The sequence below is a fragment of the Cyprinus carpio genome, chromosome B19, assembly GCF_018340385.1.
Source record: "Cyprinus carpio isolate SPL01 chromosome B19, ASM1834038v1, whole genome shotgun sequence".
Taxonomy (NCBI): Eukaryota; Metazoa; Chordata; class Actinopteri; order Cypriniformes; family Cyprinidae; genus Cyprinus; species Cyprinus carpio.
Window position 1 is genome coordinate 26,976,625 of NC_056615.1, and position 56,630 is coordinate 27,033,254.

A 56,630-nucleotide genomic window follows, 5' to 3' on the forward strand; every position below is an offset into this window, starting at 1 on the left:
TTTCATTTCAGTTAACGGAAATAATTTTTATATGGTTTTAGTTTCAGTTTTAGTTAACTATAATAATCCTCTCTGCTATAATAACTATAACTTTTTCAATACAAGTTTAAAAATTGAACTGGATTTTAAAAGGCATCTCAACATAATTCTGAATGGCACACAGTCCTGCCAACTTTCACATTTCACTTTTAACACCGTTATTTTTTTTTTCGTATTACCTCTCTGTGTAAAGCAAGCTAGTAAGATTCTGATCACTCATCAAACATTCAGTGATATAACTATATTCTGTTTCTGTGTACAAAAAGACACTCATATAGAGTTGATTTCAAAGTTGTTAACTGAAATGTGTAATCTACAGTGCTGGAGAAATGTACTTTTAAAATATAAATAAATATTATGTTACTCCATAAAAAAGCATCTGATTGCGTTACTTAGTTACTTTTCATGCATTACGTTACTTTAGTCACCTGGACTTGCTTATTTATTTTTAATTTAAAAAAGTTAGAATTTTAGGTTATATATAACCCAAAGCTATATTTTTGGCAACTGTTTTGGCACCAAAAACTTTAAAGCATAATCTGATTACGTAACTCATGATACACCAACACTGGTAGTCTGCTCTGAATGTCACATCTCCAGAAGATCAATTTCCTTTCTTCTCCTATGCACTCATCCCATCTGATCTGGTTTGTTTGTGTGTGTGTGTGTGTGTGTGTGTGTGTGTGTGTGTGTGTGTGTGTGTGTGTGTGTGTGTGTGTGTGTGTGTGTGTGTGTGTGTGTGTGTGTGTGTGTTTGTATGTTGTTGGAGCTGAATTGATGGTTTAAAGCAGTTCAGAGTAATCAAACCTCAGAAACGCTCGTTTTTATCTGTCTGTCGACATCTGATTTTATCACAGCACACTGACTGTATGCATCAATGCATGTGTGTGTGTGTTTGTCCCATTTAATACCATTTATCTCTGCCATACTTGAGTTCACTGCTGGAGTCTGAGGTTGTTCTGCATCATTAGTGAGACACGCTCATCCCTCGAGAAGCAGATCGACTCTGGACTGATGACATTACCTATACAGGTCAAGAGGTCACAACATAAAATCTGTTACTTGAGCATCTGTGTGTGTGTGTGTGTGTGTGTGTGTGTGTGTGTGTGTGTGTGTGTGTGTGTGTGTGTGTGTGTGTGTGTGTGTGTGTGTGTGTGGATGGCAATGCAATTTATTTTGGCCAAAGCTGCACATTAGATGCAGAATGCAATGGAAAGGAAAGCTGAACTTGCCTCGTCTTCCCTGTTTGTGCTCAGTAGTTCGGTTTCTAATGGGATAAAGACAAGAGGTCCAGTTAAAAGCCGCCTGAACGACTGAATCAAATCAAAGACGAGAGACATTGCTTGTGAATTGGCTCCTGGTCCCGATCTGTCTGTCTCTCTCTGGGAGGCGTGCCGGCAGGTGGCTGTCATGTCTCTAATTGGCCTCTGTGGTGTGAAATTGTGTTCATTATGTGCAGGAGGAAAGCACAAGAACCCCTGCGAGCTCCGAGAGAAAGACAGAGAGAGAGCATTCATGAGAAAGTGTGTTTGACGAACTGGTTCCAAGGACGTGATAAACTGCATATGGGAAACTTTTTAGCTCACCATTGCAATGCAGATATTTTTATTGTTTTAATCATAAACTCTATTGATACATCTTAATTTTGATTCTCAAGTAAATGTATCTTGATTTAAGCGTTTAGACATTTTTACTGGAAAACAAAACAAAAATAATAATGCTTATAATCCTTATTTCCTTTTTCTTTCTTTTTAAAAACAAATCTGAAAATGTATTTGAAAAATAATTGCTTTGAATTTAGTTTATTTTTTACACAATTAAAAGATAGTTTTCTTGTTTTAAGCAATAAATTAATTAATTAAAATACACTTAATTTTTATTAAAAAAAATCAGAAAACATAATGTAATATTAATGTAATATTAATACTAAATAAAAATATATCTTAATTTGAGAGTTTTTAGATATTTGAACTGGAAAATGAGACAAAGATACTATTTTTTTTTTCTTTTAAATGCAAAATAATAATAATCTGCCACTCTGGGTCACAAAAATGTTCTTGGTTTCCCTTTAAATTACGTTATTTCTTGCTGCACTACCAGAGAATTTTTCTTCTTCTTCTTCGTTTTAAGCTTAAACTTTAAGTTTAAATTTTGATTCATTTTTCAGATAACAAAACTTGTATATTTATTTAAGAATGTTTAAATATTTTTAATAAAAAACACAACAAAAATACTACATTTTTTGCAGTGAGAATTTTTTTACATTATTTTCTATATAAAGAAATTATTATGAAATAACTGAATTTTTAGCTCATGACTTTTTTTTTAATTACTTTCCTTACGTTTTCTTTTTTTTTTCTTCCATAAGTCAATAAGTTCCTCATTATTAAATTTTGTATAAATTAATACATGTACAGTAAACATGATTTGAGAGATTTTTGATTATCAATTATATTGTTTATCATTTCAGACCATATGAATTAATTGGACATAACATTCGTAGGAAGTGCATTAATGAACTGCACAACGAGAGTAAGAAATAGAATTAAGACAATAAATAGGGTCAGTTTCAGTTTCATGTTGACTTGAACGCAGCTGTAAGCAATGTTAACCGTCCTGCAAACATCTGACAGACTAATGCTGTACTCTCTTCAAAGTCAGATGTGGGATATATTCATTCCTGACATCCCAGAATTCAACCATCAGTGTGATGCATTGTTCGCAGCTCAGGAGATGATGTGTATGTTAAGTTTGCAGGTGTTTGATTGAAGCGGTCTAGCAATGAAACTGCAGAGGACAGATGATGCTATGCTACTCTAGCATTGTTCTGCAGGTGTGCCGTGGACAGGTGTGATCTCACCTGTTACACTGATGGCTGTCACATAGTTTTTATGTGGCTCCAGAAAAATCGCTGACAGCAGCTTTCATTTATGTACTATTTTTGTTTTATGTGATTGCATGTAGCTGAGCTGCAATTAAACCTGCATCCTAATTAGAATCTGGCCAAAACATCTGTAAAATAGGTTTTTCATGTATATTTTAGATAGATAGATAGATAGATAGATAGATAGATATACAAATACAAATATAGACATATGTAACTACTACAAATGTGGACCTGTGATAGATAGATAGATAGATAGATAGATATGTGAAATGTTCAGTAAATATATCAATTATATATATATATATATATATATATATATATATATATATATATATATATATATATATATAAATACACACACACAAACCTATGATAGTTTATGACAGACTAACTCAAAACACACATAAACTAAAATCATATAAATTAATAAATACACATACGCACAAAAATAAGTATGAGAATATACGTATATATATATATATATATATATTAAATATTTACTTAACATATTTCACATATACATATATAAAAATTAATTATATATTAGTGTACGTCTATTAATATAAGTGTGTGTGTGTGTATATATATATACACATATATGTAAACATATATATTATATGTGTGTGTACTTTTTTATGTTTTTCTTCAAGTATGTTATCTCTGTAAAATTAAAAAAAAAGATAATAATAATATCAAAATAAAGATATTGTTTCTTATTTTTTATCTAATGCAGTGAATGAAATATATTATGCAGTGCAATTCATATATTTTTATCGTGGCCTCTGAATGTTTCTCAGTGCTTTATGGTGTTGGAGGCTCTTGGAGAGAGGAGCAGCGAGCGCATGAGGAGGGAGGCGTGACGGGGAAATGTTCCACCTCACTGCAGTTTCCATGGCTGGAGGGTCAGGCCGCTGGGGCACTCGCGCCCAAAAACCTAAGAAAACCGGCGCATTGAGTCAATCTGGAGGGGTTTTCCCCTCGAAATACTATCGTCCTCTTTCAAAGGCTCTCCAGAAGTCACCTCCTCTCCTCTAATTCACTTTATTTGTCTTTCTCATCATATCAGAAGCTCTCTGTGATGCGTGCCAGTGCGGGACAGGAAGTGATGCGATGGATTAAGCCGAAAGAGAGAGTAGGAAATGGACACAAAGACAGCTGGGAGGAACTGTGAAGGATTAGGACGTTGTTTTGATGCTTCACCGTTTATGAAGAGACCGGATGGACGGAGGAGAGAAGGAGAGCTAACGGCCGGCGCTGGGCTCATAGGGGGAAGCCTGAATGAACCGCAGCGCTCGTAATGGCAAAAAATCTCCTCTCTGCTTTACTAAAAAACGCAGTATATAACAGCATTAAGGATTCTTTTCATCAGCAGCAATAATTAAAAAAAACCCCTCGGGTCAACAAAAAAAACCAAGGAGGTGGGTGGTTGTAAAAGAAGCCAGGGAAGAGAATTTATCAATCACTCTTCTCTCTTCTTCTCCCGCATGCGATGAATGAAAATCTGTTGCTCAAAGTCCTTAGAAAGTCCTTCGATTCGAGTGCATCCATTCATCCCCTGCGACGGGGGTGAGGGGCCAAAACCAAACCGAATCCGATTATCACTAAAACTCGGCACTCAGTGTTTGTTCATTAAAGATACTTGCGCTACAGTGATTAGAAAAGGAGTTATAATGCTTTTCACATTCCCAAGTTTCCCAGAATCTGAAGTCATCACTGGGTGAACTTTTACAGCAAATATGATTTTGCTTTCTCATTTGCTCCAATCACAAAAGTTGGGTTTCTGCAGGCTTTAAAAGTCTTAATTCGCCCTTCCACAAATTAAGATCTTTAAAGATGTTAAATAAGTGGAGAAAGTCTTAAATTCATTAAGTCGTTGGGTTACACTTTATTTTAAGGTGTCCTTGTTCCAGTGTAATTATACATTTAAGTACTGAGTAATATTAAAGTAGGATTAGAGTTTGGTTTAGGATTACCTGCACATAATTATGCATAATTTATTGTTATTATAATAGCAAGTACATGTAACATTTGTAACAATGACGTCTTAAAATAAAGTGTTACCAGTCGTTGCATTAAATGTTGAATGCATTGCTAAAAATAAGCGTCTTCCTCAGTATTTTTATCTTGTTTTGCAGTAAAAATATCAGAATCAGGAAAAGTTTTATTGCCAGAGGAATCTGTCAGGAGCTTCCAGTACAGAAAGTATAGTGCAGACAAACATATAATTTTAGGTAATAAAAACACTAATAATAAAGAGAATAGACACTGACAATATAGTAATAAAATATCTCAGCACCCTTAAATCGAGATACATTTACTTGAGATGCAAAATGAAGATATAAAGTCTTGAATAACTATGGTGTTTTGAGCTAATTAAGCTAATTAAGTTGTTTATCAGGCTCCATTGGCAGATATCTGTTCTTGTTTTAATTATAAACTCACTTCATTTAGGCTTTTTTTAGTCATTTTGTTTCCGAAGTAAATGTATCTTGATTTACTGATATTTAGACATTTGCACTGGAAAAGAAGATTGAAAATGCTGATAAATAACAATACTTTTTAACAGTAGGATCAGAAGGATAAAGGTATTACATATTTTAGAGGTTGGGATAAGAGGTATTTTTTGTAAAGTGACTTAAAAAGTAATGGTGATCTATTGGGCATTGTGTTTTCAAATTGTAAAGCCTCACTAATACAAGTCATTTGCGTTAGAGACCATATCTGTATTATTACCTATACATATTCTTTGATTGGTCTTAAAAGGTCTTCAGTTTATCTTCATTAAACCTTCAGAAACCCTGCAAAAGAAGAAAACCCACAAAAGTTTCTGTGACTTTCCAAAAGAGGAAAAATATCAACAGATTGATTACCTTGGAGAAAGAGAAAAAAAAGGAAAATTTCCATCAATTCCGACAATTTTGAATGGGATGGCACCAAACAGAAAGTGAGACTGTATCCTGGCAACAGTTTACTGTATTAAAATGAAACATTCCACAGGACCTTGGGATATCCTCATAAGCGTTTTGTAACCGCACCACCTACTGGTCAAAAATTGCAAATCAATATTAAGTCACAAATGTAATTATCTGGCATGAAAATCATTTCAAGGGATAGTTCACCTTAAAAAAAAAAAGTAAAAAAAATTGTCATTATTCACTCACCCTCATGTTGTTCCAAACCTGTATGAGTTTCTTACTTATGTTGAACATAAAAGAAGATATTTTGAAGAATGCTGGTAATCGAACAGTTGACGGTCCCCATTGACTTAATTCTTTACTGTTTGGTTTTCTAAAATTCCTCAAAATATCTTCTTTTGTGTTCAGCATAATTAAGAAACTCATACAGGTTTGGAACAACATGAGGGTGAGGAAATGACAAAATTTTAATTTTTAAGGTGAACTGTTCCTTTAATGTCATAGAGAGAGAGAGAGATTTTTAAAATGTTTTTGAAAAGTTTCTTATGCTCACTAAGGCTGCAATTATTTGATCCAAAAAATACAGTAAAAACAGCAATATTGTGAAATATAGTTGTGATTTAAAATAGCTGGTTTCTGTGTGAATATATTTTAAATGTAAGTTATTTCTGTTATGCACAGCTGAATTTTCATCATCATTACTCCAGTCTTCAGTGTCACATGATCTTCAGAAATCATTCTAATATGCTGATTTGCTGCTCAAGAAACATTTCTGATTATTATCAGTGTTAAAAACACTTGTGCTGCTAAATATTTTTGTGGAAAACGTGTTACATTTTCAGGATTTACAAGGATTTTTTCAAAAGAAAAGCATTTATTTCAAATAGAATCTTTTGTAACATTTTAAAGGTCTTTACGGAATTTTGATACACTTAAACTTTTGAAAGGCAATATATCAAAGGTCATTGAAGCTTCTCACGCTGCAGTCAATCCCATATTTATTTACTATGATTTTCATATATGAACATTGGTGTTTTGGCAGAAGCTGTAGTTACCATGGTAGATGTTAGTAAGGGTCAGCGCTCAGCCCAGCCCCCCGTGTCTGTGTCTGTGTGTGTGAATGGAGTGTTTAATGTGAGAGTGAGAGTCTTTCTGCTCGAGGGACAGCTGTTTAGAGCCGCGCTGACTCTTCATATGGATATGTATGTTAATGAAGAGCAGAGAGAGAATGAATCTGCTTCACTGCTGATCCACAAAGGGCCGTGTCTGCGGTCAGGCCAGGTCTGTCGGCCGTCCTGAATATAGAGGGTTTCTGGTAAACGTATTAGCTGCTTATTAGTTGATGTGTTCACATCTACTAGTTCATGATGCTCAAGCTTTGTCTCTAGAGGTTTGGATGCTATTGTGTCTATATAATTCAATTAGCAGATGGTGTAAACTGAGCGGGTCTCTATTTGTCTTGAGGATTTACAGTGTTTTCTGAGAGGTTCTGGTCATTTTTCTCTTAAACACCATTGATTAACGAAATCAGGTCAAAATAATAATCAGAAATGTTTCTTGAGCAGCAAATCAGTATATTAGAATGATTTCTGAAAGATCATGTGACACTGAAGACTGGAGTAATGATGTTGAAAATACAGTTTGATCACAGAAATAAATTACATTTTAACATATATTCACAAAGACAACTGGTCTTCTGAGTTGGTATAACATTTCACTATTTTACGCTATTTTAATGTATTTTTTTTATCGAATAAATGCAGCTTTGGTGAGCAATGGTGACTTCTTTAAAATATTAAAAAACTTTTGAGTAGTTTATATTAATATAATCTATTGATTTACAGTATTTACAATGTCTCCTGAGATTTTCAAGTGATATTTTGTTCACTTGCTCAGCATTTGTCTCTTAAACACTTAAGATTAATCAAATAAAAGCAAAGTGTTCTTAAAAACATCAAAGATGCTGATTCTTTTTATTTTCAGAGCTTGTTGCAAACCATGCATGCATGAATTTTCATCCGATGCACCCCATTTTCAAATAGATTTGGGCTAATAGATACCTCTGTAAATTTGTTAAATGGACCAGAAAAATGCTACAGCGATTTTATGCTAATTAGAATTTGGCTAATTGTTAATAGATTGCAGAAAGCATCAAGGATGACTTTTTTTCTTTCTTTCTTTTTTTCAGCGGTTTTCAGTTTTAGATTGATTTTCTTCTTAAACGGCTCCCTATAGACTTTAAAAATACATGTGCACTAAACTGTGTGTTTGTCTGTTGTTGTGCATTCAGCAACAGGTTATGAGATGCTGCTGCGTACGAGTTCGGCGGAAGTGAAGGAGAGGAAAGATGTGTGTGGTTCCTGGAGAAATTAGCGTCTTGGATTCAGATGCCAGCATGGGGCGCAGGACACCATTGCCTTTGCTCTGTGACCAGCACTCGAGCACAATGGTGTAGATTTGTGTGGCTGTGCGCCGTCCTCACACTGAGACAGCAGCCCCCCGTCAGGCCAGCTGTGAGGGGTTAATGACAGCCGATCCGCCCCACGGGGGCCGCGAGCTTTGTGTGTCTGAATCTACAGTTCACTCCCAGGAAGGAAGCCAAGCAGGAGAAATGAAAGATGAAGAAGGTTTAGATTTTGCTTCTCAGAGTGCTGCATTGTGTTCATGCATAATTCCTTTAATGCACAAAGAATCAGTATTATTAAACACATATTTGAAGGGGCACTACTGTTCAAAAGTTTGTGGTCAGATGACAGTAAAGACATTTATAAAATAATTTTTATTTGAAATAAATGCTGTTTTTTTTCTTTCTGTTAAAGTATCCTGAAAAATAAAATGTTTCACAGAGTTTCCACAAAAATATTGTGCAGCACAACTGTTTTCAACATTGATAATTATCAAAAATGTTTGTTGAGCAGCAAATCATCATATTAGAATGATTTCTGAAGATCATGTGACACTGAAGACTGGAGTAATGATGCTGAAAATACAGCTGCACATCACAGGAATAAATTACATTTTACCATATATTTACATAGAAAACAGTTATTTTAATTTGTAATAATGTTTCACAATTTTACTGTTTTTACTGTATTTTTGTCCTGTAAATGCAGATTTTTTTTTATATTCCACATATGTATTCTGCATAAAAGAAACATTTAAAAAAACGTTTCTACCCCAAAGTTTTTTTAACGATAGTGTATATTGCCTATTGATTGTATAAAGCATTTTATTCAGGGGTGCACAATATGAGTCCATGATATTTTATATTGTTTCCTCCTACAAAATAACTTGGTTTATGACATGGACATGGTTTTAAAGGTGCACTACGTCTTTTTCCACTTAAAGGAATAGTTCAGCCAAAAAAATGGAACTGGAAATGTGCTCACCCTCAGGCCATCCAAGAAGTTTGTTTCTTCAGGAAGTGTTATTATGGGTTATGGACTCTTATTTTAGACAGAAGCAACAGTTTGGAAAGTTGAAAGTGTTTTAATGAAGGATTTGTTTCTTACAAATACACAAAACATTAACTGATGGACTGGAGTGGTGTGGATTACTTGTGGATTATTGTGATGTTTTTATCAGCTGTTTGGACTCTCATTCTGACGGCACCCATTCACTGCAGAGCATCCATTGATGAGACACTGATGCAAGGCTACATTTCTACAAATCTGATGAAGAAACAAACTCATCTACATCCTGGACAACCTGAGAGTGAGAACATTTCCAGCAAAATATTGGTGTAAAAGGTGGAAGTCTGATCTAACCTTAAATGATTCCCCGTTGCTCTCTCTCTGCAGTATTTCTCCTCTGCTCAGTGAAGTTGGTTTATGCTGTGGCTCCGTGTCGTGGAGGTTATTGATGGCAGAATGAATGGGAGAGTCACTGGCGACCTGCATGTAAAGATGTGGATTTATCGCTCCAGATCCCTCCAACAATTTCATCAAAAGCCCATTGGCCTGCAGTGTTTCTCTCGTGATAAATCAGCCGGGGTGCGGAGCGGATGAGAGACAGATGAGAGCCTGGAGCAGAGGTCACGGTCCATCCCTCACCACAGCACCACACAGATTCATGAACACACTCACGTTTATCTGAATCAAACACCTTCATATGTTCAGCAAATCACACTTACTAAAAATTATCCCCCCAGAAATTAATACTTTTATTAAACAAGGCTGCATTAAATTGATCAAAAGTGACAGTAAAGACATTTAAAATGTTACAAAAGATTTCTTTTTCAAATAAATGCTGTTCTTTTGAACTTTCTTTTCATCTGTGAGTCCTGAAAAATAAAGTGTATCACAGTTTTTACAAAACCTTTGGGCTGTTTTCAACATTGATAATAATCAGAAATGTGTCTTGAGCAGCAAAAATTCAGCTTTGATCACAGGAGTATATTACATTTTAACAGATTAAAATAGAAAACAGCTATTTTAAATTGTAAAAATATATTGTTTTTACTGTACACTCTCAGAAAAAAAAGTACAAAAGCTGTCACTGGGGTGGAACCTTTAGAAAAGTTACACTTTTGTATCGTTTAGGTGCTAATATGTACACTTAAGGTACTTATATGTATCTTTTTCTGAGAGTGTATGTTTTAATCAAATAAATACAGCCTTGGTGAGCAGAAGAGACTTCTTTCAAAAACATTAAAAATCTTACTTACCCTAAACATTAGTTTTCATTTTTCTCTTCTTTTTGAAAGTGAATTTTGTACTATTCAGAATTGAACTTAAATTTCTTAATTTAATTTAAATTTTTACTGAGGTAGTAAACACAATTATAATTGGAATTTAAAAGTAAGGAAGTTAGTTAATTAAATTAATTAAAATAAAACAGCAAAGATTTTCAAGACAAACCTTGAACGATGGGACAAATTCACAGTTTATATATATATGTGTGTGTGTGTGTGTGTGTGTGTGTGTGTGTGTGTGTGTGTGTGTGTGTGTGTGTGTGTGTGTGTGTGTGTGTGTGTGTGAGTATTTTATTGTATTTATCACATTTTATCATATTTATCATCTTTTGTGGAGCAGGTTTGAAGAACACTTCATTTCACAGAATGCATTGTGGGTAGAATATGGGTGTGGCCGATTCCATTAAATTCAGTTCAATTAAAACTCACACTCATGAAATGAAAGGAGGCCAATTCTTCAGTTCTGGATGATGCACGTTATATTGCACAGCTTTTGTCTTACAGGTGACAGGGATGTCATTCAGGATGACAAAAGTTTTATTTCCCAGGCTTTTGGACACTTTAATGACACGTAGAACAGTCTGGTTTCCAGTAATTTATTATTTAATGTCAGTAATGCTCTGCTGACACACAGTAGCTGAGAAACACTGGGAATGAATGAGACGAGCCGAACTGAAGCGGCCGCTGATTTACTGTGTGTGTGTGTGTGTGTGTGTGTGTGTGTGTGTGTGTGTGTGTGTGTGTGTGTGTGTGTGTGTGTGTGTGTGTGTGTGTGTGTGTGTGTGTGTGTGTGTGTGTGTGTGTGTGTGTTTAAAGTGGAGGCTGTAATCACCCGTGGGCTTCTCTCTGTGATCAGAGCCAACTCAAGAGATGATAAACACATGCCTGGAGGAATCACACATCAAATATTGACACAGCTACTCACACACACACACACACACATACCCACACACACTTCAGATCAAAACACCAGTCATTCACAGGCAACTTCAGTCTCCTGGTTCTCAGATGTTTCTCCTAAAAAACACCCCATTAGTCTCACATATGACTTTCACATCTCAGCAATGTCTCAAACTGAGCTCAGTTTGCTTATTTTTATTCTCCCACTTTTTAAGCTAGCTTTTAATAATCATAGCAATACGTTTTTTTTGTGCAAATTTTTAAAAACCATTAAAACAACAACACCAAAAAAAATAAATTTGTTTTTGTGAAAATGTATATTGGTTATTATTTTATTTTGTCTTACTGCAATCACAACATTTTCTTTTGTTTTAGTATAAAAATAAGTTGAAAACCAGTCTTAATATCTTATGCAGTGATGTTATTAGTAAATTGATCTCGATTTAAATATTGTTAGAATTTTTTATTGGAAAAAAAGTCATAAAACCAGTAAAACTTAAAAGGTTTTTTTTTATTTTATTTATTTATTTATTTTTCAGTGTGGAGGAAGCTTTTTGTTTCTGTAACTACAGACAGGTGCTACTCGCCCAGCACTCATTGCTGAATAGTGAGGTAAAAGAGTTTAGGATTTTTAATCTTTTCTCATTAATTTATACTTATTGTTATATTTTTAATGGTGGTTCTTAAATTAGCTTAGCGTAACTCATGCTATTTTTTTAACTTTGCATTGTCAAACCAGCTAACAGAAATATGCTCTAATAACAATTTGCAAATGTTCCCATTAAGTTATAAAAATGTTATTTCTGAATGTTCAAAAAAAAAATTTAAAAGCTTTTTCTTTTTTCTTTTTTTTCTTGGTTGTGGTAATGTTAGAGAAAACATTAAAGGAATGTTTAATTTTATTTATTTTATTAATATTATGGGTAAGTTGCTTTTGAATGTTATCTGAGCTGTGCAGTAACTAGTAATTGTTTAAAAAATGTTAGATGAATGTCAAGTGAACGTTCAGAACATCCATTTCTTTTTAAATATTTAAAAAATAACGTTACTTTCAAATGTTCTCAGAACTGTCTGAAACTAGTAACATTTAAAATAGGTTAGAGGAACGTCCAATCGACATTTAGAACATCCAGTTTTTTAAATGTTTCAACTATTTATTTAAATATATACATTACATATTTTTCTTAAATATATACATGCATGCGTGTCTATTTAGGCCTATATATACAGAATAAATATACACCGTACACAACCATATATTACGTAAACAAAAACTTTTATTTTGGATGCGATTAATGGCGAGTAATCTTTTGACAGAACCTATTTAAAGCAGCCTCACAGTTATAAACAAGAAAACGACATTGTTAGAAAGTTCATTCATTATAATTCAATTCAATTCTGTTTAATCTATAAATGGGGTCAAGTTAAAAACGTAAAAAATGCCACTTGTTATGTGACTAGTTCATTTTGCACATCGCTAGTTGTGTCTGCAGTATTTTTCATGCAGAAGTTTGCAATAAAATCCCACTCGAGAGACTAACGTTTGCATTTGTTCTCATGTAAACGCTGCAGAACAAAGTTCAGACATGCTCAGATGGAAACAGACCTCAAAGTTGCAGAGGAAACTCTTAGATAGACTCTACATAGAGCTCGAGCTCGGAGCTGGACTCTCGGTGACTCCGGCTGATGCTGCAGAAGAATGCAGGTGTTTGAAGTGTGTTTTATGTGCGAGAGATGAAACGCGTCCAGGGGGCTTAGGGCCTGTGGCCACTGTGCTGCTCACACAGACAGACTCTGGCGTCAGGACGGTCGCGCTCGGGCAAGGGCAAGACAAGTCCTGTACAGCACTTAACATCTCTCTCTCGCTCTCTCACGCTGCCTTTATCTTTATTATACACACTGCACCTACCACTTACTGCTCCTGTAAAACCTCTTTCCTGTGCACACACACACACACACACACACACACACACTCCTTTGGTGAATTAGACTAGAAACATTAAACTACACTCTTGCAGGAATAGTTCAGGCTGAAATGAATATTAGCTGGAGATGTCCTCACTCTCAGGCCATACAAGATTAGGATGAGTTTGTTTCTTCATCAGTTTTTAGAGAAATGTAGCATCACATCACTTGCTCAGCAATGGATGCTCTGCAGTGAATGGGTGCTGTCAGAATGAGAGTCCAAACAGCTGATAAAAACATAACAATAATCCACAAGTAATCCACATGACTCCAGTCCATCAGTTAACATCTGGAGAAGTGAAAAGAAACAAATCCATCAAGACATTTCTAACTTCAAACCATTGCTTCCGGCTAAATATGAGTCCGTAATATTGATTAATATTGAGCAGGCTGTCAAATCAACATTTCTATTTTCATTTAGTTAACCTTAATGTACTAAAATAACTAAATATAATAAAAAAATAAATAAAAAAAATAAATATATATTAGCAAAAAAATTATCACTTAAAAAAATTAAAAAAAAACACAACAAAAACACACAAACAAACACAAAAAAAAAAAAAAAAAAAAAAAAAAAAAAAAAAAAAAAAAAAAAAAACACACAACCACATATATATATATATATATATATATATATATATATATATATATACATTTATTTATTTTTTTATTTCAAAATGCATGTATTCAAAATGCTTAATCAGCATAAATCTGTTTATTGTTTATCTTTTATTTCCCCTGTTAATAACAATTACATTTATTCAGGTAAAAGGTATGAACATGGTTCCAAGATGACTAGTTGTGGAACAAGCAATATTAGATTAGTTGAAATGTATGAGCTTTAATTAAATTGGATTTATTGATGATAAATGTACAAACCTGTTTATTGTGAATTTAAAACACATTCAGTTTCTTAGTAATACTACAGAAATCTGACCTGTTAATGTTGTTTTCTTTTTTCTTGTTCTTTTTAATATTTGTTTTACTTAAATTACCATTAAACAAATTTTTAATTAAACAAATACTACTTAATATAAATACTTTAAACAAGTTTTACAATTTGGGGAGAAATGTGCTTGAAAATAATGTCACTTTCAATTAAATCTTGCTGTTTGATTTATGTATGACTACAAATTGATGTATGCATGACATTAAGTTTATTACTTACTTTATGTGTTGTCCAAATTCCAAATGGATGATTATTTTACATGCGATTCAAATACATAAATCTTAAATGTAAGCCTAAATATTGTTTGAGTGAAGTTAATCACTCCTTGAGATCAAAGATGCATTACATTCAGGCTCATTTTCTGGGAAAAGACATATTTCTCACTTTTGTCATCAGGAGGATTTTTCAAAAGGCTGGTGACCCCGGTTTGACCTTTCATCTGTGCTCTAACCTGTGTGTTTCATCTCAGGACAGATCGCGCTCAGGCCTTCAGGGCAGAGAATCACCTGAGCTCTCGGGCTTCTGTGTTCTCCATTAAACCATTGTCTGCTGTCTTCTGCAGATGGCAGCTGGTTTCATAAAGAAAAATAATTTCTCTGTAATACTTATTAAATATTATTATTCAATAATATTATTAATAATTAAATTTGTGTTTAATAATTATCAATTTAAATCATAATCATTATTTTAGAATAATTTAATTGCTAAAATGAACAACTACTAATATACATAACCAATACATAACAAGTATATGTAAATAATTTAAACAAAACTTTTTTTTTGAAGACCTTTAAAAAGTTTTTTTTTTTTTTTAATAGGGACATTTTATGACAAAACATTATTAGATCAATGGTGATTCTCATTATATTTTAATTAATTAATTTGTTTGTTTATTTATTTTTTGTTACTTAAATTATTTTGCTAAAATTAAAAGACAGATGCTTCCACTTCATAGAAATAATTTTAACTAGTTTTACAGTAAAGGGAATTTGAAGAGAAATGTGCTTAATTGTCATGACAATAATGTCACTTTCAATGTAATTTGAATAGTTGTAAAAATAGACTTTCTTCATATATTTATTAAATTCATTTATAATAATTATTATAATTATAATAATTAATTGCTAAAATGGTATACTACCAATAAATGAAATACTACAAATATACATCAGTTGCTTTTTCGCATTACAGTAATAAAAAATAGGGAGGGAATGTGCTTAAATATCATGAAAATTATATATGTGTGTGTGTGTGTGTGTGTGTGTGTGTGTGTGTGTGTGTGTGTGTGTGTGTGTGTGTGTGTGTGTGTGTGTGTGTGTGTGTGTGTAATTGTATATATAACCTGTAACACACACGTCTGCTAACTCTCAGAGTAGACCGTTAGGTTAGGTTTAGGGTTAGTAGAATAAGTTGACATATATTTGCAAAGTTTCTGATAGTCAGTATGCTGTATGTTGTGGACCCATCAAAATAAAGTGTTAGAAGATATTAAGCAGACAGTCTACTAATACTCTAATGACTGCTAGTTGACATGGAGTTGCAAAGTTACATGCTGTTAGTAGACTGTCTAAAGTGTTACCCATGTTCTTGACAGATTGAGTGAGGTTCACCTTTAACTGGCATGACCTATTTTTTTCCACCTGATTCCTCGCGGACAGACCGGATGAGTCCAGCAGCAGTCTAACACTGAACAGGATGAAGGTTAAATGCCTGCATGGTCAGAAAACGAGCGTTAGATTGATAGTAAACATGCTGACTGCAGGAATCCTGAGAGATTACTGGAGTACTTCATCCATTCGTCTGCGGATGACACGGGAAACAGGCAGAGAAAAATGAAGGCGCTTTAATGCAGCACTGAGAGAGTTATTCAGCACGTTTTCCAGCGTGTTTATGCTCGTCTTACAAGATGAGAGAGACGTCTGGAGGCGACCCGAGCTTGCACTCTCTTCCTCTGTGTGTCTTTTGAAGTGGGTTGGGCTCAGATCACTGCAGTAAAATAACAAGAGCCCGTCAGAAGGTGTCTGCTGAAGAGCATGTAATTAGGCAATGCTTTGGCACAATGGGAACTTAACTTCTGAGAAGATCTCATTGTTTTGGGACTGCACACATGGCCAGATCTCTCCCAAACCAGATCGGCTCTCAATGTAATGGGACACCTAATAGTGGAAGTGTATTAGGAGCGAGTGCTCTTCAGTCCCATCGTAGATCTGTTAGGTTGCATGAATCACCTGAAGTCTTGCTGATCATGGAGAGATCATTTAGGATTTTAATTTTGCAGATGGTGAATTGGGTGAAAAACCACTTGGCATCCATCCAGTACATCCCAGCAAACACCCAGCAACTAATTCTGACTTACAACTATAAATATTCAGATGTACACTGCTGATCAAAAGTTTGGGATCAGTAAGACTTTTTAATGTTTTTTAAAGTTCTCCTGCTCATCGAGGCTGCATTTACTTGATCAAAAAAAATATTTTTTTTTAAATATAATTGCAATTTAAACTAACAGTTTTCTATTTGAATATACTTTAAAATATAATTTATTCCTGTGAAGCAAAGCTGTATTTTCAGTATCATTACTCCAGTCTTCAGTGTCACATGATCCTTTAAAAAAAACCTGAGCATTGCAATTATTTTCTATTTACTAGAATTCAATCGAATGTTGATGCCTTCCATGTTGAGGCATAGGCACTTTTTATATTTTCATGTTTGGTTTAAAGGGCTTTTACATTTGCCAGAAATATAAGTTTTGTAATCTTTGCTATTTAAAAATAAATAAGCAAGCCCAGCTCAGGTGACAAGAAGTAAAATACTGCATTACTTCACATAACTATAGTTGCTTTTTATGGAGTAATGCAAAACTTTCCCTAACACTGTATAGATGTAGAAAGCCATACGCTTACATAAAACTTTTAAGCATGTGTTTCCTTTAGGAAGTGCAAATATGATGGAGATGCTGCTCTCACAGTGGGTTAGTTGATTTCCACCTGCTCTCACTCAGGTCCTCCTGCTGAGGTCACAGACGGTTCAGAGCAGTTCAGGTGCGCTAGGTTCCCAGAGCAATTGACCAATCATGTCTTCACCTGGGGCTGAAAGGCGCTCTAATGGGTGGGGAAAGCTTTTACCTCTGTGTTGGACAGCTTTACAGAGGTTTGATCTTAAAAACCTGTGCTGATGAGGTCACCGCAGCGTAATTTGTGTGCATAGATTGTCCTGGCGGGAGTAATGGAAGAAGATTGAGGTGCTCTTTCCCTCTCCAGACGACTGGGGTGTGATTTTGAGCTCATTTTGCTGATCTGATTGAATCCAGCTGGTTTGGTGCACATATGACAGCCGATCGAGATTTACACTACCTTTCAAAAGTATGGGATCCGAAAGAATCAAAAAATAATAATAATAATAATATTTTTAATCAGCAAGGATGCATTAAATTGATCAAAAGTGACATTAAAGACATTTATAATGTTCGAAAAGATTTCTAATAAAGGCTGTTCTTTTGAACTTTCTGTTTATCTGTGAATCCTGAAAAATAAAAAGTATCACATTTTCCACAAAAATATAATACATTTTTTAACATTATTAATTGTCAGAAATGTTTCTTGAGCAGCAAATCAGCATATTACAATGATTTCTGAATAATCATGTGACACTGAAGACTGGACTTTAAGAAACTTGCAGTTTAAAAATAACAGTTACAAATATTAACAATAAAATATAAATTATATTTATATTCGAACAAAAGTTCAGACATTAAAACAAATTAAAAATAAAAAAAAAAAATAAAAAAAAAAATAAAAAGGGCTGTCAAATGATTAATCACGATTAATCACATCCAAAATAAAAGTTTTGTTTACATAATAAATATACACAGTATACGAACATAGATTATGTATATATAAATACACACACATGCATGTATATATTTAGAAGAATATGTTATGTTTATATATTAAATATATTTAATATATAATATAAAATATAAGAATATAAATATATAAATGTATATACATGTAAATATTTTCTAAATATATAATTTATGTGTGTGTATTTATATATACATAATAAATATACCCTGTACACATACATATATTATGTAAACAAAACTTTTATTTTGGATGTGATTAATCGTGATTAATCATTTGACAGCCCTAATTATTATTAAATAAAATCATTTAATTTTAGTAAAAGTTACATTTAAGCAGTTTAAAAATGAAACAAATATATAAAAATAAAATTATAAAACTTCTGAACAGAGAGTTCAGGTTTGAATGGAAAGTACAAAGACAAATTCTGAAAAAAATTCTATTAAATAAAATTATTTAATTTTAGTAAAAGTGAAATGTAAACAGTTTAAAATCTAAAACAATTAAATATATGAAAAAAAAATTTAATTGCGATAAATTTAAAACTTATTTGAACAGAAATTTCAGGCAGAAAGTATGACAAAAATTATTCTGAAAACAAATAATTGTATCTGTCAAAAATGTTATAATATAATTAAATATTAAATACATTATTAAATAAATGAAAAATAAAAATAATTAAATTTTAATCGAAGCAAAATACAAGCAGTTTAAAATATTAAAAAAATTATAAAATTATAATAAAATTTCACAGGTGCCTAAGTGAGTCTGTGCAGCCAGTTTTCCTCTGCACTAAAAAGTGTCCACTGACAGGCAAAAAACCTTAAAAAAGACACATAGCATCAGTAACTTGACAAGCGCACTCAACTGCAAAACAGTAAATTGACAAGTGCACTAGAAACATAAAAACATTCCAGGCAATCATTGTGAACCACACCTGCTGGCCCCAATTCACAACTACAGAAGAAAACACTGAACAGTTGTTCGGCTGTTTTTACCTCATTCAACAAGTAAACATTACACAGCTCATATAGATCAGAGACAAGACTGAAACACACACACACATGCTCTTCATGACTGTATACACTGCTGATCCTAATAAATCAAGATGCTGATTCCTGTGCTTCATGTCTTTTAACACCTGCATTCTCTCCATCTGTCTTTTCAGCTCTTCATGTCAGATATGAGCTTTCTGGAGCCCTGCGGGACATTACAGGCGTCTTACATCAACATTTACCGCTCTGCTGTGTTGAAAACAGGACAGACGCCATTTAAAACACCTCCATAAAACAAGTACTCAAGTCAAGTCAAGTCTGCTTTATTGTCAATTCTGCCACATGTACAGTACATACATACAGAGAATTGAAATTGCGTTACTCTCAGACCCTCGGTGCATACAGATAACACTAACAGTAGAACATTAAATACAGATAATAAAATATTAAGTACAACTATACAAATAGGAAAAAGAAAGATAAGTAAAGCAGCACAAGGCACATGGCAGATAGAGTGCAAACCAGTGAAGTAAACAGTGCAGATATAATGATTGTAGTGCAAAAGAGCTTATTCAGTCTGATTAAAGTGTCAAAAATCTCAGAGAGCAGTTCTTTTTTTAAACTGACAAAAGAGGTTGTTGAATGAGGTCAGTTAAATGCTGAATGAGGTAGAGAGCTGACCTTTTAAGTAAGACTCATGCAGAATCCATTCATGGAGCTGTTGACGAGATCAGCTGCTCTTTCCAGCACATTAAGGGTTAAAAACACACTTGTTTGGCCCATCATCACCACTTTAGGAACAAGAGCGCAGTGTGCCAAAAATCTCATTCACTGGAGAGGCAGTAAATCTGTCTTACCTTCAGCCGCGGGACACAGAGACAGCGAGACGCCTGTCACACACACACACACACACACCTTACTGTCAACACAACTGAGAGCTGATGTGGAAATAGCTGAAACTGAAGTCTTGATTGAATTGAATCTAACTAAAGTGTTTCTCAGAGAGAGAAATGAAATCAAATGCAGAGCAAATCCGCCTTCTGGCTCCAGTTTAATCACACTTTAAAGACATCTCAGTATATATAATTTCTCATCAAATTCCTACTATATATATATATATATATATATATATATATATATATATATATATATAAAAACTGAGTTCTGAGATGCGCTTGAAATGAAGTAGAATTCATAAACCTATGAAATTCATTAAATGTCATAATATTATAATATTAAAATATATAATATAGATTCATATAATATTATATACAATGGAACCATTATGGAACAAAATATGTGATAAATATATGATAGTATTATATTATTTGTAATATTCTATAGTATAATATTGTAATTAATATTCACATTATACTTTATATATGATATTAAATCTAATATTACAACACATTAAATACAATTATATATAATGGAACTATTATGGAACAAATATTTGATAAATATATTATGATATTGGTATTAGCTTAGTATAAGTATTCGATAAAATATTGTAATATTATATTATATATATATATATATATATATATATATATATATATATATATAATATTTTCACAATGCAACACATCTCACAAGATATACATACATACATATACATACATATGATAATAGATTATATTGAATGTTAAATAATATAATATCAGTAAAATGTATAATTTTATAATATGTGATATATAATTATCTCTCACTCTATGTGTGTGTGTGTGTGTGTGTGTGTGTGTGTGTGTGTATAATATTATTGAACATATGGAAACAGATTAATTGTATTTTTCACAATGCATTGCATCTCATAAGTGCCATTTCTCAAGTTACTCTTGTTCTGGGGAGTTTCTTGAATTGCACAGCTGTATTATAATATTAAACTAAGTTTCACCGGCGGATTGTTGTTGAAATGAGATACCTGTGCATGCAGTCTCAGATCAACATTCTGTGTGCTCACCTGCCTCAACATTTCATTCATGAATATCTGCAACACTTACAGACACTCACTCAAGAACTCAAAGCTGCTTCAAAGAGTTTGCTGACCTTCACTGTTTCCAGTTCATCTACTGCCCCCTGCTGGACATTACTGGAAAGCTGGAATTTTATTCATATTAGGTCATATGTAAGAATACAAATATAAGGTTATTATCCTGATTTCATTTAGATTTCATTTACATTTACATTTCTGTACCACATATCATAATCTAACTTTAATGTGGACAGTTTTTATTTCACATTGAAGTCATTTGCACACATAAAGTGCATTAGCTTCACTTGAGACTGACATTAAGTCTTAAGAAAACAAGTGCTTCCTTTACAAATGCAAACAATTACAAAAATACTCCTAATGCAAGTAATAGCAAATATAGTATTAAACAAGTAAACAAACCAACAAATAATATATAGTAGGTAGTAGCAGTATATTTTTATTTGTCAGCATCTTAGACTATTTTCATTCCAAAAAAAAAATAAAAACAATAACAAATGACAATAAAAACCAGCAAACAAAGTTATATTACGCAAGATTTTTTACATTAACATATGATAACAATTTTAAAACTTTATCTGGCAATTATATGAAATACATTTTTTACTTGAATTTTCTACATACATTAAAAGCGGGACAGTCCTATATAGTAGGCAATTTTCAGGTTGTGTGCACAGTTAGTTAGTTTTAATAACTAATATAATTAAGTAACAAGGCAAGTCTGGCAAGAAATTTTGTTCTAGCATTAACCTTAACCAGAACTTTCATAGCCATACTTACACCACTTAAATCAATGTCCAGGACACATCCAAGATAATTAACAGTAGTTATATTTGATATTAAACAATCCCCTACTTTAACAGACATCAGAAACCTTATTCATATTCTTTTTAGACTTAAATAATATGGATTCCGTTTTACTTAAATGCAACATCAGTTTGTTTTCAAAGCCAGTCTCTTACCTTACAAAGCTCCTTTCATAAATTCACTTGTATCCCAACATCCTTATTTGCAATGAATAAAGCAGAATCATCAGTATATAAAAACAAATAACAATCACAAACTGCTTGCATGTCATTTATGTATACAAGAAACAAAAGAGGGCCTAAAACACTTCCCTGAGGCACTCCACTTTTAACAAAGGTTTCCTCAGAAATCAGTGTTCAGATCATCTTTTCTCCTGACAAAATCAATGTCATGGCAATATTTCCATCCGCTGAATGTAAACTTTTTCATATTCCATATGTCTGCTGCACTGGTGACTTCATGTGCCTGTGCAAGTTGTGAAAATTATGAAAATAAATCTAGGAATTATTGAATTGTTGGACTTTAAATCAGTAGGGGTTGAGGCATCGAAGTAACTGTTACTAAGTTTTATATTATTACTGAAATATTATCAGTAATTAGTTACAAAATACTAGTTACTGCAAAAAGTAATATTATTAGTTACTAACTTACTGCCCAACACTGATGTGCAAACATCACACAAAATGAAGAGAAATTAGTATTTCTGTTTTGAACATTAGGTCAGTTAAATACTGACACTAAAACTCAGTTGTATAGGTTTATTCAACAAGTAGAGTTATTAATGCTGGGCCAAATGAATTCAAATAAAACGGATGTCTTGTAGCTGTTTTATTATGGTTAAGATGTGTTGTTATGCAAAGTGCATAAATATGATAGAAGACGCAGAGGTTCAAAAAGCATTAAAACATATTAACAGAATAAACAGAAGATATAATGATCTAAAACATGTGTTAACTGTGTTTGGTAATCTCCGAAACAAATATTTCATTAAAACTGATTTTGCACAAACATGCAAAAAACGGCATTACTGAGTTGTGTTGTGTAAAAATGTGTTGTGAAATCAGCTGGTGTCAGTAAAATAACAAAAAAACAATAATAATAAAAAAATTAGGTAAAATATTTTCTGTTTCAAAAACATTTATTTTGTAAATTTAAATAGCATAGTATAAATAATAAAAAAACTATATAATTAATAGAATAAAAAGGTATTTCACATACATTACTGTATATAAAATATATAAATAAATATATAAATATAAATTTAGCAAAGTATCATCAAAAAAAAGTGTCAGTCAGGTTCAAACACTGCACAACTGAGTTTTCATTAACTTTCATTTATTCTGTTAGCAGATGCTTTCCTCCGAAGCTACAAACGAGGAACATGCATTTCACAGAGTTAAAAAAATCTCATTCAGAATGGCACATTTATTAGAAAGCTAGATTAGGAAACAAAGATCAATGTCTTTGAATTGGCTGATTTTTAGCAAATGTTTGAAGTCAGTTTTCCACAAGTTCACCCTATAATAAAAAAATAAGTTATTTATTACATACATAGTATCTGTTAATATATTTACTGACATATCACTTGACTCACTGATATCAAGATTATGATTAAGCTTTATTTGGAGTACTACTTGTGCACAATGCTCATTTCTTAATATAAAGCCTAAAATATGTTTTAATGCAACTATTGATGAGGATTGTATGTGATCTTTGAATAATATCAGAAATGTAAGACATTTAAAGAGCATCTGAAGTATACTTGCAATAGTTCCACTTTAGCACAATCAAATATAGCCTGCTTCATTTTATCTTAAGTTGGACTTCAGCACTACTTCCGAGTGCATTAATGATAGCAGATGATATGATGATAGACAGGAGAAACCCCTCTGCACTCATCATCATGAACAGCACTGCGGCTGCAGTGGATTCATTCAAGTTCCTAGGAACCACAATCTCTCAGGACCTGAAGTGGGACACTCACATCGACTCCATCGTGAAAAAGGCCCAGCAGAGGTTGTACTTCCTTCATCAGCTGAGGAAGTGTAACCTGCCACAGACAGAGATGACACAGTTTTACTCAGCTGTTATTGAATCGGTTCTGTGCTCTTCTATAACTGTCTGGTTTGGGTCAGCCAGCAAATCAGATTTAAGAAGACTGCAACAGACTGGATCATTGGTGTGCACCTTGTATAACTCCAGAGTGAAGAAACAGGGAGGAAACATCATCAAAGACCCCTCTCACCCCGGACACAACCTGTGTGCACTCCTCCCCTCAGGCAGATGCTACAGATCTCTGTGCACTTGAACATCTACACATAAAAACAGTTTTATCCCCTTCATGTCATCTCCAGCCTAAACAGCTAACATATCAATTATTACCTGTGTTCTGTTATTCATTCTACATCTCTAATTATTGCCTCTTTCTCAAGTATCATGTAAAAACATATGCATATCTCTTTATTTATACAGTTCTATACAGAGTAAATAAAGCACAAGTGTGTACATAAATCTACTGTTCCAGATTTATACACATTATTATTATTATTTATTGTTAAGTCTTACTATTAAATGTTTTTCTGTTCTCATGTTAGATAGTGTTATGTATGTATGTATGTACCAGGAGCACCTTAAAAAAACCACATCAAATTCCTCATCTTTGCGCACACCTGGAGAATAAAGCTGATTCTGATTCAGATTGTGATTAAGCACAAATTAGTTGTTCCAACTTAGAAGTATATAAGTTTAGTATAGCCTACTAAAAGTACACTTGCAGGGTGTTTTTATTAAGTACATAACTACGTAAATGTATTTGCAGTATACTTAGCATGAAATAAATGTATTTCTAATACCGTTGTTTCAGAAATGCAAACAGGTAAGGAGGAAGACGAGAACATTGCGTGGATTGGTGGCATGGACACGGAATTTCTTTTAAAGATATTTGCTTTGCATGCTCATTTGGGTTTTTTTATATCTTTTTTTTTTCTTTTTCATTACCTTATATGTCCAAAACTGTAACCCCACCCCAACCATAAAAATAAAATTAACATCTTGTTGAAACATTTTACAGAATCAAGATTGAATATATTTGGTCAAAATCCCATGTTATAAAAGATGAAGTGCTATGCAGGATATTTAGGACAATATTGGCTAATTAGACAGCAGTGCTGACCTAAAATGCCCTCGTCACCGTTCCCACATCTCAGACCTCAAATACATACCTTTTAGACATAGTTTTTGAAGTAAAAATACTATACGAAGTGTATTGAAACAACCAGTTCTTCTCAGATCACACCCTTGTAAGACCATCCACATTAAAACACTCTCATTCAATCTAAGCTAGTCTCACAGGAACCTATTCTGATCTCAAAGAGGCTAGTTGTCACTGAAAGGTGAGTTTGGATCTGTTATATTTATTTTTCATTATATATAGGGCACACACAGGTGTGTAGAGAATCACATTGTTTTGAAAGGAAACTAATTAATGAATTTAAATAGCAAACCAACTTGTTTTTCTTAAACATTTTGATTAAAAGGTATATTAAAGTATTTATTCAAGTATATATTTAAAGTATTTATTCAAAATAAATGCCACGTGGTTTGACGCTGTTACGTAATCATTCACATTTTAAAGTTTGACTGAAGTGTCCAAACACTTCTCGCGGTCGCCATTGCGCGAGACGCGACGCCTCGGCGGCTATTGCACAGTTATTCTCCCGAAGCGTTTATTTATTTCGTTTAACATTCGTGATAGACTTAAGGGCGTGCGTTTCGCCGAACTGGGCCGGTGGCGCGTGTTTCTCCACCCGTTTCCATTCGCCCAACCCCCACAAACCACAAAAGCCCGCCCTTCTTCAGTCCGAGCAACCGAACGTGATAACACCCCCTTACGCAACGTCACTCCCGCCGTCATGGGACTTGTAGTCCGCAGCGCTTAGAATCGAACGCGCGCCGCTCGCTTCGAAACTACAAGCCCCAACCGTCACCACGCCCACCATCCAATCTGAATATGTGGGAGGGGAGCATCCGCCCACAAAAGCCACAGCAATTTTAGAGTGCCTCAAATGCAATTGTGCATCAAAAAAGTGAACAATTGGAAATTCGGGAAATGTCGTGAGTGAATCCCGCACACGGAGACATCCGAGAGAGAGAGAAACGGAGCGGCCCGCGCGTGACGGTTTGGCATTCAAAGATATTTAAATGAAAGTGGGTGGGCCTTCGCGAGGACGGCGCTCTCTGACAGACCTGCGCTTATATCCGCGGAGGAATATTATTTAATTCCGGATCTAACAGCGCAGTTAGGCCCGCGTTGAACGCTTAAGAGACCGTAGCCGCTCGAAGCGAGACTCTCGGACTCGCTTGGCATTTTGTGTTCCGTTATTGAAGGGTGTTTTTGCATTGGCACCGCCCTTCCTGGCGGGGTGGGTCCGTGCGTCAGAGCTGCGCCACAGTCTGCGGCCGCTGGAGAAAATAGGCCGTCCTTCTGCTGGGCTGCTGCCTGCCTTCTGCCTGCCTTCCACGGCGTCCGGCCTTTTTTCTCTTAAACAACTCCTCTCCGGGTTTCATTAATGCGGAATGAGTGGTACGTACCCTCCCCTCCTTATGCGTCTCCACCCCTTCATGCTCCATGCGTGCATCTGTCCCATCTATCCATCGCTGGCCCCCCACTTTCATATGGGATCTGCTGTTTATTTTTGCCCATTGATCAGTTTTAGGTCTTGTGCAATGCCTGTAAGGGACAGGAAGGCTTGTTTTGGGGGATATTGATGTGTTTAGAGGTCTGGCAGATTTTTGCATTAGGAAACTCGAGCTTTTTGTCTTGCTTTACTAGTGCACTGCATTGCATTTCTTTCATTTTCAACTCCAAATTCACCTTTTAGCTTTTGGGGTTTTTTTTTTTTTCAGATCAAAAGAAGGAAGCCATGGCCACCGATGGGGGGAAAGCCGGTGGAGGTGAAGTTGGTGCAAAAGGGTTCTAAAACTCATGTATCCCAGATATCCAAGATTTAAACAAATACTCAAATAACTCCCAAGTCACCACTTTTTTCACCACCAGAAGCACTTCCTGATTATTGCAGTGCGCTTCGGTGAACAGTTACACGCATTCACCCTGTTCCTGTCTTAACCTGTTACGCTTCGCAATACTGTGATAAAACATTTGTGAACTGTGTTAGGTAACACTTTTAATCTTAAGCATTTCAGGATCTGAATAAGCGTTTCATTATGATGATTTGGCAGTGCTGTCCAAAAGTCTAAAATGGCATTTTTGCATTTGAGATCTAGTTTTAAGCTGGAGATAAACTGAAAATGTAAGACCAAGAAACATAATGGCATCAAATATAAGACAGACATTGAAGAATCTGATCTGTTTCTTGGTCACCAAATAAATGTAACTAAACTTGTGACAGTAATACATGAAAATCCTGTTTTGTTCATGTCAGCTTCATTAAAGTAAAAATAAATAAATAGCAATAAAATAAGAAAAAGACATTCTCAAATTCTTTCGTACACATTTCACTGAAATGTATTCATTTATAAATATATTTAATATTTTATATATGTATGTATGTATATATATATTATATATATATATATATATATATATCTATATATATATATATATATATATATAGTATGGAAACAACATACAGTACAGACCAAAAGTATGGAAACATTACTATTTTTAATGTTTTTTGAAAGAAGTTTCTTCTGCTCATCAAGCCTGCATTTATTTGATCAAAAATACAGAAAAAAATTTAATATTGTAATATATTATTACAATTTAAAATAATTGTTTTTAAATTTATTAAACTTTAAATTATCATTTATTTCTGTGATGCAAAGCTGAATTTTTAGGATCATTATCACATGATCCTTTAGAAATCATTCTAATATGATGATTCATTATCAAACTTGGAAACAGTTCTGCTGCTTAATATTTTTCAGAACATGTGATACTTTTTTAGGATACTTGATGAATAAAAAAGTAAAAATAAAAAAAAAAAAAAAAAAGAAGCTATGTTTTTTAAAATAAAATATTTTGTAATAACAATATCACTACTGGTCAGTAATTTGGGTGTCAGTAATTTTTTTCTTTCTTTTTTTTTAAATAAAATCAATACTTTTATTCAGCAAGGATGTGTTAAATTGATAAAAAGTGATAGTAAAGAAAATATATTATTAGAATATATATTATTTGAGATTTTTTTTTTTTTTAATTTTGAATAAATGCAGTTCTTTTTAAACCTTTTATTCATCAAATATATTAGACAGCAGAACTGTTTTCCAACACTCATAATAAATCAGAATATTAGAATGTATTAGTATTTTTCTGTATTTTTGATCAAATAAATGCAGGCTTGATGAGCAGAAGAAACTTCTTTCAAAAACATTAAAAATAGTAATGTTTCCAAACTTTTGGTTTGTACTGTATATATATATATATATATATATATATATATAATATATATATATATATAAAAATTTTTGTGACAACAAAGATAACCTTATATTGTTTTATCAGCATCAGTGCTTTAGTCAATAAAGCAAAAAATAGTAATAGATTAAATATTTAAATAAAATAAGAAAAATACTTTTTCAAATTCTTTCACATATTTTACTTAAATATTTTTAGTACATTTTCACTGAAATATATTTAAAATTTAAATAAAATATATTACACAAATATTTTTTTGTGACAACAAAGAGAACAATAATCATGTTTTGGTCAACACTACTACTGTGTACTGTCATATAATATAAAATAATAATAATAATATGAGCAAAATAGTATATCTTAAATTCATGTAAACTTTAACTTAAATATATTACATTTGTGAATGCAAATTATATATATATATATATATATATATATATATATATATAGAATGTCAGCTCCAGTGTTGCTGTCATTAAAGCAAAATAAATACATAAATAAATCATTTAAATAATATTTTCCCATTTTTGTACTTTTGTTACACAAATATATTTAATTTTTTAAATATAAGCATAAATATTATAAATAATGAAATATAAATAATGAAGATTATGTAATGTAAATTAATTATATAAATATTATTAGAAATATTATTTGCAATAGAAAACATTTCAGAAGCCTTATCACTAGTGCTTTCAGATTTCTGCAACCCACTGTACTTTAAATGTTTGTGTGTGTGTTATATTTAATAGTTAGTTTAACAGAATGAGTTTTTTTTTCTTGAAGAGTTTGTCTCTGGAGGCCTCGATCATGAAATGGAGAGACTGTGGTTCACACGCCCACTTACTCTTCCTGTGAGCCCGCCCACATCTGCTGACTCTGACATCTCACTGTATGTGTGTGTGTGTTTGTGTGTGTGTAGGATGCACAGCCGTCTCCTCTCGCATTGCTGGCGGCGACATGCAGTAAAATAGGTGGTGCTGGCGGCGAGGGTCAGGCGGCCACGCAACAGCAGATAATAATCGACCCCAACCAGGGTCTGCTTCAGCTCCAGAACCCCACGCAGCAGCTCGAGCTGGTTCCTGCACAGCTGACGGGAAACGGCTGGCAGATCATAGCCACTTCCCCTACCGCTGCAACCAAGGACAGCGTTCAGCAGCAGGCAGCCAACGAGAGCGCAGCGGGGCGAAAGGTCAAGGCCGCGGGTTCGAATAACGCACCTGGCTCACAGCAGCAACAGCAGTTTCAAATTATCCAGGTGCAGAATCTGCCGAACTCGTCGGGCGGGATTCAGTATCAAGTCATCCCACACCTTCAGACCGCCGACGGACAGCAGATCCAAATAAGCCCTAGTAACCCCACGGCCTTAAGCGTCCAGCCCGAACAGATCCAGCTCATTTCCACCGGAAACAACCAAGCCATTCTGGCCACGCCCCAAAGGGCGGGATCAACCGGCATCGTCGCGCAAAACCAGACGATTCCGCTTCAAATCAGGCCGTCGTTTCCTTTGCAGCTGCAAACTATTCAAGGTACGCAAGAAAAAGTTAAAGAATTTTTAATATATGTCAGTGTAAAAAATCTTGTGTTTGTTTGTTTGCTGGTTTTTATTGTATTTGTAAAGGCCCGTTCACACCAAGGATGATATCTATAAAGATAACGATAAAGATACAGGTCTAAAAATCATCCTCAATATTAAAGGCTTAGTTCACCCTCATGTCGTTCCAAGAACATTCAACTTCAGAACACAAATAAAGATTTTTTTTGATGAAATCCAAGCGCTCTCAGACCCACCGTAGACAGCAACACAACTGCAATGTTCCCAGGTCTAGAAACGTAGCAAGGACATCGGTAAACCAGTCTGTGACATCAGGGGTTCAACCGTAATAAAAATATTTATCGTTACAACAATATATTGTTATTTTAAAAATGTTTATACCGACTTGGTATCATAGTATCGGTTCTCATGACATCACTATTATCTTTGTAGTTATCATTCTTGGTGTGAACGGGGCTTTATACTTATATTTTTTTAAATTGTTTTTGCCATGAAAATAGCCTAAGATGCTGACATGGCATTAAATAAAAATATACTACTGCTATTCAAGGTTCGCAAGCGCCAATGGTGACGACGCTACCCATCAACCTCGGCGGCGTGACTTTGGCGTTGCCGGTTATTAATAACGTTGCTGCTGCAACAGGGGGCGGAGCTTCAGTTCAACTCGTCCAATCAGGCGACGGAAGCATTTCAAATGGAAACCAAGCAGGCACAGCGGAATCCACATGCGGGACGGCCAGCGACGCAATAGCAGATGCTACGACATTATCTAACGCAGCCGAAAGCCAGAAAGACAGTCAAGCGGGCGAGTCGGACGCCCAGAATCTCGCCCAATCCAATGGCCTCCAATCTGTATCCGAGCAGCCCGGCCAAATCCAGCAGTTCCAAATCGTAGGGCATCCGGTTCTCCAGCAGATCCAGTCGCCCCAACAGCAAGTAGTCCAGGGCTCCATACAGACTTTGCAACCGGTGCAGCAGAACCTCCAGCTACAGGCCTTCCAGAACCCCACGCAGGTTCTGATCCGGACGCCCACGCTCACCCCGTCGGGTCAGATCAGCTGGCAGACCGTCCAGGTGCAGAACGCAGGCATGCCCCAGCAGCTGACGCTCGCGCCCGTGGTGTCCAGCTCAAGTGGGGCGACGTTCACGCAGATCGCCCCGCTGACGCTCGGTGGGTCACCCATCACGCTCAGTGCCGCCCAGCTGCCCTCGGGGACCGGTGTGCAGACGGTGAACATCGCGGGGCTGGGGGCGGCTGGAGTGCAGATGCAAGGCGTTCCGCTCACCATCACCGGCGTGCAAGGTAAGCCCCTCCCACCTGTCATGTGACACCTGTTGAACTCAGTGTAGAGACAGAGCGGCACGCATCATGATCATGATGATGAGATTTTTAACAGAGGTGTTTGTGTTGCACATCATAGAAGACCATGTTAGCATTCGTTAATTTTAATTGTTGGAGAAACCTGGTTAATTTTAAAGCTGCAGTCCAAAACGTTTTTGTGTTCAAAGTTGAGTTAATTTATATAAAAAGCGAGTACACAGTACAATGTTTACCATATATTGATATATTTATGGCACCCGCCACAATATCAAAACTCACCGCCACAAATACATATATGATCAAAGAAGGCTGTGAAAAATCTGCATTGTTAATCATTTTGATCTTTTATTTTAAAAAATTCACAAATATCTAACCTTTCATTGAACTAAAACAATAGAAAATGGGTTTTTTGTGTAGCTTTCATTTTCCAGGTTTAAAATCTACATCGTTTTGACGTCACAATTTGTGACGTGGCAGTGGACGATAGTACACTAATGGCGTGTCGGTGTCTGTTAGATTATTCATGAGACTGCGTGTTCTTATCCTATGAGAAGTCGCTTCGCTTAATTATTCACAACAGCATGTGTTGATTTACTATGAGACCGCGTTCATTAACTGAGAGAAATGTTCATGGATCGAAGAAGAGCGTTTGTTTTTGCTTTGTAATAAGAGTTCGGCACAAACGTGATTCATTCACTTAGTGAGTGTAACCGTTTTTACAGCTTTATGACATGACCTGTCAAAAGGCTTATATAAACACCACAGAATAAGCCTTAAAAGTTATCAGAGGTGCAACAGCGCATACAGTACAGACCAAAAGTTTGGAAACATTACTATTTTTAATGTTTTTGAAAGAAGTTTCTTCTGCTCATCAAGCCTGCATTTATTTGATCAAAAATACAGAAAAAACAGTAATATTGTGATATATTATTACAACTTAAAATAATTGTTTTAAAATTTATTATACTTTAAATTATCATTTACTTCTGTGATGCAAAGCTGAATTTTTAGGATCATTATCACATGATCCTTTAGAAATCATTCTAATATGATGATTCATTATCAAAGTTGGAAACAGTTCTGCTGCTTAATATTTTTTCAGAACATGTGATACTTTTTTAGGATACTTTGATGAATAAAAGTATAAAAAAAAAAAAAAAAGAAGAAGCTATGTTTTAAAAATATAAATATTTTGTAATAACAATATACACTACTGGTCAGTAATTTGGGGTCAGTAATTTTTTTTTCCATTCTTTTTTTTTTAATAAAATCAATACTTTTATTCAGCAAGGATGTGTTAAATTGATAAAAAGTGATAGTTATATTATTAGAATATATATTATTAGAATTTTTTTTGATTTTGTTTATTTTGAATAAAATGCAGTTCTTTTTAACCTTTTTATTCATCAAAATATATTAGACAGCAGAACTGTTTCCCAACACTCATAATAAATCAGAATATTAGAATGATTTCTAAATGATCATGTGATAGACTGGATGTTACATGTGACACTGAAGGCTGGAGTAATGATGCTGAAAATTCAGCTGCGCATCACAGGAATAAATTATTTTTTTAAAGTATATTCAAATAGAAAAACTATTATTTTAAGTTGTAATAATATTTCACATTATTACTGTTTTTTCTGTATTTTTGATCAAATAAATGCAGGCTTGATGAGCAGAAGAGACTTCTTTCAAAAAACATAAAAAATAGTAATATATATATATATATAAAATCCTGTACTGTATATATATATATATATATATATATATATAAAAGTTAACCCAACTATGACGATTTCCGCTGCTGAGAAACCATAATGTGAAAAAGGTCCATAGAGGCCGGTTATCTTCATGAATAATTTAGCGTTTTATTTGGAATTAATGCACAGTTCTCAGTTGAATTCATTTAAATGTTTGGACTGAGTTGGTGAGTCTCATGAAAAAACATGTTCATGTTCACCCCAAAATCATTTAGTGCAAGAAAATGAAGCCTGTGTATAAAACTATTAACATTTTTTGAGTCTTAATGGTGATTCTCATTAGATGAATGAAAGAAGATCATTAAAAACTTTCTGTAATAAAGTGATCCTTTTATTTACATCTGTGTATACAGAAAAAGTGGTAAAGAAAATACTACCATGATGTAGAAACACTATACAATTTAAAATGTATTTAATGAAATTGTTAATAAAAATAATTAAAAAAAATATATATTTTTTTTAAATAATTAATATAAAAATTTTAAAATATATATATTTTTACATTACAGTAGTGACTATGAGGCAGGTTTATTATAGTTAAAACTAAAACCATTAAAGAAAAACTTTGTTATTTGAAATAAAATGAGCTTTAACTGAAATAAAATAAAATATTAAAAAAATGTATTTCAGGTAGTTGCCAATGCAATATTTCTCAGTTTATTTTAGTGTAATTTTATGTACTAAAATAACTAAAACCAAAACTTAAATAAAATTAATAAATCTATATGGGCATATTTTAAATAAAAAATAATACAAATAATAAAAACAAAAAAACAAAATTATAAAAACAAACTAAAATTAAAATAAAAAAACAGCAAGTATGAAAGTATAAAAAAAACTAATTCAAAATATTAATAAAAACTATAGTAGTATCTCAACGATACTAAAATAAGACTGGTATGCAATGTATTAATTTATTTATTTATTTAGAAAAATCATGTTATTGAAATAAACTTTAACTGAAATAAAATAAAATATAAAAAATTCAACTTTATTTGAGCAACATTTCTTTCTCTTTTAATTTAGTTTTTATAACTAATTAATTTTCGACTTTTTTTTAAATAATGACAAAAGCTCAAAATTACTACAACTAGCTAAAATTAAAATGAAAATGGAAAATCTTACTTTCATTTAGTTTAACTTAACTAAAATAACTTAAACAGAAATAGAAATTAATAAAAAATTATATAGACATTTAAAAATAATTAATAAAAAGGAAAAAAATTCAAAATTACTAAAAGTAGCTAAAATTAAAATTAAAACAGAACATTAAAAAATTAATGCTGACTAAAAAAAAAACATAATAGTATCTCAGTGATACTAAAATGACACTGTTATTTATTTATTTATTTATTTATTACAATAATCAAAATGTGGGTGTTGGAAATGTGCTTAGAGGGACATTCCACCCCAAAATGAAAATTTTGTCATTAATCACTTACCCTCATGTCGTTCCAAACACGTAAAAGCTCCATTCATCTTCGGAACACAATTTAAGATATTTTGGATGAAAACCGGGAGGCTTGAGACTGTCCCATAGACTGCCAAATAAATAACAGTGTTAAGGTCCAGGAAAGTACGAAAAGCATCGTCAGAATACTCCATCTGCCATCAGACGTGCAATCTGGGTTATATGAAGCGACGGGAACACTTTTTGTAAGCGAAGAAAACAAAAATAACAACTTTATTCAACAATTCCTTTGTCAAGAGTCTCCTCTGTGTCTCTCCATATCACCGTATGCTGCGCATGCTCTTCTGTATCATCCGCATACACAGCATACAGTGATATGAACGTAGCTTTTACGGGTTTGGAATGACATGGGGATAAGTGACTAATGACAAAATGTTCATTTTGGGGTGGAGTATCCCTTTAATTGTCAGGAAAATAATTTTATAGACCATAACATTTTAATGGTTCTAAAATTAGGTACCATTTAATCTGAAAAAAATATATATATTTTTTTCCCCTTTGTTTTTGAGGAGAAGTTTGATATGGCATAAGTTATTAATAGATCTTGCAGTAATTATCAGAGTATTTGTAACCACATATATCCAAAATGTAAAATGTGGCCGCTGTGTTTCTTGATTAAAACTCTTTGATGTTCAATTTGAAAATGACAGTTTTCTCAGACACTAGTGAATTAGTGTGGAACAGTAGCATGAAATGTAATTGTGTGTTTTTCCATAGACTCTTTATTACTCATGAAGTAAAACGGCAAATTAAGGCATTTATATTTTATGAGTCGGAGTCTGAATGTTGTTTCCAAATGCTTTGGTAAGGTGTCAGATTTCAGACTCTTTGTTATTGGACTTTGCATGTCTGGTTCCACCGTTGACTATGCTTTCTTATGGACAATAAGGGCTGTTTTAACAGATTTCAACTAGAAGCTCAGGGACTCACTAATATTTGTTTGGTTCAGATCATTTATGACACTTGCTTTTTGAGGTGTAAATGATATTCCCCGAAACGTCCCAAAATGCACTGATGTTTTGAGCAGTTCTCTCAATCAGCCGTGCACAGAGTGATTTAATCAACTGTGCTGTTTGTGAAATCCCACAGGTCAGCAGCAACGACAAGAGGGTCAAAAATCACACTCCCCCCCTGACACTCACACTCCTGACCATACTCCAGACACGAGTCCAGAGCAGATGGGGCAGGTCCAGAGCCCGTCGGACCAGGAGGGTCAGCCCGGCAAGAGGCTGCGCAGGGTGGCCTGCTCCTGCCCCAACTGCAGGGACGGAGAGGGGAGGTACGTCAGCCAGGAATAAAGAGTGTAATGCGAGAGTGTTAAAGTTAGGAAATGAAAGAGATTAAACCAGGGGATTAAAAAACTTTCACACTTTTTAGTTGTTGTTTTTTTCATGCTGTTTTTTAGCAGTATGGAAGCTTGTTTTTGCCAATTGTTAGTTTATGTCTCACAATTTGGACTTTTCTTCTTAAAATTTATATCATGCAATTCTGAGAAAAATTTCAGTTTTGCAACTGACAAAACTATACCGTAACAGAAAAAAAAAACTGAATTGCAATATGTATCTTCGAAATTCTAAGAAAAATTTAAAATTGTAGGATACAAGCTCAAGGTTCACAAAAAGGATTGCAGGATATAAACTCAGAATTTAAAAAAAAGGCCAAATTTATAAGTAAAAGTCAAAATTATGAGTTATAAGTCAAAAAATTGTCAATTTTGACTTTTTTCTTAGAATTCTGAGTTTCTTAGAATTTTGACGTTTTTTCAGAATTCTAAGAATGTGAGAGATAAACTCAGAATTCTTAGAAAAAAGTCAAACTTGAAAGATATAAAATCATAATTCTGAGAGAAAAAAGTTAAGTTGGAATTGTGAGGAAAAAAGTCAAAATTGCAGAATCATAATTCTGATAAAAAAAAACTCAGAATTGTGAGATATAAACTCAGAATTGCAAGATTTACATCTTGCAATTCTGACTTTTTTTCTTTGAAATCTGAGTTACATCTCGGAGGAAACACGCTTCCATAATTAAGAACCACTCACAGAAAATGTAAAATTAGTTTTTAGTAGATCAGACTGTACAAAGCAACGATATATATACAGTATATATATATATATATATATATATATAGAAAGGGAGAGAAAGAGATGGATGGATGGATAGATAGATAGATAGATAGATAGATAGATAGATAGATAGATAGATAGATGTTGAAAGTCTCTTTATTGGGTTAGAGTTTTGACCAGCTAAAGCAAAATTGTTAGCGTCATTTCTCTGTATTCTGACAGAAATAACAGTGACCCATCAAAGAAGAAGCAGCACGTGTGTCACATGGAGGGCTGCGGGAAGGTTTACGGCAAAACGTCTCACCTGAGGGCTCACCTGCGCTGGCACACGGGAGAGAGACCGTTCGTCTGCAACTGGATCTTCTGCGGGAAACGCTTCACCAGGAGCGACGAGCTTCAGCGGCATCGCAGGACGCATACAGGTGCGCACAATGGGACAAAAACATGCACACGAGGAATAAAATCAACACGTGTGTGTTTATATCAGCTGATTAACCAATCAAACCTTCTATCAGCTCCAGAAATACAGCACAGACAAATAGTGGTTAAAACTGCTCTTTTTTAACTTGACATAACTATTTATTAGTGCTGGGGAATGATTAAATTTTTTAATTGTGATTAATCGCATTGTCATGCACAAAATTCAGTAGTGAATTCAAAAGTAGACCTGCCGAGAGAGCATTGCAATAGTCCAGCCTGGACAGAGCAATCATCAATGGACCACCTTGACCTTTAGACATCAGTTTTGAGAAATCCACATCAGTCGAGCACAGAACCAGTGTCTTTTCCTGCTCAGATCTGAATAAATGAATGATTTTCTCTGTCCTGTGCAGGTGAGAAGAGGTTTGAGTGTCCGGAGTGCTCCAAGAGGTTCATGCGGAGCGACCACTTGTCAAAGCACATCAAAACCCACCAGAACAAAAAAGGTGGGGCGGCACTAACCATCATCACCACAGATGAGATGGAGGAGGAGGTGGACGAGTCGCTGGGCTCGCCGAGGATCGTCACTGTGGCGTCGCTCTCGCAGGATTCGAACCCGGCCACGCCCACCACTTCAAACAATTTAGAGGAGGAGTTCGAGTAGTTTTCCCTCCAAAAATGATCGGCTGAAAGCACCACGATATCGTTTGTCGGTTTGTTTATAGGTTGATTTGTTTATGTTCATCATTCTTTTTCTATCGACGATGGACAGCTGTTTGAGCGCACTCGATTTTTCATATGGAAATTTAATACTATCAAATATTATGACAAAGAATAATCTAATGGAAATATGGAATAGTATGAGTTGTTAAGAGACAAGTTGAACGATGGCGTTTGTTTTGTTATGAGTAGCACAAGAAGTACTGAAGTTCCCAGATGCTCCTGAAGATGTCGCTATGCACAAAAATAATATATATGTGTTTTCAAAGTGGTTTCTATGGAAAGTCGTTTCCGCCACATGATACAAAAAATAAAAAAGGTAATTATGATTATTTATTTTTATTTCACAATTCTGGCTTTTTTTTCCTCGTAATTCTGTTTTTATTTTGTAAATCAGAATTTTCCTTTGAATTCTAAGTTTAAATATCGCAATTCTAACTTTTTCGCACAATTCTGAGTTTTTATCTTGCATTTCTGACTTTTTTTTTTTATTATTCAAAATTTTTATCTTTCGCAATTCTGACTTTTTCCTTTGAACTCCAAGTTTACTTCTCGCAAATGTTTTTTTTTTTTTTTTCTGCCATGGAATAAAATAGATAATTTTTGCAAGATTCAGACTTTTTTCTCACAAATTGTGACTTTCATTCTTTTAATTCTGATTTATATATATCGCAATTCTCACTTTTTTCCTTTTAAATTCTGAGTTTGTATCTATATCTTATATTTTTTTCACCATGGAATAAAAAATAAAAAAGGAAACTTGCGACTTTTTATCTCGCAGTTCAGACTTTGAGAGTATATATCGAGAGTTTATATCTCACAATTCTGAGTTTTTCCGCAATAATACATTATATCAAACAAAAATATGAATTGTGAGATGAAATCTCAGAATTGTGAGAAAAATAGTTTAAATTGTGATATAAACTCAGAACTGCGTGAAAAATATCAAAATTGTGAGATACAATGTACAATTGCGAAAAAAGGTCCGAATGGTGTTATAAACTTGAAATTGCGAGGAAAGGCAGTCTGAATTGTTCTATACAAATTCGCAATTCATTTAAGAAAAAAAATTCTGTGGCGGAAACAAGTTTTCATAGGTTTCGGATCGAACATGCAGTCGGGGATGAGAATCTCAGAGCTTCACGCGATGGTCTGTGGTTTTGTGTACGATCAGGCTAGAAAGATGAGCACCTAACAGATATTAAGTACACGATTAGAGTCGCAGCACAAGCTAGAAAGCGACGCTGTCTGTGATTGGAGCGTGTCGCGAAGCGTCAGCCAATCGCGGCCTCGTGTACAGAACGCTTTATAATTCAAGCATATATAATAATATAATCGACGATTCAGCAGTCAAACTTTTATGTAGGAGAAACGAGATTATAGAGACGGGCTATTTAAAGAAAAGCACATTAGATTTACAAATAATGCATTCCAGTTACGATTACTTTAGAAAAAAATAAAATAAACGAGAAAGAAAACAATCTAGCTTTCCGAGACATGCTATGTTAAACGAAAGCAATACTATAAAGACAATCTTTGCCATGTTTACATTACCGAGGGGTAGAATATGTTTAAGAAAAACACCTGGAGAAGTTCTCTCTGATCTCAAGTCATATAAACTGTACTCTGATGCCTTAACAAACACTGCAGTACCACTATGTTACGGCTGGGCAGGGGAACGTGGGGCTTCGACTGTGTTTTCAGAAATATTCGTGTGCAGGTGACCGCATTTAGCTTTTTATATACGATGGCGAACACTGTGGGAGCGAGCGACGATCTGCTTCAGCCCTCGTGAAGATCCCCCGACCCGCGTCGATGTGTCGCCCGTCGGCTTTCTCGCGCTCTCCAAAGAGATTCGGCCCACCGACTCCCTCCAAACGCTCCCTCCGGGTCACGGCGGGGCGAGAAACACACCCTGAAGCCACTTCGATGAGTTTGATGTTGAGAAATCTGTGCCGTGGCGTTCTTAATCGTGACTTTCGTTTGATTTGGTTTCATTTCGAGCCCGTTTTTCTCGTGTGCGCGTGTCTAATTTATTATTTATCCTTCTATTATTATTAGTATTTGCTAATGTGTATTGTGCGCTGCTAATGCAGAGATATGACGTGCTGCATGGTTCATTTCCGCTAACAATCTCTATTTAGTAACGATCTGTTATTTCTAATCGTGGTCCTTTTAGAAGTAAAACCATGGCTTTTAATTTATCTGACGTTTCGCACCATGACGTGTTTCAAATGGAGAAAAAAAAAAGTTTAAAAAGAAATGGTTGATACCAAACAATTATAAATAGATGTTTTTTGGTAATATTTTCTGTGGCGAGCGATTTTCTTTAATATTTTCTAGTGACACCTCATTTGTAAATCATTTTTCTAAGATGTTCCTTTGTCCTCATGGCATTTGATAATGGGTTTTTTGCCAGGTTAGCCTGAAAGGCTGCAGTTTATTGATATTTTTAAAATAACTTTGTACAAACGTGTTATGTTAATGGGTAAAAAAAAGGGGGGGGGGGACTTTGCCTGCATAACACTTAAAAATTAAAGTGAGTAATTCTGTCTTAAAGAGTTCATGTCTATGTCTTATTCTTTATTCCAGTCTGTGCTGCCTTTTATTTACAATGTGAGCTTTAACATAAAACAACACTTTACTGTAACGTTCTATTTGTCAACATTAGTTAACAATTTCAAATACTACTTAAAGGGGTAGTTAACCCAAAAATGAAAATTTGCTGATAATTCACTCATCCAAGATGTAGATGAGTTTGTTGTTGTTGTCACTTGCTCACCAGTGGATCCTCTGCAGTGAATGGGTGCCGTCAGAATAAGAGTCCAAACAGCTGATAAAAACTTCACAATAATCCACAAGTAATCCACACCACTCCAGTCCATCAGTTAACATCTAGAGAAGACAAAAGAAACAAATCCATCATCAAGAGGTTTAACTTTATATATATATATATATATATATATATTATATATATATATATATATATATATATATATATATATTTATATATATATATATTTTAAGAACATATTGCTAATGTTTTCATTAAGTTATAAAAACTGTTTTAAACATTCAAAATGTCTAGTTTTTAATGTCTTAATGTTTTTTTTAAATGGTAATTTGAATGTTATTTGAAGGTTCTGTTTTAGAATTCTGCAGAAAACATATAGTTTTAATGTTCTCTGAACATTCCAAAAACAACTAGTAACATTTTTTAAATGTCGACGAGCATCCAACTAAAACATTTCCGTAAAGAAACGTTCCTTGAATGATGTACAAGTAATGTTTTTGTGCTAATGTTTTAAAAACATCATTATACTGTTAACTTTTACAAACATTCCAGTTAACAAACCAGTTAACATTCTATTAATGTTTCTATTAATGTTCATAACTTTGAGAGAACGTTCCCTGTTAGATGGGACACAGTGGCACAGTATTACTGATAGATTGAGGTCACAAGTGTGTATATTATTTGGTTTAGAATGTGACTCAGCCAATCATAATCAAGGAATGGAATTGGCAGTTATATAATTTCACATTGGAGGAAGCGTTATTATATATTATGGACTTAGCTGGAAGCAATGGTTTGAAGTTTAAAGTTTTGATGGATTTGTTTCAGTTTTTTGCACTTCTTAAGACATTAACTGATGGACTGGAGTGGAGTGGATTACTTGTGGATTATTGTGATGTTTTTATCAGCTGTTTGGACTCTCATTCTGACGGCACCCATTCACTGCAGAGCATCCATTGGTGAGAAACTAATGCAGTGCTACATTTCTCCAAATCTGATGCAGAAACAAACTCATCTACATCTCGGATGGCCTGAGGATGATACTAGTGATCACACTTTGGATTGGAAATATGTGCAAACCTCTAATACAAAGTAGTATATTCAAAAATGCTTGACGGGTCATGTGACCAAACACTGCAGTCATCCAGGAACAAACTGCATAAGTTGTTAATCTCTGATTGTGTGTGTGTGGCGTGTTGAGTCTGTGATGGAGGGCAGGAATGAGGGATGATGGTGTGTGGAGGTGGAGATGGTTCAGGTGGGCGGCTCTCTTTTGTTCTTTTCTCTGTTTGATTGACAGCTCTGTACCTGCAGTGCACCACCAAAGGGACGCTTTATCCACTTTAACAGCTGCTGTGTGTGTGTGTGTGTGTCTCACGCTCGCTCGATCTGCATGCACACAGTAACGCAGCACCTGTCTCTTCACAGAAAGTTGGTTCGTTTGACACGTCTCACCAGTTGATGTTCATATTTCATACTGTAGAATAAACAGATAATGAGATTCATAGATTCTGTGGCTGGGAATTCGGCCGCATCTGAAATAGGTCACACCAACCTGAGATGTGTACATAGAACTTCTACATTGACTATCACTCAATATAGATTTAACACAATCCAATACAACAATAATTTCTCAAAAACAGGTATGTATTACAATATATACTGATAAACTGAACATCACTTTGATGGTATATGAGACACTGGATGCTGTTATTGAACTGCAGTGCTCGAACCATCTCAAATATAGTGAATTAAGCTACAAATTCGATCATAATGCACAATGATTCCATCTAACATGCATTTTGAGCTGCATCTCGTTATATTAATGGAGTTTCACTAGTTAGAATTAAACTGATTAACGTTACCTCATCTGAATATGTTTGTAGATTTGTGTTGGATGTTATATTTGCAATGGAAATATTTATATTTTATTTGTAAACATCATACTTTTTTCGCTTATTTTAGTCAATGGCGTAAAACTAGCAAGTTAAGCCAGTAGTAGTGCTGACGGTGTTGTGTAAACAAGGCTGAAGATGCGAAAAGTGGAGGAACAGGCAAACCGATTCAATTGAATCATTTACGCAGGAACCGCGCCACTTGATTCAAACTTGTGACTTCGATCACTAAGGTTCAAAAGATCACTTGCAAAAACCAGATCAAAAGAGCCATTCATTTTCGAATTTCAACATCACTTGAAATAATTTTGAAAAGCACAGCAATGGGTGAAACAGAGCTTTTCCCAGAAAACCCAGAATCAGCTGCGTCGCAAAATGATTTCGATGCGCTCCAATCGGATCACATGTCGCAAGTCATTTTCTTTAGATCGGAACTTCTAATCCTGTATCACGAATAATTCGATTTAGATCGGGACTTTGGAGTAGGTTCGTGAATCATTTTGCAAATTGAATGATTCGAATCATCAGTTAATAGCAATCTGAACTCCGAGTCCTGATCTAAAATGATGGTTCACGAATCATTATTCAGATCGGGACATCGGATCGCAAATTATTTGATTCAGATTGAAACTTCGGAGTGGACTCGTGAATTATTCGATTCAGATCGGAGCTTCGGAGCATGAATCATTTGATTCAGATTGGAATTTAGGAGTGCGAATCATTTGATTCAGATAAGAGCTTCGGAGTGCGAATCATTTGATTCAGATTGGAACTTGGGAGTAGGTTCGCGAATCATTTGATTTAGATCGGAGTTTCGGAGTTTGAATCATTTGATTCAGATTGGAGCTTCGGAGTGCGAACCATTTGTTTCAGATTGGAACTTCGGAGTGCGATTCATTTGATTCAGATCAGAGCTTTGGAGTGCAAAACATTTGATTCAGATCGGCGCTTCGGAGCGTGAATCATTTGATTCAGATCGGAGCTTCGGAGTGCGAACCATTTAATTCAGATCAGAGCAGCGGAGCGTGAATCATTTGATTCAGATTGGAAGTTCGGAGTGCTAATCATTTGATTCAGATCGGAGCTTCGGAGCGCGAATCATGTGATTCAGATCGGAGCTTCGGAGCGCGAATCATTTGATTCAGATCGGAGCTTCGGAGCGTGAATCATTTGATTCAGATCGGAGCTTCGGAGCGTGAATCATTTGATTCAGATCGGAACTTCGGCGCGTATCGCGAATCTTTTTTTATTGAATAGTAGAAAACATCAAACCATTAAGGCAGTACAGTTATAAAAACAAAACAGAAGAAAGAAAGAATGTGTACGCAAATACAAATCACTTGAGAAAATGTACCATGGTTTTACTATTGTAAAGAGTCGAAATAATGTTTTATGTAGTCCTATTATTTTCTTTTTAGTAAAACCATGGTGAACTTTTGTAAGGGATGTTGCAGCTCAACAGAAAAGTAATAAATGCCTTTACTACCTTAAAAACCTTAAGAGGACACATAGGATCAACAGAGATACAGTTTTTACTGCTTTAGTATTAACAGAACTTCGGGCAGTTAACGTACTTATCTAGATCAACTTTGAATAAAGAAAGGAGAGGTTTAAAGACTTCAAGAAAGTAAATTTTAGTTTCGGTGTGTAAAATGTAGCTAGCAGGAAACACAAATGAATTAAGTTCTATTTTCCTATATATCTTTTTTGAGTAGTCAGTCCAAAGAAAGCAGCTTTAAAACAAAGAAAAGTCACTTACAAAATGAGATTGTCTCTACCGATATCTAGCGACTGCAAAATTATCCATCATTTATCAAACATTTAAACATCTATTGTCTGCTGTTATGTCCCCACCGAAGCCCAAATCAAACCAGCACCCTTAAATAATGATCCACATCCGATTCATTTCTCAAGATTATTTGATTATATTCACCAATATATACACACACACACACACACACACACACACTCGTACTAAACTAATTTGTTAAATTAATTAAATCTTTACACATCATATATTTAAAAAACAGAGCATGTAAAATTTGAAATAAAAGGACCTTTATTTAAACTAATTTCCAATAAAACGTTTTCAGAGAGAAAAACACAAATTGTGCAAATGAGAGAAAAGGCTGTGTAATCAGACACATCTGTTACAGGATCTCAAGATATCTCTGCCTTTAATTAGCAGGAGAACAGTAGGATTCATTAAAACAAAATCAGTAAAAACAGTACAACATCATGAAGTATAAAATAGGGCTTGGTTTGCATATCGTTGCTGAACACTGCTGGAAACGCTCAGTGTTTTCTTTAAAAGTGTCAGGAGTGAACGATCAGACTGATTCCCATCAGGTTCATCTGTGACGGAGGATCGTCTTCACTCCACGTCCTTCTGCAGACTGACACACACACACACACACACACACACACACACACACACACAGAGAGAGAGAGAGCAGCATTAAACTCCTGTCTGGAGAAACAGCACTTGGTTTAATTTGACAGGAATTAACTACATGAGACTTTATATGAAAACACACACCAGAGTTTAACACACTGGAGGACCTGCAGGCGGCTTGTGACTCGATTAAAAGCTAAAAATCAAATAAATAATAAAAAAAAAGAAAAAAATTATAAATATTTATTAAGGATGGTTTGCAAGTTGATAAAGGTTAAAAAATACATGAAAAAAAGTTCATAAATATCTAAAAAGTATAAAATATTTATTTTGAGGGTGGTTTGTGAGTTGATGAAAAGCTAATAATGAATTACATCAGAAATATAAAATGTAGAAATATGTGGATGGTTTAAATAAATAAAATTAATAATTAAGTTAAATAAAATTATTTCAATTAGAAATATCTACAAAAAAATTTAAATATAAATATCTAAGAAAATAAAGTTGATTAATCATAATTAGTTACGTCAGAATTTTAAAAAAAAAATTTTTTTAGTTACGTCAGAAAATTGTAGATTATCTTAAATGTATAAATGAATATTTATTATGAGGGAGGGTGATGAGTTGATGAAAAACTAATTAATTACATAAAATTGTGAAATGTTTAAATAAATGTAAAAATAAGTACTACACTGTTGTTAATTTATTGAAATTAACTTAATTTTAATATTATTTTTAAAACTATTTTAGACAATACTAGAAAATGTTTTGTGCATGTAAAATGTTTGTGAACCCGTTAAAAATAATAAATAAATAAATAAATAAATAAAATAAATATGTAAAAAAAAAAAAAAAGAAAATTTAAATCCATCAAGAGCAAACTGCTTGATGAAGATTAAGATATTTTATACAAAAATCTCCCATAAGAAGAGATAAACTAGAGTTTCCCCAAACTGGGGTACTTGAGCACCTGTTTATATATATATATATATTTATCTGCATGTCATGTGATCATTAACCAATCTCAGAGAACTGTGAACATGCAATAGTTGTTGAAATGTTAAAATCTGAGGGGACACAGTAAGGCAGTATTCAGTAAGTGTTGTTGAGTGTGTAGTGAGTCACCTCTCCAGATATTCTCGGACGTTATCGTGTCCGTAGAACTTGGCGAGTCTGGTGAGAGCCCCGGTCGCAAAACACACACACACACAAACACACACACACAAACAAAAAAATCCTCGACAGATGGGACACTCCCACGACTGCAGAAACACACACACACACACACACACACACACACACACACACAGAGAAACACACAGACAGAGACACAGAGACACACACACACACACACACACACACACACACACACACACACACACACACACACACACACACACACACACACACACACACACAGACACATACAGACACACACACAAACACACACACACACACACACACACACACACACACACACAGAGAGACAAACACAGAGAGAGAGAGAAACACACACACACACACAGAGACAAACACAGAGAGAGAGAGACACACACACACACACACACACACACACAGACACACACAGAGAAACACACATATTAATTTCAGTTACTTTCCAAAGCAAATTTCTTATTTTTGTGTAAGTTTTTCAATTGTATATTTATTTTATTATATGTGACCCTGGACCACAAAAGCAGTCTTAACAGTCAAGTTATTGAAATGAATAATCTTTCCATTGATGTGTGGTTTATTAGGATAGAACAATATTTGGCTGAGATACAACTATTTGAAAACCTTGAATCTGAAAATCTAAATATTGAGAAAATCATCTTTAAAGTTCTCCAAATTAAGTTATTAGCAATGCATATCACTAATCAAACATTACGTTTTGATATATTTACGGTATGAAATTTACAAAATATCTTCATGGAACATGATTTTTCCTTAAAATCCTAATGAATTTTGGCATAAAAGAAAAATCAATAATTTTGACTCATACAATGTATTTTTGGCTATTGCTACAAATATACCCCAGAGACTTAAGACTGCTTTTGTGCTGCAGGGTCACATGTCTCCGCTTTATTTAAACAGAAATGATTGTTAATAGCTATAGTCAGATTGCTGTATTTGGGTGTCTTACGGGATCCAGCAGCGCGGCGCGGACGTCTTCTCCGTAGCGGTTGCGTAAGCAGGGGCCGCAGAACTGACCTTTGACCCCGCAGCAGTACAGGCCCCTGCACTCAGTCTTGGTGTCGAGGGTCTTCTGCCGGCACTGATGGCACGTGCTGCCCTGAGATCATCAAGAAAGGCATTAATAAAGCTCTCAGTCACACACGGGGCACGCGGCGGCCCTCAGCACTCACGTTCTCTTTATCCAGGATCTTGTCTTTGGCGCGATCGGCCACGTTCTCCAGCTCTTCTTCAGTGATGTCCTCCGGCATTCGTATGGATTCACGCGAGCGCCGCTTCCTCTGCTTCGGCCGAGCGTCGCCCAGACCCTCCTTAACCTGCAGAACACACGCCAGACCCGTGAAGAAAACACCACGCACACTGTGCATTTGAATACTTCAACTTATTAGTCATTTTCATTTTAGTTCATGTTTTTCATTTAATATTTATATTTATTTATTAAATAGTTATTTTATATTCTTTTTTTATATCGGTTTATATTTTTTATTACAGTTTATTAGTTGAATTACTACTTTTTTATATTTAGTATTTTTAGTATTTTTTTTTTTACCTTTTTTTGATTCAGGAAAGGATAATGAACTAAAAATACAAAATTTAGTACTTTAACTTATTTGCAATTTTTCTTTTAGGTTTTTATCTAATAATTCTATTTTATTTAGTTCAGGGTTCTTTATGTATTTGTTTTTTTTTTAAATGTTTATATATATATATATAGATATATATATATATATATATATATATATAGATATATATAATATATATATATATATATATATATTATATATATATATATATATAATTATTTTTTTTCCTCAAATTTTAATTTTTAAATTAGACTTTCAATTCAGACAATAATGCACCAAACATATAAATTGTAGTACCTTAACTTATTTCAAATTTTTATTTTAGTTTATGTTTTTCATAATATATACAAAACCATTCTCTATTTATCTCTAACTTTTTATTTAATTTAAAAATTTATAATAATTATATATATACTATTTCAAATAGTAAACTGCAATGAAAAAGCTAACCAGACACTAAAAAAAAACTTTTTTAGTTAATAAATCAAATAAAATATAATTATTAGATAAAAAACTAAAAGAAAAATTACAAATAATTTATATAATATATAATTCAAATAATTAATAAAAAAATAGATAAATACATAAACAATATCTGAATAATAATGAAAATGTTTTTGGTGCTGTCTCTACAGTAAGTTCAGTTTTCTTTGCGTCTCTTGCCTCCATCAGGCGCTTGATGTCCATCTGTCCGCTCTCTCTCTTCAGAGGAGCCGGTTTTTCCTCCACCTCAATCCCAAAATGCTCCGGGGGTCTGGCCTTGCGGCCCGGGTTTCGTCTCTCGACCTGAACCTCTGAAAAACGGCGTTTCGGGGAGGATGGCTTCTTTTTCTTCTATTTAGGGCACAGACAGACCATCAGTGTGAAGTGAACGTAACTGAACTGCAGAGCATTTTGTGTAGGTTCTGTGCATGTGTGTGGTGCAGGGGATTGTGGGATCTCACCGTAGGTGTCGTCTTAGAAGGAAGTTCAGGCAGAGAACTCAAGTCTGCGAAAAGTTTTGCAAGCTGCAAGAAAAGAGTTTAAGTTAATGTAAACATCCGAGATATTATGAAAAAACTGATTAAAAAAAAACTGAATTTGCATCAATATTATATTAAAATGAATAAATGTTTCAAATACATGACAATACTGCTATAAATTAATAGTATACTTAATATCATATTAAATATTACAAATATAAATAAAGACTGTTTTTAATTTATATTTTAAAAATATTAGAAATACTACTTTAAAACAAAATTTAAAAAAGTAAAGAAATATTAGTATTACATATTATTATTAAAAATGAAAAATGCTCCTTTGAATTGTATTTTATTAGAAAAACCTTTTAAAACCAAATTAAAGAAAAAATATTAGAATTAGTTACAAAATACATATTGAAATGCTGTTTTGCATTGTATTATATTTAAAAAAATTATATTCTTATAAAAAAAAATTAAAGATGTAAAAATATTTGACAAAAATTTGTTTTGAATTAGATTTTATTTAAAAAAAACTATTTAAAGAAATACATATTTTAAAACAAAATTGAAGTAAAAATGTATTAATTACAAATACGTATGACAAAATGCTGCTTTGAGAAAAAATATAAATATTATTTTAAAGCAAAATGAATTAAGAAAATGTAAAATATTAATATTATGATTATTAGTTACAAATATATAGATGAGAAATGGTGTTCTGAATTATTTTATTAAAAACATTAAACATTTTAAAACACAATTTAAGTAAAAATATTATTATTAGTTACAATTATGTGCAAAAAATTTTTAATTGTATTTTATTTAAAACTATTTAAAATATTTACATTTTAACAAAGTAAAAACAAGCACTGCTATAATTATTAGTTATAAATATATATGGAAAAAAATGCTGTTTTGAATTATATTTTATAAAGAAAACACACATATAAATATTTTAAACCAAACAGAATAATACCATGGCTTTATTTTCTTGGATGTTCTTGGCCCTCTTGCTCAGTATCTGCATCTCCTCGTCGGTCAGTAGACTCTCCACACCGGTCACGCTATCAGAGGGTTTTGATTGGCTCTCTGCACGTATACGCTCATATAATGTAGACTCTTTTGATTGCTCTGGTTCGCGCCGCTTCCTGTTTACTCCTGCAGGCTTCCTGCTGATGGGCGGGGCTGGGGGCGGGGCCTCTTTTTTGTTGCCTTTTTTGGCTGTGTTCCGTTTAGGGGCAGGGCCTCTTTTGGTGGGAAACTTGAATGCGACACACAGTCCAGAGCTGCGCCTCTTTTTAGACGCCGGTTCCTCTCCGTCAGAATAAAAGCCGTTGTCGTCGCTGTCGTTATCAGAGCCCTCGCTCTGCTGGGGACATTTCCATTTGATTATATATATATATAATTAAAGAAATAGTTCAGCCAAAAATAAAAATTAGCTGGAAATGTCCTCACTCTCAGGCCATTCAAGATTAGGAGGAGTCTGTTTCTGCATCAGATTTGGAGAAATGTAGCATTGCATCAATGGCTCACCAATGGAACTGAATGGGTGCCGTCAGAATGAGAGTCCAAACAGCTGATATAAACATCACAATAATCCACACCACTCCAGTCCATCAGTTAATGTCTTGAGAAGTGAAAAGATGTGCATTTTTAACAAACAAATCCATCATTAAGACTAAAATATGAGTTCATAATCCATAATAACGCTTCCACCAGTGAATAAGTCCATCTCATGTTGTCTCTCACTTCAAAATCCACACACATATTTAGTTAGGAGCTGTTTTGGCTTGTAAACAGTGCTTGATCTGTGCAGATCTCTCTCCTGATTCAGACCAGAACACTTTTTGACTGGAGGATGCGTTATTAAGGATTATGGACTCCTATTTTAGTCTTAATGATGGATTTGTTTGTTACAAATGCACATCTTTTGTCTTCTCAAGATGTAAACTGATGGACTGGAGTGCTGTGGATTATTGTGATGTTTTTATCAGCTGTCTGGACTCTCATTCTGACGGCACCCATTCACTGCAGAGCATCCATTGATGAGACACTGATGCAATGCTACATTTTTCCAAATCTGATGAAGAAACAAACTCATCTACATCTTGGACAACCTGAGAGTGAGGACATCTTCAGCACATTTGGGTGAACTACTCCTTTAACCCAAACGGAGCAGATATTCCCAGACATCATAACTGCACATGGTTTTTTGGTCATATTTACCACCGGTTTTCTCCATTCACACTCGTCCGCAGAGAATCCCTCGAACTCGCCCTCGCTCTCGGTGTCCATGAAGGCCTGCGCCAGCTCATCCGTGATGTCTTTGGACCTGAAGCAAACATCCTGACACAGAGAGAGTGACGAAACACATCATCATCATCATTATTATTATTATTATTCCCGGATTGTGTTTCTATTTCTAATTCGAACTCAGAAATGCAAATGAATGACAGTTCGGTCTCTTCACTCGTGATTTAAAAGCATTGCTTGGAAGAAGAAAAGCAACTCTTCTGAACACATGACTCGGTCCGTCACTAAAAAGGTCATCAGCTCACTTTGTATTTGTTATTATTGACATAATACCTATTATATAATATAATTATAAACAACTTCCTTTTTAGTTACTACTGATTTTATTTAAAGTAACATGGTTTTATATTACAAATTAAATTATAAAAATATATAATATATAAATAATTGTGTGTGTGTGTGTGTACATGTATAAATATATGCATGCTTTAAAATTATTTTCCTTTTTTTGACTTTAAGTTGAAGCACTAAAATAACTAAAACTAATAAATACTATATTGACATTAAACAAAAATTAAAAATAATAAAATATTTTTTTTCACTTAACATTTATTTCAAGTTAAAATATTTTACATTTTTACGTTTAACAGAATAAAAATTAATGCATTAAAAAAAGAGTTTAGCTGAAAAAAAAGAATGCATTTAAAAAAATTACTAAAACTTAGCAATTAAAATTAAAAAATTAAAAACGAAAACTGAAAATATATATATATAAAAACAATCAAATCTGAAATATTATTAAAAACTATTACGGTTTAAAACGAAACATTTTTTGACATACAACAGCACACTTTGTGTTTTCATATCTTCAGGAAAAGAATATGCACACATAAAAGTAAATATTCTCTGGCGAACTGGTTCCAAATATTAATAATTAATCATCAGTAATAACTAGCAGTAATTTCTGACACTGTAGATGATACTAACAGGCTTCCAGGATCCCTTTGACTGGATGCTGTCTCTGCTGTCCTCTGACAGATCTGTTACCTCCAGCTGCTTTGCCTGAAAGCAAGAGGTTTATTAGAGCAAACATTAAATAATTAATATTATTATATATATGTAATAAACTAGTAATAACAATTATAATAATGAAAACAAGAACAATCCATGCATTATTATTATTACTAACGTTACTACTGTTAACATTAATAATAATAATAATAATATACATTGCATGAAAAATGATTAATAACATTTTTTTTATTATTAATATTATAATGCCATTTATTAACTCGGTGCAGACATCAAAAGATATCCATAACTTCAAAACAAAGATCTGAAAAAAGCAAGTAAAAGTGGTTTTAAGATGCATCATCATTAACACTGCAGTCTTCACTACATTTTCTGATGATCAGCTCCTGTGCTTTATTAAATATGTATTTAAGTACGTTTTAAAACGACGGTCTTTCTGCACGCAGCGTAACGTTCAGCGTGTGCACGCTTTAACTCAACTCTCGACACCGACGCGGTTTGTCTTAAAGGACGCTTTTAAATGGAAAACACTTCTTATGGCTCTTACCTTCAAGGATGCGCTGCGTGTTCTGATCATTTTAAGAATTAAAGTGATTTCGCGTGCTTTTTCAGTGTGCGATTAGAACTCTTTAATGAATGAAAGGTTTAAAAAACAACACGAGCGGACCGGAGGCTGTGAGAAAACGGAGGGGTGTTCGCGTTTCCAGTCCGTCACTAAAAAGTCACCAGCTCACTTTGTATTTGCTATTATTAACATAATACCTATTATATGCAATGAGTATAAACAGGTGATGGAATATAAAAGAAAAAAAGTCTCCGTTCTTAAGTTTAGTGTGAGATTGAACGCTGCCGGCTCCCCCCGCGATCGCGCCTGCGGTTTGAATGGAACAGTCCAGAATGCGGCGCTGTGCAGTTTCGCGGGAAATGCCTCACGCTGGACACATCATTCACTCAAAGCGTGCACAGGCACATATAAAGTGTGCATTGCGTTTATAAACGCAGTTATATAGCCCTTCAGAGGCCTGTTGATGATATTAGTCTACATAACAACTATAACATCGCTCCACAGAGCCAGAAAACTAGTTTGACAGAATATAAGTGACCCTGCACCACAAAGCCAGTCATAAGGGTCCATTTTTTTTTGGAAATAGAGATTTATACATCATCCGAAAGCTGAATAAATAAGGATAGGACGATATTTAGCTGAGATGCAACTATTTGAAAAACTCAAAATAGTGAGAAAATCATCTTTAAAGTTGTACAAATAAATTTCTAAGCAATGCATAGCCTATTGATAATAAAAAGTCAAGTTTTGATATATTTATGGCAGGAAATGTACAAAATATCTTTATGGAGCATGATCTTTAGGGATTTTTTTACATTTTAATCTAATTTTTATTATTTATTTATGTGTGCGTTTTAATTTAATCATTTATTTCGTTTTAATATTATTAGTTAATTTACACTGATTTTCTCTAAACTTTTCCAAAGACCCTTGTGGCCCCCTGCGATGTCTAAAGCGCTGTATAAAGAGGCTCACTAGTTTGCAAAGTATTTCCATCTAGTCATCGGTCAACAGTCTCTGACAATACAAAGCAAAAACCGCTAATTTAAAGATCGGACGCGCCATTTCTAACTTCCGGCTTCCGGTGTCATTCGTTTACAGGTATTTCACCTGTACAAATCAGTCCGTTATGCTGCTTGATATTATACAAACTAGATTTTTTATCATATAATTTTTTTATATATAGTCTTAAAAATTAACACGCTGGTTTGTAGGCGCGATAGTTTTACATTTCACTGCACTCGGTTATTCTTAGTTTTAGCGGCTAATGAACCTGAAATCCAGCAAATTTACAGAAAATAGCTACATCGCTTTAAAGAAAAACAAGTGGATATGCTATTTTAATTTTATGTATATATATAATAATATTAATATCTATGTACATATCCTAGAGCAACTCTAATAGGAGATTATAGGAGTGTGCATTAGCATGTGTTTCGTTGTAAATTAATTAAGCGGTTTATGAAGTCATATAATCAGAATCAGAATCAGAAAGAGCTTTATTGGCAAGTATGCTTACGCATACAAGGAATTTGTACACAGAGACAACAACAAACAGTCAAAAAAAAAAATTGCATATAAATAAACTGTATGAACAGTTGTGCTATGATAATGGAATATAATAGAGTAAGATGCAGAGATGTACTTGGATGGAGGGGTAACAAATAAATATAAAGATATTGCACATTTTTATTGCATAAGTGGGGAACATTTAACTGTTCATGAGGTAGATTGCCTGGGGGGAAAAAATGTTCTTGTGTCTGACTGTCCTGGTATTTGCGGCTCTGAAGCGCCGGCCAGATGGCAAAAGTTCAAAAAGGGGGTAACTTGGATGTGAGGGATCCTGTGATTTTCTGAGCCCTTTTCCTCACTCTGGATGTATACAGTTCTTGAAGGGTGGGCAGGGGAGCACCAATAATCCTTTCAAAGAGATGGATTAGAGTAGGCCTCATCTACTCCTGAGTGCTATTGTTGTATTTGACGTGTGATTGCTCGTGCTGGATGCACGTCTCTTTCTTTTTTCCCCTCATGTTTTCTGCTCAATTAGTAGCTAGTGAAGCGCTTTTTCTCGTTTGTCAGCACAAACACCTGCTTCCGGAGACGTCCCCCATCAATACTGTTTCATTCTGCAAACCTTCACTTACGCGCTCTGCTAACGGCGCGCGGATGACAGCGAAATGATACGGTACCGGCGCCGTTTCACAGCAGGTAGCGGCGCAGAGAGAAGGCAAATTACCAACAGCTGGTTAAGCTTTGTTCAGCTGCCTGCTTCTGTGTTTTCAAGCACTTGGCACTCAAAGTCAAAGACAAACCAGCGGCTGTGTCGCAAACATAGTTGCCGCATTTTTAGCTCCACAGACACGGATTGAGCTGCATAATAACTGCGTAGCATCTCTGGCCATGTATCTCAGATCCAGCTAATTATCAGGGGAAGTTGCTTGATTTGTTGATGAAAGTTTCTAAATGGCATTGTGACGTCATTACGTAATCGCAGTGCAACATTGTGTCACTGCGTCAAATCTCAGCAATATATATATATATATATATATATAATATATATATATATATATATATATATATATATATACATTATATGTGTTAATTTATTTATTTACTTATTTTTTAGTTGAAGGGTACAGATACATCATACATCAAACAAACATGAGCATGAGATAGATTTACAGTAACACCACAGATGCTGCGCACACAAAAAGACAAAAAACAGATATACTGTACATATAAAAGTACATTTGCACTCACTTCATTTAACATTAGTTGCTAAGTATCTAATTCATCCACACCTTAATTATATACCTTACATGTTAATTTAGATAATGCACAGTATAATATTAAAATATAGATAGGCCTAAGTGTTAATACAATATTGAATAATTAAACAGTTAGCCTACACATTAATTTCTGAACAATTTAATTTTTTTATTGGCTAGTAAACTAGTAAAACTACACATTCTGATCAATTATAGTCTGAAGCAGTGTATTAGTGGTTAGTTAGGATACTACACTCTAAGACAAATCTGAAAAAATAAGGCACAATCTACTATGTTAACACTAGTTATAGTTTTAAACTGCATTTTAAATTAAACAATGTATTTTGGGTTACAGGGTAACGACGGATAATGGAAAATGGCTGTGTCCTGGAAAGTTACTACCTTTTCCATTTGTCTAGATATTTTTCTTAGTGTACTGACTGATCAGCAATCGCAGCTACAAGCTACAAAACAGGTGTTTCATAAAATAACAATTATTTAATTATTATTATTGTTACATTTAACAATTGCAAATAACAGGAAATGTAATATACGTGATCTCTTTTTGTGTAATTAAATGGAAAATTGTGTGCCTTGAGTCACTTATCAGAAGTTGTTCAAAGTTGTTTCTGAAAAGTTGATAAATTTAGCAACAAATTTGCTAGGTTGGCAACACTGCTCAAATGCCTGACCAAATGAGCTTCCTACAATGGTAACCTAAGAAGAAACAAGGTGTTGTTAGCTGTCAGTACTCCCATCTTCAGGGCTGTTCACTCGTGCAAACTTCACTTTCTGATAGCACTTCTGGTTTGTTTTCATGATTATGACTATTATTATAATTTGGAAGTGCAACAGGACCATGGAAACGATTTCAAAAAGCATGCACGGAAATGTAATTTAATGCAGACATAAAAACTGAAACGTATTAAAAGATAACAATTAAAAAAGTATGGTACAATAGATTAATAATATTAAAAAGAAAAATAATTAAAAAGCAAGCAGAGCGCATTAAAAGCGAGTCAATGGCGATCCCTAGAGGCTCTTCTAGAGAACTGATATTATCTCAGAACTAAAGACATATAATCAGCTCTTATTGGGACGAATATCACCATTACCATATTATTATTATTATTATTATTATTAATTATTACACACTTATATTATAGAGCCTAATGCAGTTATTCCTGAATTTTTATATGATTTATAATTTTTATAATTTAAATCGAAGGACTTTTTATTTGTCTGTTGCTTAAACTTAAAATGAATGTAGCCTATAACATACCAAAGATCGTATCTTATGCAATTTTTTGTGCATATATTAAATAATAAGATAAATAATAGCACGTTAATAATAGGCTATAAAGCGCATATATGAAAAAACAGACCGAATGGAAAGTGCAGGATGCATATTTACATGTAGCCTACATTTGTTTT

General features: G+C 34.0%; 2 protein-coding genes across 3 annotated transcripts; one reads left to right on the plus strand and one right to left on the minus strand.

The window, feature by feature from the left end:
- The first annotated feature begins 25,720 nt into the window (after positions 1-25,720).
- LOC109089963 (transcription factor Sp4-like) lies at positions 25,721-40,313 on the plus strand. Its single transcript, XM_042746008.1, has 7 exons — positions 25,721-26,585; positions 26,909-26,979; positions 29,362-29,968; positions 30,545-31,297; positions 35,639-35,828; positions 36,835-37,034; positions 37,446-40,313. Exons 1-7 carry the CDS (start codon positions 26,579-26,581, stop codon positions 37,694-37,696), a joined length of 2,079 nt encoding a protein of 692 aa, XP_042601942.1. The 5' UTR covers positions 25,721-26,578; the 3' UTR covers positions 37,697-40,313.
- A 4,164-nt stretch (positions 40,314-44,477) lies between these two features.
- On the minus strand, positions 44,478-52,705 carry LOC109089962 (cell division cycle-associated 7-like protein). Of its 2 annotated transcripts, none has more exons than XM_042745333.1 (10): positions 52,411-52,705; positions 51,819-51,893; positions 50,805-50,924; positions 49,555-49,944; positions 48,558-48,620; positions 48,277-48,447; positions 47,203-47,346; positions 46,980-47,129; positions 45,962-46,098; positions 44,478-44,837 (listed from the first exon to the last, which is right to left on the minus strand). In XM_042745333.1, the coding sequence occupies exons 1-10, from the start codon at positions 52,438-52,440 to the stop codon at positions 44,816-44,818; spliced, it is 1,302 nt and encodes a 433-aa protein (XP_042601267.1). In that variant the 5' UTR covers positions 52,441-52,705; the 3' UTR covers positions 44,478-44,815. The 2 variants fall into 2 exon arrangements, with proteins under 2 accessions (XP_042601267.1, XP_042601266.1); XM_042745332.1 differs by having other exon boundaries at positions 49,555-49,947; positions 52,411-52,703.
- Positions 52,706-56,630: the final 3,925 nt, after the last annotated feature.

Excerpts from the sequence above, each read along its gene's own strand:
- LOC109089963 (XM_042746008.1), top strand. Across the intron at positions 26,980-29,361 it reads AAGTTGGTGCAAAAGGGTTC|GATGCACAGCCGTCTCCTCT; the intron begins TAAAACTCATGT and ends GTGTGTGTGTAG. Across the intron at positions 35,829-36,834 it reads TGCAGGGACGGAGAGGGGAG|AAATAACAGTGACCCATCAA; the intron begins GTACGTCAGCCA and ends GTATTCTGACAG.
- LOC109089962 (XM_042745332.1), bottom strand. The coding sequence starts at position 52,440 with ATGATCAGAACACGCAGCGCATCCTTGAAG. Across the intron at positions 48,621-49,554 it reads TCCAAGAAAATAAAGCCATG|CTTGCAAAACTTTTCGCAGA; the intron begins GTATTATTCTGT and ends CTTTTCTTGCAG. Across the intron at positions 47,347-48,276 it reads ACATCAAGCGCCTGATGGAG|GTTAAGGAGGGTCTGGGCGA; the intron begins GCAAGAGACGCA and ends TGTGTTCTGCAG.